General features: G+C 56.4%; 1 protein-coding gene across 2 annotated transcripts; it reads right to left on the bottom strand.

Moving 5' to 3' along the window:
- Positions 1 to 4,888: 4,888 nt before the first annotated feature.
- On the bottom strand, positions 4,889 to 40,920 carry OLFM1 (olfactomedin 1). 2 transcript variants are annotated; one of them, XM_033858979.2, is made up of 6 exons: positions 40,495 to 40,920; positions 28,439 to 28,588; positions 23,706 to 23,861; positions 20,589 to 20,808; positions 12,975 to 13,081; positions 4,889 to 6,583 (listed from the first exon to the last, which is right to left on the bottom strand). In XM_033858979.2, the coding sequence occupies exons 1-6, from the start codon at positions 40,558 to 40,560 to the stop codon at positions 5,909 to 5,911; spliced, it is 1,374 nt and encodes a 457-aa protein (XP_033714870.1). In that variant the 5' UTR covers positions 40,561 to 40,920; the 3' UTR covers positions 4,889 to 5,908. The 2 variants fall into 2 exon arrangements, with proteins under 2 accessions (XP_033714870.1, XP_033714869.1); XM_033858978.2 differs by lacking the exon at positions 40,495 to 40,920 and adding an exon at positions 30,476 to 30,849.
- Positions 40,921 to 69,891: the final 28,971 nt, after the last annotated feature.

Raw genomic sequence — 69,891 nt, forward strand, 5'->3', positions numbered from 1 at the left:
GAATTTCCAGTGACAGCATGGAACACAGACTCAGAAAGAGAAGAGCCCGGAAGTGGAGCCTAAGTACGTGGGACCCTCAGCCTAGGATTCGGGGTGGGGGGCTGGGCCACGTAATCACTCATGTTGGGACAGCTGGGCAGCCTTTTGGAAAAAGGTCAAAGTGGACCCACATGTCACTTTCCATCAACCCGAAAGGCACTGCCAGTCTTAACGGAAGAAGCAAGCCCACGTCAGCACCAGAGAAAAATGAGTCCGTTCATCATGACGGCCCTTACTGGGTCTCGAGAGCCAAAAGCATTAGAAGGGTGATTGATAATCCTGACTACGTTTTAAAAAACCCACCATAACCAGAATCAAGACTGACAAACCACAGGATATTTGCAACTCCCAGAAACACAAAAGCTGACTTCCCGCCTATACAAGGAACGCCTAACATTTATATGGGAGAAAATTCTCGGCAGCTGAGTAGGGAAAAACGGGCAAAAGGTAGGAACTGAGAGTTCCCAGATAAATCTTGTCAGTGGCTTTGCAACATACAAGAGATGCTCCCCTAACTCTTCATAAGAGAAGTGAAAATTCAAAGTGCTGGGAGGTACCACGTCTTACCTCCCAGACTGCAAAACTCCCGAAGATTTTCCAAGCACTCCATGGGGAAATCTCTCGTACACCGCTAGAAGGAAGGTAAAGTGGTGCAACCCCTGTGGAAGGGAATTCAACAATACTGGGCAGAAGAACAGAAGCGTTTACCCTCAGGCCGTTTATTCCGAAGACACACACCGTGTGCAATACGTGATGTGATTCCACACGAGGTTATTCACCGCGGAATGGTTTTTAAGAGCAGACTATTAGAAACAACCCAAATACCCACCGTGGGGGTGCTGGTGACACACACCATGCCACATCTACACAATGGGATACACACATCAATGAAAAGGATGAGTTCCACGTCCCTAATGTCACCTTCAGGGAAAATTATGTGACAACAGCAAGATGCAGCATAATTTACAAGCAGGGTTTAGGCACAAATTGATGCCTCTCTTTGCTATTGGGTTCAAAGGACTCTATATCTCATTCTTATAGCCTGTGAAAATAATCTCTAACAATAGATTTATTAAGGCAAAATCCTGCTCCAGGAAACCTTTTCAGAAACCATTCACCCAAAGGAAATCAAATGCAGGCGGTTCTCATGAGAGCTGCCTCTCAATACCGAAGATATGGGCCACCAAGAAAGGGATGTCTTACCTGATGGTGAGCAGACCAGCCCCTTCACACCTAGAAGGCTCTGCTCTGCCTGGGCCTGATGACGCAGGGCATCAGACGGTTGATCCGGCTTCGAGCTCCTGAGCCCTGGGGACTCAGCCTCACTCTTCACGGACCAACAGTCCCCGGATCATGCTCCTTTCAGTGAAATGTGTCCCGTCTTCCCGGGCCACGCCTACATAGGTGTCTGGACAATGATTGGACCCAAGTCCCCCTCCCTCCCAAATGCCCGCTCCAGCTTCTAGGAGCTGCCTCTGGGGGTTCATTTCCCTGTGTGCCCTGAGGAAGTACCTGCCACCCACAGTCCCGGCCCAGCTTCCTTCCCCAGGGACCCTCAACGGCCTGAAGGTTTCCGACGTGTCCCCGTGTTGGCCTGGGCTGTCCTGTGGACGTGGACGCTCTTTCGTGGGTTGGAAGCTCAGATGTCCTGAGACAGTTTCCATCTGAGGACGGGGAGCCTGGTGCCTCTTCTACAGGTGGCGTGAGGTCAAAGGGATGCGGGGGAAGCAGGTGTCAACATCGGCTTCTAAGCGGTGACGGTGCCCGACCTTTACCACTTATAATCTGCCAGTGGGATTACGTTAAGTGTTCCGATTAAAGACAATGTTCTACCCCCTACCCTGGCCCATTCAGCTACCTGAAATCACCATCGCCTTCCTTTCCCTTCTCACGGGTGGAGCCTGGCCCCTGTCTGGAGACCCTGCACTTTCCAAGAACCCAAGAGATGCCTCCTTCCCGGTCACTTGCGAGAGCTCGGCCACCCTCACTGCACGCCTTCCCTAAACGACAAGGGCATCGCGACTCCAGGAGCTAGAGGTGAATTCCATGGGCAGCTGTGTGGGGTCACCCATCACAGGCCTCCTTCAAGAAGAAACCTGCGGAAACTAGAAAAAGTTCCAGGCCTACCCAGCTGCACCCAGGACTGGGCATCTCATGCTCTGGCCTCCGGTACCCACCAATGAACTGCTGGGTTTTGATTCCAGGCCAAACTTTTAATAAAGAAAATTCATCTACAGATGTTCTGTCATCAGCCAATATATTCAGTTATTGGAATCTGGGAGATATAGTGGCAAGCCAGTTGTTTTATTTGCTCGCTGGGTGGAACCATTTTTCTTGCGTATTTAATATCCTGGAGGATTATTTTCCCCAGCAAATACTCAGTCGGAGACAGCAAATCCGTTCTGAACCTATCAGGTCGTTCGTTATTTTGTCTTCTGGTGACTCAGAGCAGGTATTTGTACATCTGCTGTCTCCTATGCCGTTAAGGGGAAATTATGAAGAGTTCGGCCCGTAATTGCAGCTGTAATTACTTAACAATCCCTGCCTGATCCTGCCTGGACAGACTCCCATCATGGCTTCACACCGGGAATGAAGTCGGTGGCGTCTTAGACTGTCTTATTGAAGTTAGGGCTGTTCTACGAAGAACCAGCTCCTGTCTCTCCCGGGGACGATTTTGCGTGTGCCGGCTCCCTCCAAGGTAATCTGCAAACATGAAAGTAGGAAAATGCCTCCCACTTCTAAAAGTTTTAATTGCAGCTTGTCCTGCCGTGGCTGTGTCACCGGCCTGTGCGAGTCCTCTCGTTCGGGGAGGACCTGCAGCTAATGAGGCTCTAATTGGGGGTCAGGCATTTCCTACCATCTCCCACCCCGCTTCCTCGTCACAGTTCAGGGTATCTGGCGAAGGAAACCCAGCAGCAACAAGAAAGCAAGAAATGATTTTTTTGGATTATTTTTGTCTTGGGCTTGGTGAATTAAAAAAAAAAACCCAAATCTTAAAGAATGTGTTGGGTCTAAGAGAATCACGGATGCTGGGAAGATGGGGCAGTCCAGAGCATGGGTGATGGAGGCAGGATTTAAAGGAACAGGAAAGAAGCAGTGATTCCTCCTTGGAGATAGGGAACGGGGAGCTTACAGAAGGCGGGAGCTCTGAGCTGGGAGGGGAGGAAGGACGTGGGGAGAGCACAGGTGAAGGGGCCAAGGGGCTCTGGAGCGCCTTGTGCCCGGAGGTGGAGACCTGCTCGGTGAGCCCCACTGCAGCGTGTGGGCAGAGGGGAGAGGCTGAGGGGCGCTGGGGTCAGAGGTGGCCTGGGCCAGGCCCGAGGCGGCACTGTCTCCTCGCAGTGCAGTGTCTAGGTGGCCCCCAGCGTGCAGTAGAGACGTGGCCCCCGGTGCGGGGGAGGGGGGTGGGGAAGGGTCCCAGGAGTGGCCCTTGACTATGCAAGGCCACCGCCCCTCCCCCCAGGCTGCCCTGCTGGCCCACACCCCCAGCATTTTTCCAGGGTCCTCTGGCATCTCCCTCCCTCCCCACCCAGTGGTCCAGGGCCCACCCAATTTCTCATGGGCGAGCTGACTGCGATCCAGGGCTCCCAACAGTGGGCAAGCCCTGGCCAGTGGTCTTTCTTTTCTGCTTCCGTGTGTTACTCCACCGGAGGGGTTGGAGAGGACAAGCGGGGCCTCCACCCTACTTCTCATCCCATATCTTCCCAGCAGTTGGCCGGACCCCAAGGGCACCCACTGTGACTAGCAGACACGGTCCCCATGCCCCCGCTGCCTCCTTGCCGGACCAGCTTGCTGTCTCAGTGGCTCCAGCCTCCGAGGGGCCCCGGGGACAGAGTCAGATGTTCTTAGATGTTCTCAGACTGACTCCGAGAGTACCAGCGCCATGAACGCCAGCTGCACCCCCTCTAAGTGCCACCTACACCCCTGCCTGGGGACCCGCCAGGTTCTTTCCAGGACAAGTGATGGCAACTGAAGAAGGCTGTTTTGGAAACACATCAGCCCCTCTGCTCTCTGGTTTGGGTGCGGTGCCAGCTGGGCTGAGCTCACGGGGGCTGCTGGCTTCTCCCCAGGCCCACATCACAGCCCTGCTGTCCCCCCTGCCAAGGAGGCCAGCCGCCCCGGAGCAGGGGGAAGGGCAGGGGAGGGAGTGGACGGTCACCACATGCCACACCCTGCCTTGGCATCTAGCGCCAGGGCCGGTCCTGAACTGTCCTGTGAAAGGAGAGTTACTTTGACCTGTGCCTTCTCTGGCCATGTGAACCCCCAGGGCGCTCCAGAACGGCTCTGTCCTGCAGAGACCTCAGGGCCCACTTAGAGACGGAGCCTGGCTTGGTATCTGCGGGTCTGGCCGTGGTGGCCTGGGCTCCCCCGATGCATGAGGTTCTCTGTCTCCAAGGCTCAGGGACCCAGACTCCAGACAGGGCTGGCCACTCACCTCCTGGATCCCCAGTGCTCCCAGTGAGCGGACTGGCCAGAGAGGGCCGGGGTTTACCTTTGCCCACTTTTCGGCAGGGTCTCTGCGGATGCCCCCTGCCACGTCGGAAGCGGGTGCTTGTCCCAGGCTCCTTCCAGCTGTATCTTGGAGGAGCCTGGCGGGGTGGGGTAGGGTGGGACTCCCAGTGGTGTAGCCCTCGGATTCAGATTCACCCAAGGAGTAGGGACCTCCAAGCTGATTCTCGGGCTCCGACCCTTGCGGGGGATGAGTGCCTAGGGACCCAATGGGGCTTGTGTCCAGCCCGTGCCCTGTCCTCTTCTGAGAGGGGCACTCGCTCTGGAATACGTCTGCAAGGCTCTGGAAGTCTCGGTCATTTTTAAAACCTTCTGAAATGACAAACGAAGCAAAAACATCTCCTAATATTTTTATTGTTCCTTAGATAACCGGATAGTACAAAGTTTCCCTCTTTTTTACTTAAAAAATGTACTTTCCGCACACTGTTGCCCTCAAGAGCATTTCTTTCCCGTTGGAAACCGAAGTTTCCCTAGATGAGCCCTTCTCATCTGTGGTTACACTATTTAGATAATTTAACAAGAAGAGGCTATTTCCTTTCATGATTAGCAACGTGAACTTGGTCATCTCTCTATAAGGGCGAACACTGATGTGTTTTTTGTTTTATTTCTCTTCAGAAACAAAAACCATCCACTTACTAATCCAAACTACGGCATTGCATATACGACATTCACGGCATCAACTAAACAGACAAGTCACCACCTCGAGGAAACAACAGACGGACATTGCACGATGTATCTACGGGGTACGCGGATTCAAACGGTGCGGCACTGCGCCTGTCCACGCCACACACGCCGGCCGCCGCTCTTGGGGACTAACTCGGGTCCACGGGCTACTTGGAGTCTCAGCACAGAGCATCTAAGACACAACACGTGGTCAAGGACGGCAGCGGCGATGAGATGCGAGTTACACTAGCCTACGTGGCCCCCTCGGCTGCCGAGCCAGGCCCGGGGGAGGGGGGCTTCAATGAGACACGACACTCAGGTCCATCGAGCTGACCATGATCTACGGACGAGTCCATGCGATCCTAACAGTGGGTTGTTCTCAGTAAGAACTGGCCAACAGTCAGTGCCTTACTTCTTGAGTATATTGACCAGAAAGGGGACCAGGGCGGGGGAACCAGGGAGCCCTGGGCTGCAGTTCCAGCCGTGTGTACGGGGGCTTCTTCCCACACTGGCCGCCCTCTGGCTGGAGCTGGAGAAACGCGGGGGGCAACGCCACCCCGTGATGCCGGAGTCCACGCTGCTGCTGCTTTTTCCAAATCAGCCTTGTTCGTCTCACCGATATTCACTTGGCAGCCGTCCCACAGGAATTTCCAGGTGGGTGGAGGACGCGGACCCTCGGCTTCCAGGCCGAGGGGACCTACAGCTCATCAGACCGGATGACGTGGAAGAGGGTGACGTTGTAGAGGATCTGGTGGCCGTTGTTCCAGGCGTACAGGGCGCGGTCCTTGGGGTTGTAATCCAGCATGGAGATGTGCGAGTACTTGTTCTGGAAGGGGATGTCGATGTACTCGTAGGTAGAGGCGTTGGTTTGGTAGGCGTAGTGGACCTTGGTGCCCCCCGAGTAGCCGTTGGTGACGTAGAGGGTCCCGCAGATGATGAAGGCCTCGCCGGCGCTGCGCTTGGGGTAGCTGGTGTTCCAGGTCTGCAGCACCTGCAGGGACACGGGGTCCAGCTTGCTGACGACGATGTTGCCGGCGTTCTGGTTGGTGGCGTAGACAGCCCACAGCCCGTTCTCGTCCACCATGAGGTCGATGTCCGAGTGGCCGCCCCACGCGTAGTGGTACATGTTGTTATAGCCGGCATAGTCCAGGCTGCGCGTCTTGAGGATCGTCTCTGTCTTTAGGTCGAACCTGATGACGATGTGACTCTGGAACTTGTTGAAGTAGATGGAGCCGTTGTAGACCACCTGCCCCGTGCCGGACCAGGGGTGCGGGAGGCGGTGGGACGTGAAATTGTCCGTGGTCATGAAGGCCAGCATCGATCTGTACTCGCGGACAAAGCGGTTGTTGTGGTAGCCATCCATGTACCAGACCTGCGGACACAGCGGACCTGTCAGTGGTGCTGAAGCGGGGGGGACCCCTCCCGCGTAGGCATCCCCTCCTGGACTTGGCGTTTAGTGATTCAGCACCCAGAGAAGGAGCCGGAAGGACTGGGAGAGAACAGACTAAATAGGGTCACGTCCTTCCTCCAAACCCACGGGGTGCCCTTCACGAGGGGCCAGGGCTGTCTCCCCACCAGGGGAGGAAGCGTCCAGCCTGGAGAAAGGACACCACGCACAGGGGTGTGGGGACCGACAGCCTGGGACCCCGCAGCCGCGCCGTGGGCGTGGCTGACCGCCACCCTCTGCTGTTCCCGCCAAGCGGGTGTGGGTCATCTGGGAAGGCTGGCCCTCCAGCAGCATGGGGCACCGCCCTCCAGCAGGACGCTGTGGCAGAGGGCACAGCCGCCGGGGCCCGCAGGAGGACAAGTGCCCACAACACCGGGCAGTCTGCAGGGATGGCCGTTATTAAGGTCGCCAGGAAGGGCAATGCCCGATATCCCAGGGGGCGCGTGCGTCAGGCCTCTCCTTTCGTCCAGGCCCTCACAGCAGGCCGGACTGAACCACCAGTCCGGCGGGGGGACGTCACTAATTTGGCACTTGGGAAGCTCCGAGCGTAATCACTCTATCACGCCCGGTCCTGGGAAAGCGCCTCTCCCTGAGGAATCCGGGCTTCCAGAAGGCTCTGACTGCTCAAATCAACCAAGATAACAAACCCAGTAGAGGCCCAAGTTTGGGGTCACAAGAAGAAGAGCTTTCCAATGACTGCTTAAATGCCAGTTGACTCGAAAGCTGTCTAGACTTTGCACAAAACGCTTTAGTCATTTTCAACCAACATGGGAGCAAATTAGAAAGCAATGCAGTTAGTCAGAGGAAAATCTGCCGGGCTAATGCCGTTCCCAGTGCATCTGTCTGGCAAGAAGGCAGCTGCTTTATCCGTCGAGGGCTCTGCCGGCTGCAGGAGGGATTAAGGATGTGGGAGTTTTCAGACACGGTATTGCGCATGCGTTAAAAATTTAAAAAAAAAAAAACCCAAACCTGTAACCTTGTTCCTGAGACATCCATTCAGATGCTTAGAGGCAGATGTGCTTTTTGTTTTCAACAACATTTTTTTAAAGGCTGGGTCTCATCTGAGGCTTCCCATTATCCTTAGCCTCCGTCAGAGCAGCCCTCGGCGATGCGGGCCACGTATTAGAACGGGGCAAGTGCAGGGCTGGGCGGAAGGTGTCAGAGGTCCGCAGGGTGACGTGCGGACGCCCTGACATCTCGCCTCCTCTTGGTTACCTCCCAGACAGGGAGCTCACTGCTTCTCTCAAGACTTAGCTCAAGTGACAGCCCCCCTCTGCACCCTCTCCTGACCGCCCCCATCTCAGCTCGCCCTGCCTCCGCCACGAGTGGGTCTTTGATGGTGGGAACCCGGTTGGGTTGACGCATCCCTGGACCCCCAGGGATCAACACCTCCTTCCTGTGGGCAGAGCTGCGTGAAGTCAGCATCCAATTTCTAAGGATTTTTAAACTGCCTTTTCCTCCGATAAACTGGCAAATCGGTCACAGTGGGCAACACTCGGAAAAGGCAATTTAGGGTGGGAGAGAAAATCAGCACAGGTGCTAAACGTGTAACAACCAGCTCTCGGCCTGGAGGGTCTAGGCCACCAGGGAGCCCCTCTGTGCAGAAGAGGAGTGCATCATGGGACCCCCAGGGCCCGCGATGAGGGCCCACCTCTGGCAGTGCCTCCCACCCCTACGAGTTCACTCTGATCTCACCTCAAATGCCTTGTCCTGCCCTGCCTGCTCCACGTTCCAAGGCTCAGATGGAATCCCGTCCCCTCCAGGATGCCGCCCAGAACCGCTGCATCTGAACCGCGGGGGCCTGGGACCAGGGTCCTCAACCTGGCTGGGTCTCCTGGGAGCTTTCACACCCCAGAACAATGGCACAGACCTTGGGGGTAGAGCCGGGCATCAGCTGGTTAAAGCTTCCAGGGGATTCTAACGTTCGGCAGGGTCCCTGAGACCACCTGCTCCAAGTCCTCAATTCAGAGAGGCCCAGGGGTGAGGGTCTCACCCAGGGCCACATGGTCTGTTCACCAGAAAGCAGACTGCATCTCGCACAGGACACACCCACTGCCTGTCTTCGCTGGGCCACTTCCTCCCAGACTCCCGAGGCTGTCCTCTGAAATGCCCAACCGACCCCATAAAGCAGGTTCTGTTCACGGGCACAGACAGAAGGGGACGGCGACCTTCCACTCGCTCGCTCCTGGGCTTGACCACAATGCCCGCTTCACCCACCACCGCCCGGCAGGATGCCTCGGGTGGCCCAGGTGGCCACGTGCCTCCTGTTCTCCAAGTGATGGGAACTTGTTCCCTGCCCTCCGGGCGCTGGTGACCTCAGGGCCACGCTCCATGCGGGCTGCAGCTCCCTGTGGCCGTTGTCCTGCGGGAAGGACCGTGGGGCCCCAGGCTGAGGAGGGGGGAGAGCTGAGAACACACCGGGGAACAGAAGCCAGGGAAGCCCAAGGGAGAAAGGGGCCCTTGGGGCATCAGGGCTCAGAGCCCCCGCTGCGGGTGCTTCTGTCAGCAGAAGGAAGGCCCCCCGGGGCGAGTGGCGAGAAGAGTCCCCGCAGCAGGTCTGAGGCCAGTGCGCAAGCTCCCCCACCCACGAGGGTCCCTTTGCCAGAAGAGATAAAACAAAGCCACCTTCAGACTCTTTCTTCGTAAATGCCACGCCTTGAGTGGATGTGGCCTGCCAGCTCACTGGAATCAAAACGCCCAACACCAGCTCCCCTGTAAGAAAACCTGGGTATTCCCACATCCTGACTGCATTTCGGTTCCACACGGTGGAGTTTACGGAGAACGTGGGGTTTTCCTAATTGTCCCTATTATTTTCATGTGCTTTTTAGAGAAGAAGGCCATCTCGGGGCAGGGCAGGGCAGGGCGATGCTGTCGAGTCTGGCCCCATCTTACGTGATGCAGGGATGTACCCGGGAGGGGCGGAGCGGGGGAGGGAAGCCGCCCAAAGGGCCTCGCTTAGTAACGTGACCATGTCCTCTCCTCCCTTTGGCGGGGCAGGCATCTGTCACGTGTCCTCCTGGCAGGACCTGACCTCAAGGAGCCGGCTCGGGTGGGAAAGATGCTCTAAAGGGAGCCCTGAGCTGGACAGGTGAGTAGGGAGGTGGGAGGCTTCACTGGGGAGTGAGGCTTGAAAGGGGGGCGAGGTCAGCAGCCCCAAGACCGTCCCCGACCACACGAAACAGTGTGACCGTGCAGTTCGGATAATACGACCTTCAGGAAGACGGATTCTGTAGGAATAAAATACCTGGATGGCTGTGACACTGTTTAGATGACAGGGAAGGACTTTTAAACACTAAACTGAGCTCACTGCTGGTTGGGAAATGACAGGTGTTCCAGTGATGAGACCACCCCTCTGAACATGAACTTCCTGGGGGCCAGAGGCTGGCTGGTCCCCTTACCACTGTCTGATGTGAGCGGGCCTGGGACTTCTACGGTGGAAGCACGGCTGTTAAGAGGGATGGTGGATGCCGGACCTTAGACGGTCCACAGTCAGAGGTACGCGCCTCAGCGTCTTGGCCTCCCGGGGGAGGGACACAGCCTGGGGTGACGAGAGCATGGCTTCTGGAACTCTGGTACCATCAGAAGCTTCTGGACAGGGTGGAGGACCACCTGAGCCCAGCCAGTGCCTACACACAGGTGGTGCTTAACGAACGAGCTAACCTGGTTCTAACAGCTCAGCACAAAGGCAGGGGGACCCGAAAGCCCCTTGGAGGGCTCCCGGACAGGGGTTCCAAGGCAATTCCCCACCCTGGCTGTTGGCCACACCCCTCTTTCCTCGCCCTCTGTGGCCTCCTGCACTGAAGCTGACACTGATTTTTTTTTGGGGGGAGAGCGAGTTATTGGTCTCCTGTGTGTGATCAAAACTGGACGGAGAATGGAAAAGATCAAAACAAAAGAAACCAGCTCCCTTCTAGATCAATGGCAGGACCTGGGGACGTGTCACTTAGCAGGCTGTGAGCTGGTGGCTGTGCTGATCTCACGGCATGGGGCAGGACTGCCGACTGCCCACAGCTTTGGAGCAGGCCCCCAGGGTCCCCTGCCAGCGAGCTGGTCCCCTCCCTCCCTCCCCACGCGGTCAGCTCCCACAAAGGCCCCCCTTCCGCCTTCCTGCTTGCGCTCTGTCCATCACCAAGGCCCCCTTTCCTGGACGGTGATCAACTCATCAAGCAGAAAAGAGATGTCTAATTCCCCAAAGCATTCATCACCGCCTCGACGGCTTTGCAGATGAACCTACATCCTCACGGTACGGGGGGTTCCAGGAGCCCTCATACGTGATCTCTGAGAAAAGAAAATCTGACGAGCGCTCACTACAACAAAGGAAACTGACACCAATGTGGGGACCCAGAGGCACATCTGCGGTGTCAGGTGGGGCGAAATCCTCTAGACCGGGGTTCGTCCTCTGCAGCACCAAGGTCATTGGTTCCAGCTGATGGATCCCAAGAGGGCTGCTGGGTCAGTGGGGTGGGTGTGGTGGGGCGGGCAGGGGGCAGGCAGGAGGTGGGGAGAAGGCAACGGAGAGGAGGGTGACTCGGGAGACTCAACCTGGAACATCGTGGTAAATAAATGGTTAATAAACCCACCGGCCAGCCTTTCCTGAGACCTTGGGCAAGTCACGTGACCCTCCTGGCCCTGCGTTTTCTCATCAACACAGCAGAGACAACTATGATCTCCGGCTGGAGGGCAGCCGTGGGACCAAACCAGGACAGGCACAGGTGCGCTCAGCTGAGGGCTGGGCACACGTGTCGCTGCGTCCTAGAAACCAATACTTCCTCTTGTATTTCAATATAAACGTCATGCGCTCAGGGTCTGTGTCACCCTCTTGTTTTCACGTCTGCGTTACTGTTATCATCACTGACATCTGCAGCAAGAGCACACTCCTAACCAAACTCAGAACCAAAGTGGTGTTTTCCAGGGGGATGCAGATGAAACTGAAGAGTAGTCAGGGTAACAACTGGCCAATCAAATGGTTCATTGGTAATTAACTGGTAATTAACTGGCCAATTAAATTCTTAGAAAACTTCCAAGGACCAGCTAGCCGTCACCATTCAGAAAATAAAACACAAAGAAACGTCACCCCCAAAATACCGGACCCGGTCATTTCCCGGGTTTGCAGCCTCTAGCTGGCCCCCTCCTTCCAGAACTCTCTGCCTGCAGACCCGGGGATGAGGTCTGGGAAGAGGCTGCTGGCCTGCCGGGGGGTGGGTAAGGAAGGGGAGAGACGGGGGTTCCTCCCACTGGAGGTTGTGGGATAAAAAGACAGACGCCCGGATCGCTGGAAAGCCCATCGTGGTCCCCCAGGCGTCTTCCCCAGAAGGAGAATGTGCTGCTCCCTGATCTAAACAGAAGCGATCACACTGTCCAAAGGGTGGGAATGGGGCTGGGGGAGGAGCAGACATCAGAAGTCTCAAGCTCCCTCCCCACTGAAAATCCTCCAGACAAGGCTCAGAGGTTCTCCAATTCCTAAGCTCCTTTCTCAATCCGCCCAGAGGAAGAGTTGAAGTTTTTTTTTAAGTGTTTATTTTCTAAACGTCCTGCAGGCAAGGGGCTGGGTAAGAGAGGCCCTGGACTGTTGTGACGGTTCTCTCCGGGTGCCAGCGGTCAGGCTGGTGGACCACCAAGGGACAGGGATGCCCACAGCTCCTTTCCTCCAACCGAGAGCCAGAACCCTGGGCGTTCGGAACCTCCCTTCGCTGAAACGCTCCCCAAGGACGCTGTGGTGATGGACGGATGTTACCCGGGCCCAGTGGGCCAGGTGCCACCCTCCCAGCCAGCCAGCCCTCTGCTCCCCACGCCCCGAAGGGACTCCAACGACAACGCAACGCAGCCCCCACCCCATCCCGATCAAGACAGACGCGCCGCTCGGTCGTCTCTCTCTCCTTTTATGAGGTCTTTACCCAGGGAGGGAGAGTCTAGAAAAGAAAGAACATGGCTTTTCTCCTAAATCAAAAAAGAACATGAGTTTCCATCAGCCATGAAAGGAATGGCAAATGAAACGCAAATGAGAAGTCATTAAAACAAGAAGGCCTGACCGTGCTGTTCCCCAGCGGAGCGGGGGCAGTGCTGTGAGCACGGGAAGGTTTCAGCCCGGAGGCAGCCCCTCCGCTCCCAGGGGCCGAGCCACGAGGGGAGGGGGTCGCAGGCGTCCTCGGACCCGCCTCCCTCGCGGCCTGTGACTCTGCCTTAGTACAGGGACCTCGGCAAGGGACCTGGACCTCTCCCCTAAGTCCCTGGAACCCCACCCCGGGGGCACCAAGTTTCACTCGTCCACACCCCCCCCCCCCGCCCCAGACCCAGATCCAATGAAGGAAGCACTTACCCTGTTATCACCTTCTGGGGCCAGAGGGTCCGTCATCCAGGACCCAAACCTCGAGCCGGAGGTCTTGATGGTCACGGGGTCACTTATGCCCGTCAGCTTGCCGCACGCTGTAAGAGAGGACACGGCGCAGGGGAGTGAGTGCCTGGGCCCAGCCCCAAAGGCGAGAGAGGCCACCACCCCCCTCCCCCAAGCAGAGAGCAACGGAGGCCAGGGCAGGTGGGGAGAGGGAGGTGCAGTCCCCTGGGCCTCGGGCCAGGGGTGCCAGGGCCGCACCTCCCGATGGGGTGGCCAGCCTCGCCCAGACGCAGTTTTCTCCTCTGGGAAGCAGGGGCGGCAGCCGCTGGACCTCCTAAGGAGAAAGTGCATCCGCGGTCCAGCACAGGAGGAAGGGCGCTCCTTCCCCCTGGAGGGCCTGTGAGCTTCCCTGCAGGGTGACGGCAGGCTCCCTACTGCCTGGAGGAGGTGCCCAGGGGCCGGAGGGCTGGGATTTGAAGTCACTGACGGAGCAGAGAGCACGGGGGTGACGGAGCCCTCCCGTCGCACAGATGGAGGCGGGAGACGGGCTGGGATGCACTCGGGGCCACACCGACACTCGGGCATTCCCGACAGCCCAGCGCCCTTCCCACTGCCCCTGATAGCCCCGGGCAGCCACCATGCCCAGCAGAAATCCCCCTCCTGCCACCTGGATGCCACCCTGTGTGCATAGCCCTGAAGCCTTCCGGAATAAGTCAACTCAGCCAGCCTCAGACGGGCAAAAGGTTCCTGACCCTCAGAAGCCGACTGGCCCCTCGACGTAGGCAGTGGGCCCTGCCCTGCGGGGACATGTGCCGGCTGGGACGCCCTGCCTTTCTTCCAGGCCAGGCCTGCGTGCAACTCCCCAGCTCTGCCTGCTCTGCTAAACTGCCACTGTATTAGCAGACGTAGAGGTCAGTCTGCAAAGTTTAAAGGAGACCTGCGCGTTTTCAGAAGATTGCCAGTGACTTAACCCAGGGACTGTGGTTTAGCCGGGGGTCATCCCGCCAAGTGAGGTGGCCCGGCCTCGGGGAGGGGCCCATGGCCACCTCTGCACTGTCTGGGGTGCCTCCCACTCTCTCCCCAAACTTAAAGTGGGGCAAGCAGATCCATCAGCATCATTGAACAAGACTGCAGAAGTGGCCGCCCTGGACCCCCAGCCCAGTGCCTGGGGCCTCTGTCTCTTTGTGTTGTCAGGAGACCTTGTATCTGGGCAACGCGGAGGCTTTGGACCGGGATTAAGAGCTGACTGCAAAGCAGAAGAAAGGCGGCTTTACAGCCAAATTCCCATCAAGTCACGCTGCCCCGCTCCTAAGCCCCAGCGGTGCCGCTCCCCAGGCTGCTGCCTCTGGCCCAGATTCGAAAAAGGAACTCAACTATTTTTACTCGCCCATCCCTTCCCAGTGTATATTTGCCTGTTCCCCTTTCAGGAGGAATTGCACACTTTTTCCCACTGAAATACTGTCCCCTCAAGACCGGCCCTGTCCACACCCCCCATCTGAGGGAGGAGGACAGACAGAGGACAAAGGGACTGGACATTACGTGCAGGTCAGCCAACATCTACAGCAACCAGAAGTAAGAAAAAAGTGGGTCCTTGGAAATCTCGCGAGAGCGTGCGTGCCCACGAGAGCCCCAGACCAGGTTCTCATCCCACAAGGGTTTTGAGAATTTGGGGTGGGGTTCCCTGAGGGTTCCGTCTGGAGGAGGGAGGGCAGGGGAGAAGCAGGACACTAGGCTGGTCTCCCCCCAGCACCCTCTTTGTTTCTGTGACCCTGGGGGGTTCTGGGCTGCCCCCGGGAGACAGCAGACCCTCCGAACTGGGTGGGAAATGCTAACAGGGGCCATCGAACACCAGAGACAGCCCATCTCCCTGCTGCCCAGAGGCCAGCAAAGTGCCCCATGTGAATGTCCCGTGCAGGGCCTCCCCACCACTGAGTCAGGGACAGTGGTCCTGTCTGCCGCCCGGAAGGAGAAGTCCCAAGGCACCATGGCCCCAAGGGTGTCACGGATCGGGGGCCCCGGGTGGGATGCCTGCTGGTGCTCCATCGCGGGCACACTTCCCAGTGAGACGTCCGCTCACGCCAAGGCCCTGCCCGGCCTTCAGCGGCCACACCCGGCCTGGGACGACCTCCCCCGAAGGAGACAGACATCCATCCTTTACATCACATTCAGAAGGTGACGCTGGCGGGTGAGGCCCGGCTCGGCCGCCTGCCCAGCTCTACTCGCCTCCCTTCCTTTGCTCAGGCCCACCCTCATCGGGACAGCCAGACCCCCACCCCGCTCCTGCCCTCCTGTCTTCTGTGGCTGGACCCACACCGACGCCTCTGCAGAGCCCGCTCCCTTCTGGACGGCACCCACCCTGCCTCCCCGACTCAGGCTGGGCCTGCACACCCCCTGGGAGTGGCCCCGGGCGTCCGGGTCTCACGACCCCAGGCAGGACGCCCCTCCCCCCCGCAAGGCTCAGCCTGGGGGAGCTGTCCAAAACGAACGAATGAACGAACAAATGACTGAACAAATGACTCACCTCTCAGGAACTGAGAGGTATAAGTACCCATCTCCCAGAAAGTCCTCGTCAGCCCACTGCTTTGCCACGTAACCCGCCAGAGGGGGCGGTGGGGGGGGGGAAGGTGGGCCGCCTCTTCTGAGGGCGGCTTCCTTATCTGCCAGAAGGATACCCACCCCAGAGGCGGTGGTGGGAATTAAAGCAGTTAACCAGTGGGGAGCTTCTAGAAGGATGCCCGGCACGCATAAGTGCCCAGTGAGGCCAGCGGCCATGGATTCACACTGAGACTGTGGCCAAGTCCAGGCTTGGGGCTGCCCCGGATGGTCCCACTGCGTTCGGCCCACACGTGGCTGCAGAGAAGGGGCGACCGTCTGCGGGGGGGCCGGGGGGCGGGAGGAGGGCGTCTGCACCAGCTCCAGCCCCGCCCTGCCCTGGGCTGAGGTCTCCCCCAGTGCACCCTGGCCCGAGGGGCTGAGCCCAGCCTCCCCCAGCCTCTCGGAGGGAGCCTTAAAATCACGGATGAGGCAGCAGAGAAGGGCCCAGCTGGCCCGTGAGGCCTGCTCGGCCAACTCCTGGCTGTGGGCTCGGCTCTCCACTGGGGATGGAGGCTGCCCGCCCTGCTTGAGTCACGGAGTTATTTTTGGTTCTCCATCCAGACTGGCTGTGCCAAGACCTCGGGAACTGTCAGGATCTAAAAAAGCCCCACGGCAGAGCCGCGAGGCAGAGTCTTGGCACGTTCCGTTCACGAAAGTGGCCCTCTCTTGTCACGAGCGCTTGGGCTTCGTGGATGGGGAGGGAAGGGAAGCCGAGCAGGTCCATCTCAGAGGAGGCTGGGCGCCAGGCACAGCACCCTCAGCTGGGAGGGCCCTGAGAGCCCAGGCCGGGTCTCAGGAGGGGGGCCACCTTGCAAAGCTGGGAGCCTGGACAGAGCAGCCTCCGCAGGTGAAATCCTCTGGTTCCCGCTATTCCTAGAAGGAGGCCACTTCTGAACAACAGCCCGAGTGACCTCTGACAGGAGCCTAAGCGGGCCCCAGGGCGACGTGCCCGCCAAGGAACCGGGCCAGAGACCAGATTGAGGGGGCTGACTGCTCCACAGCAGGCAGACGGGTCCCGGGACCGCCCGTCCCAGCTTGTATCCCTAAAGACTGGAGAGTTAGGCTGGAAGAGCTGGCAGAGCTGGGAGCTCAGACAGACACAAGTCCTTGCAGAAGAGCTAACCGGGGACGGAGCAGCCTCCCTGCAAGCCCAGGCCCAGAGCCCCGAGGGCCACCCTGGACGCCCATCTCCCCTCCGCACCTGGGCAGGGACGGGGACGCTGAGAGACCTCTTGCGATCCCGAGCACTTCCCGGAAGGAACCTGGGGGGACACCTGCCTGCCTGCTGGGACCACTGAGGTCACTGCCGTGGGCGGCACCTGGACTCGGGTCCCCTCCCTCCTCGCTGTCCTAGCCGGTCCCCTGCAGACCGAGACACCCTAAACTTCCCTCTCAATCCTGAGTGTAAATCCGCGTGGGCTAACGTATCCACCGTCCTTGGGAGCAGCTCACTCACCCGGCTCCACCCGGCCTCTGGGGAGGAGGTAAGGGCCCCTCTCTCTGTCTCCTCGACCTTCCCTACAGAGGCCTTTAGCACCGGAGAACCAGGACGGTCCAGCTGGGGGAAGCCCTGAAGTCAGCCAGTTCCCCTCATTTTACAGACAGGACTGAGGCCCGACACTAACGGGCATGTGCCATGCCCGGGACACGTGCATGAGTACCAACGACGTTCCGCATCGGCTCTTAAGTCTCTGCTTTTGGCTGGTCTAGCTGCTGGGGCCTCTGATTCTGCAGGCTCTCCACGGAGTGGCAGCAAAAGCTCGGGGGACGGGGTCGCCGGGCAGCTCTGCCTCTCCCTTGCCTCGCCCGGGAACCAGAGGAACTGCAGGGGAGCCGTGGACACCCGCCTCCCTTCCGGATGACGCCCAAGAGGTGCTGAGCCCCATGTCCAGTTCCAGAAATCAGACTTTCAGATTCACGTTCCGGCTGGGAACGTGAGGAACACATTAGGAAAAACACACAATGCCATTTAAATGGATTTAAAATGGAAACAGAAAACCAATGGAACCTGCAGTCCTTGGTTTTTTTTCCCCTGTGTACGGAATTGTCAGCAACATCACTTTGAAGAGAATAGAGACCTAATTAAGAGCACTGTGGGGAAACTGCAGGGAGACCCTCTTCCCCATCATTACACCAGGAAGGTAACCGAGATGCTGTTCACCAGAGCAAAAGGAACCTACAGTCAGACCCAGGAGACAAGAGGCGGAGGTGGCGGGGGGCCGGGGGGAGGCGGGGGAGGCCGAGGAAGGAACTGCCGGCCTCTGAGACACTGCATCTTCAGGAGTCCTAACCGCCCAGGACAGCATCAGTGCTGGCTTCCCCTGTTCTACGCTCACCGGCAACCTCCCAGCGAAGAAACAGGCTGCTAAGATGGTACCTGTTTGCAAAGCTAAAATAAAGACTAAAATAAGCAGCCGCAGGTATTGGTTGGGTCTCTAAGTTACCGAGCGTGAATGAAAACCTGGGAAGCGGGAGAAGCGACAGCAGCTGTATCTACGTATTACCTGTTGTCTGTCTACCCATCTACCTACCTACTTATTATCTGTTGTCTACCTACCTACCTACTGGCTTACCTACTTACCTATCTACCTATTATCTGTTGTCTATCCAACTACCAACCTACTGACTTACCTATTTACCTATTATCTGTTGTCTATCTATCTACCTACCTACCTATGTATTATCTGTTTACCTACCTACTAACCTACTTATCTATCATCTGACTGTCTAACTACCTACGGACCTACCTACCTACCTATCGGTCTAGCTGTCTCTTTACCTAGCAATCATGTCTAGCTATCGGGTACTACGTACCCACCTGCCTACGTGTCCTATCACCACCTACTCTATGCTGGGCACAGTGCGCAGCCCGTGACGTGAATGGTGTCTGTGGACTCACACAGTGACCCCAGGGTGCAGGGACTCCTACGCCTTCAACTTACAGACGAAGAGGCGGCTGAAATGCAAAGTGGTCAGTGCCTTGGGTGAACCACAGGGCCATTGAGTGGCACCTACCACTTTAGGACACTGCCTCCCCCAGATGGGGGTTCTCAGTTCGGTGTTCACCCACATCACCCACCCGAGTGCTGGTGAAAGACGGACCCCCACCCACCTGCCCGAAGACTCAGCAGGTCCATCTACAGGTCAAGGTCTTTGTGAGTGCAGAAGTGACTGCACTCAGTGGTGGAGAACAGGGCTCCGGGGGCCTCTTCATCCTCTCTCCTTATTTCAGCGGCCCAAGGGGACCCATGTGAAAGCCCCAAGATCCCAAGCCCTAAAGTGAATTCACCCAGCTTCTAAAAATAGGCCGAGTTCGGGCACGAAGGTTGCTCGTCCGGGAAGGGCAGCATCCTCCCAGAAAGACCCTTAGCTTCTCATCAGTTGTTACTTTGCCCCCTCTGAATTTCCACTTGGCTCCTTCATCCGTTAATCAGAAAATGTGAAGGTTTAATATTGGTTTCCCACTGGTTTCTACACGGTCTGTCTACCGGGGAATAAAAATGCTACTGTGGAGAAATAAGTAACAAAGAAACCCCCAGGGGCCGAGAGCCCCCAGGGGGAGCGTTGGAGGGTCTGGAGAGAGGTGACGGGAGCTTAGGGTAGAGCGAGCTTTATGGGTAGAAACCCAAAGACAGTGCCCACCAGAAGTATTCACGCAGTCCCATAACCACGGATAAGCCTGATAACCAGTAGCATTTCAAACATTCCCGCTGACTCCTGAATGCTGAAATGGGAAGAGCTGGTAGAGACCGTCCAGCCCAGACCCCCTCCCCGGGACTGTCCCAGGTCACCCAGTCCCGGACACACCAGGACGTGGGTGCCGTGAAGCACATCTGAAGAAACGCAGCAGATAATCCCTCACGTGATGCAAGTGTACAGATCACAACGGATTCGTCCTAATGCTCTGAACAGCGCTCACCGCCCTCTCCCGGACTGGGGAGCGTTACTAGGGCACCTAGAACGGCATTAAAAATAAACTAGACGCGGGAACCTGTTCAAACAAAAAGGCTGGCTGACTCGACCTTCTTGCCTTTTGAACGTTCTCTCTCTCCCACTTTATAGCAATGGGGATTTTTTTTTAAAGTATTTGTTCTTTGGGGATGTTTTAAGTTTAAAATAAGGCATTTGTAGTGTGTGTGGGGCGGGGGATGAAAAGGGAATCAAGTGAAAACATCAGATAAAACCTAAAGGAAACTTCTTCATAAAGCAGAATTACCCTAAAAGCTACCCTAAGTTACTCTAAAAAGTAAACCCTATGAAAAGGAACAACCTCTGTGTTAGAGAACAGTGGGTGCAAGGGCCAGCCAATCTTTCCTAAGAAAACCTGGAAATGGAATTGGGATTTAAAATGTGCTACTTAAAAGTGGACTCCGACGCTGACACGTTAAGATTTGCTAAAGCAATTAACACAGAAGTGGATAAGGCGAGTGGGTATCAACCACAAATAAGATTCCGAAGGAGCCCAGGGGCCGCTGGCTCCAGTCCCACCCCTTCCAGGCACCGGGAGGGACTCCCTGGCTTGTTGCGAATGGCAAGTCTTCCACTGTGACGTGATGGATTTTTCTGCATGATTCAGTATCTCAGGGAGCTCCATCAGCCCTCGTCCGCAAGCTGGAGGGAATCTTAAGATGTACGTTTCCCGCTCTATGAAAACCTGTGTCTTAAAAAGTCACCCAACACACACATACACACGCGCGCGCGCGCACACACACACGCGCGTTCTTCAGATGGTAGGTAACATCATCTAACGTCATTTTTCCAGATGTGCAGCTCAATGGGCTCTGTGAGCTGGCCTCTGCACAGGATTGGACAAGGCCCTAGGACAGGTGGTGCCTACTTCCCTCGGCTATCTGTCAAGGCAGCCCTACCCAGGAGCCCTAATCCAGCCATTGCTCCCTGACGCCAGGCGGGCGCTGTCCACTTCAGCACCACTCCCTAAGCCTGAGCGAGCTGAGTGGGGAGGTGGGCGGTGCAGTGCCCCGCCCCGCAGGGTTCTGGGCCTACCTAGTTTTTGCATGCATGCACGGAGCCTTTCTTCAAGATTGGACACTCTGCTCTGAAGTTCATCGTAGTCATAGGCGCCAATTTCTTCTTGCAGCTCGTTAAGCACTGACGTCAGATTCTGGACCTCCTCTTTAAACTGCAATACCAATTTGGCATCGGCCTTGTACTCTTCCAACACAGGTATCAAAGGCCTAAGTTCATCCATTTTCGCTTTTATCGCCTGCAAGGTTAAAATAAGCTGGGTTCAGTGCGATGCGTGCAAAAACTTGTAACACCCTGCCTTGGCCTGGCTTCTCCCTAGGTGAGGGAAAATGTCCACACTCCCGCTTTATTTATAGATTGATTTATTCTGGTCCACAGGAGTTAGAAGAGCATATTAAACAGTCTTCAGAACACCAACATATTTGGGAAAGGTCTTTATTGTCAGTTTAGAATGCAACATCTGAAGGTTACATGCTTTACGTCACATACACAAAGTTTCTTTTTTTGTTGTTTTTTGTTTTTCAAAAAATGCATTGACAAGGGTTCAAACTGTTCATGAAATGCATCTACAGTCGCATGCAAAAGAGATCCTGGTTGTATTCAAGGTTCCTTAGGGGTATGGTGCTAAGTAACGGGAAATAATAGTAAAAATGCAGGGTGCAAAAAAGCTCTCTGGCCCTCTGTCATGGTTACATGGGAGTGGACTGCTTCTTCAGTCACTGCAGCATTGAAAAAACTCTTTTAAGTTAGCCCTGCAAGCAAGAAAATGAAAACTGTTGAAGAACTAGCTCACTAGCCTGCCTTAAACAGATAGTCATTAACAGACAAATATCTTCACGGTCACTTAAAAAGAAAAATCACACTTCAAGGCTAGAGTCAGTCCAGACAAACTGCTTTAACAGCCACGTAGATGCCCTCACAGCAATTTCTGCCGCAAGTGTTTAAGGCAATTAAAGTGTGGTCAAAGGCAGGGGCTGCTTTTCCTCCCTCAGAGCCATAGTGCCCCAGATCTGGGAAGTGGGACAGAGTGCTTGCAGAGAGGATGTAGCCCACAGATGCTGAGGACACCCTTAGAGGAATGTGAGGCTACCCCAGAGAGGGGAGTGCGGGCCTCACGAGGAGAGACACAAGCTCTCTGGGGTCGGGCAGGTCAAAATCTCTTGCCGAGATAATTCTTGATGACACGTCTGAAGCGAGGACATGTCCATCTGCGATAGGCTCATTTCTCCTCAACAGGTTCAACCTGCTATTATTTTATTTATAATATAGGTTTATAACTTCATTAGCTTGCCATCTCATCTATATAACATATTGCTTTTAAAAGCGAACTAGTTCTTGCTGCGTGCCGGGAGCACACATCAAAGGAAAACATTAGCATAGAAAGGGCAGGAAGACCTAGAAGCATCAGCAGTTTCCAGTCCAGCGGGGCTGTGTGATTTGACCCATTCATTTACATCTGAGCTAGGTTTCTAATTAACATGCATGTATACCTCAATTAAGGGGCATATAATTTGTCAATTGAACCATGCTGAAGCTGAGTAAACTCTAGGTGTATATATACATATTTGTACATCTGTATATATAAATTTAGGTCAAACCAACTCCGGCTTTAATGTCCAGAGTTACATGGAGAAAAGGAACACATACTGGGAAGTGAGAAAGATGTTGCCATCTCTCTTCCTTCCCTGCAAATCTACAGTGAGACTTGTCACAGCTAAATTAGGTCAGATGTGAAGAATTGCCTTGAGTGATCCCTGCTCAGAAATGGCTGTAATCAATTAAGCTAATCCTTGGCTAATGTGATTCACCTGCAGCAGCTGTTGAGTCGGGAAGGACCAATCACGTGCCTTCCCGGCTAATCTGCAGCTTGGCTGGAGATGCTGGGAGCTGGGGCCCTGGCCTCAGAAGCTAATAGGTGTGAAAACCGCACCTCAACTCTGCCCCTTTCAAGGTGAGTTTTGCCAAACCAGGGTGAGGGCAGGTGGCCTCTCTGTTTCCAAGGAGTGCAGCCCTTTGCAAGGAAAAGAGCATCCTTGCTGGGTTCCTTCCTGGCCTCAAATTGCTATTCTGGAGGGAGAGTGGGAGCATGAAGGGGAATATGCAGTCTCAGAGGAGGGGGAGGGGAGGGGAAGGGGAGGGGACGGAGAGGGGGAGGGGAGGGGAGGGGAGGGGAGGGAGGGGAGGAGGGGAGGGAGAGGAGGAGGGGAGGGGAGGGAGGGGAGGGAGGGGAGGGAGGGGAGGGAGAGGAGGAGGGGAGGGAGAGGAGGAGGGGAGGGAGAGGAGGAGGGGAGGGAGAGGGGAAGAGGAGGGGAGGGGAGGAGGAGGGGAGGGGAAGAGGAGGGGAGGGGGAGGGGAGGGAGGGAGAGGAGGAGGGCAGGGAGGAGGGGGAGGGGAGGGAGGGGGAGGGAGAGGGGGAGGGGAGGGAGAGGGGAGGGGGAGGGGGAGGGGAGGGGGAGGGGCGGGGGAGGGGGAGGGGACAGGAGGGAGGGAGGAGGGGAGAGGAGGGGAAGGGGAGGGGAGGGGGAGGGGAGGGAGGGAGAGGAGGAGGGCAGGGAGGAGGGGGAGGGGGGAGGGGGAGGGGAGGGGGAGGAGAGGGGAGGGAGGGGGAAGGAAGGGGAGGGGGAAGGGGAGGGGAGGGGGAAGGGGAGGGGAGGGAGGGAGGAGGGGGAGGGGAGGGGGAGGGGGAGGGGGAGGGGGAGGGGGAGGGGGAGGGAGAGGGGAAGAGGAGGGGAGGGGAGGAGGAGGGGAGGGGAAGAGGAGGGGAGGGGAAGAGGAGGGGAGGGGGAGGGGAGGGGAGGAGGGGAAGGGGAGGAGGGGGAGGGGAGGGAGGGGGAGGGAGAGGGGGAGGGGAGGGAGGGGAAGAAGAGGGGACGGGGAGGGGGAGGGGAGGGGCGGGGGAGGGGACGGGAGGGAGGAAGGAGGGGAGAGGAGGGGAAGGGGAGGGGAGGGGGAGGGGAGGGAGGGAGAGGAGGAGGGCAGGGAGGAGGGGGAGGGGAGGGGGAGGGGGAGGGGAGGGGAGGAGAGGGGGAGGGGAGGGGAGGGGAAGGGAGGGGGAGGGGAGGGGGAAGGGGAGGGGAGGGAGGGAGGAGGGGAGGGGAGGGGGAGGGGCAGGAGGAGAGGAGGCAGCACACATACCTTGAACTGCCTGGCCAGGTGTTGCTTATGACTCTCCTCCACCTGTTTGAACTTGGACTCCAGTCCTTTCATTTGGCTCTCCATCTTCTCCACGTACTGCAAGTCCCTCTGAGTCCGCCTGTCCAGGACCTCTATGGATTGAGACATGTTTTGCACCTGTCAAAAAGGCAACAGATTCAAGGACGGAGCTGCGGCAGGTGCCTGCAGACCTCATTTGCCTCCTAACGAACGACAGTGACCTTTTCCACATGGCCAGCCCACTGGGAGCCAGAAGCGGCTCGTGCGTGACTTACTAGTTAATCACCAGCAGCAGGGATTGTTATGACCAAGAACCCCCCAAACAGAGCAAATTGGTTCGGTCAACATTTCTTCTGCCATCTTCCAGGACGTGTTCTTACAACCAGGGGTGCAGGGACCTCTGGTTCCCTGTTGGTCATAGCTCCAGGCATATGGCTTTGGGTGATTTTTTTCTTCTTTTTTTGGGGTGCGTGGGCAGGGGATTGTTTCTAGTCTCTTTATTCTGCAGGATGAAATCAGTCAGGCAGGCATAAACACCAACAAAGATGAACAGCATAGCTGGGCTTCCCCCACCTCCAGGCACAGACCTCTTTCCCCCTAAATCTCACTGGGTGTCTCGCTGAGAGGGCTGATTGCATAAGCGCAGCGCTCGGGAAGCAGGGGACTGGGCTCCCTGAGTCTGCATCTTGCACGCCATCCATCACATCCCACAGTATCATAGGTAGATGACTGTTCTGAAAACATGTGTATTCAGAACGGAGATTCAGGAATCAATCACCCAACAAATGAAGAATCTCTGTTCTGCACCTTTACAGGAAGATCTGAATTGAGTCTAGCCTCAAGATGAAACTTTAATATTCAACAGGGTTCCAGAGAGCTTCAAAGAAAAACAGTTTTAGTGCAGCCACCTGCCAGTGCATTTTATTTTCAGGAAACTGGCTTGCGCTTCTGTGCCAATGCATTTGGGGTAGCAGGGAGGTGGAAAAGGCTCAGGGTGGCCAAAGTGCTGTTTGGGTCATTTTCTCAGAATCGAATCCAATTACCAGTGGATTCCATAACTCCATAACCGCAAATCTTCATTTCTGTTTTCTTTTTTGCTGAATTTGCAAATACCCTCCCTTTTTTGGAACTAAATCATTTGGGTATGAGGCTTAGCTTTGCCTGGTCAGTAAAAGAAGAGATGATAGTGTGGTTTGCACTTCTTAAGGTATGTCCTTCGCCCCCCGCAAATAAAATAAATGAGAAAGAGAAACCCAAAGGAGGAAAAACTGATACCACTCAGCTCAGCGCTTAAAAATGCCTGGGATTCTCTGGCTTGTTATTTGAAAGTAATGCACACGTATTCAGTTTAAAAATTCAAGTTTGTAAAATACAGTATGTGGGTGACTCTGACTCGCTCTGATCCTTTCTGTTTCGATGTTTTAGGGGAAACTGAAATATACTTGCTCTGTTACCTCAGGTCTTCCTGTCCCCCTCAACAGTTTGTTCTGTCACTTTGAATAACTGAGGACTTCTTTTGAGAAAAGCTGTATTTCCCTTTATCCCTCCAGGCCCAGCCCAAATGCCACCTCCTCCAGGGAGGCTTCCCTGATGAGCCAAGCCAGAAGTGGCCGCACACCCCTTGGAAACACCATCACCTTGTTGGCACCATGCGTGCATGGCAGTGACCCACACCCCTGTCTCAACTGCCTTGCTGGACAACGGGGGGAAGTGGACAGGCCTCATTGCAAGCGCAAGGCCCAGAACCTAATGCACAGCAGTAGGGCGGGAGGAAGGAACAAAAATGACGGCTCCAGTCAAGACCCCTCCTCCTCCTCCTCCTCCTAGGGGGATTCTTGATGGACAGCAAAACCCACAAGGCTGCCGCTAAAACCTGCCGAGCAGACGCTGCGGGACCCTCGCGGGCTTCAGCCTGGTTCTGCTGGGGCCACACACAGCCCTCTGGGCTGTTCAGCTGCCAGAGAAGGAGGCTTCTAACACATTTAAAAGTTTTTAAATGAAATTTGAAATTTAGAAAACATATTTTCAAGATGCTAAGTCACTCAGTCGCTTTAATACGCCCCTCCTATAGTCCTTCCCCGGCGGGATGAGCACCTCCCTCTCCGGCTGACCAGAAGGCAGGTAATCAAGCCCCCGGCGGCCATCACACTCCTGCATCTTCTCTGAGCCTCGTCTCTGGGCGCGTCCATTCTCTCACCTGTAGGCTGTGTCCCCGAGGAGCCAACTGAGGAGTTCAAGATCACACAGCTACCAAAGGCACAATCCCCCACCCCGCCCAAGGTGGCTGCAGGTGCCGAGGGGGGAGGGGCGGCAGCAACCTGCCCACACAGCAGACACAGCTGGCCTGGAGGCGACCACTCATCGCTAATACTTATGGGACGTTTTCTACGTTCCAGGCACTGCTGAGCCCACTGCGTTATGGATCTCATCCGACCCTTACAAAACTCTGGGGGGTGGGCGCTATTTCAAGTCTCATTTGACACAGAAGGAGACCAAAGGCTCAGAGAAGTTAAGTGCCTTGGCTACTGTCACACAGCAGACAGCCACCATGCCAAGCCCGGACCGACTCCAGAGCCCACACTTTGAAGCTCTGGGCCATGAGCTTCTTCAAAGAGAACAGAGCCTGAGGCCCCTGCCCGCCCTTTGCCATGGGTCCTCAGCCCACACGTGGGGTGAGGGCCTGGCTTTCACGAGACACTGGTGCTAGGCTCCTCTCAAGACCGCAGGCCAGTTCAAAGCAGCACCTCTGGGCTTGGGACCGAAGGCTCCACCTTTGGGAGCTCCTCAGGTGGGTTGGAACAGGAGGCCAGGCTGGAGACACAGGCCCAGCTGGGACCACAGGCCCACGGACAGAACAGATGCTCAGATGGTGCCCACCGAGAAGGAAAGAGGAGAAGGAGGCTGGGGAAGGAGTGAGGGACGCACAGCCCTGCCCTTCTCACACAGCAGCCAGGCCCTCTATACAACAAACGGCTTCTGCCCCGAGAAGCGGCGGCAACACAGTGCCCACAGTGCCCACGAGCGTAGAAGCGGGCTTTAAATGTCTAAGCAGTAACGCTGTGCTGTACACAGGCAGGAAGGAGGCCTCCGAGGCCTGTGTTCCCAGGGGCTCACAGAGCTTTCTGGAACTGACCACGGGCTTGTGGGGCCACCCCCCAGCCTCCCGAGGCCCCTCCGAGCTCCACCCCCTCCTCTGCCATAATGAATAATTCAAGGCCCAATCAGGCTTCGGTCTAGTCTGGTGTCAATGAATGTTTGTGGAACCTGTTACACACATTTTTCTTTCATTCTTTTAAAGTGATTTACTGGGGTGACCAAAGACAGCAGCACAAAAACGCACAGGTCCTCAGAGGGGAGCCAGGCGGCAGCTGCCCCAAGCCCTCCTCCTGCCCGGGCCCCGTCCACACAGCAGGGCCGCGACAGCCCCAGGGACGCCCCTCTCTCCCCACTGACTTCAAGAAAGGGACCTGCTTTGCCAGAACCCGTGTGAGGGTCTGTGCATGAGCCGGGCTTGAACCGAACTAGACAGACTCCGCCGGCTGCCGGGCCTCCCCCGGGGGTGGTGGCTCTCCTCCCAGCACAGGCCCCCCAGCTGATGGAGAAGTCTCGGCTTTACTGAGGGGGTGTGTGTGTGTGTGTGTGTGTGTGTGGTGTGTGTACGTGTGAGGTGTGTGTGGTGACTGTGCATACGTATTTGTGTGTGTGGCCTGTATCTGTGTGTTCTGTTATATGTGCTGTGTGTGATGTGTGTGTCACGTGTGCGTACGTGAGCACGTGTGTGTGGCGTGGGAGGTGTGGCCCCTCTCCCGCAGGGCGTGAAGGCGCCTGATGTGAAATGCACCCTCTCCCTGGGGAGGGCGGTGAGTGGAGTACTAGGGCCGCCGTTTCTCCTTCTCCCCTCAGTAGCTCCCAGGACAACCGGCGCTCAGGTTACCTGAGACCCCAGGGTTCCCAGGAGGAATGTTCCAGGCAGCGGGTTGCCAAGATCCATGGGGAGTGCCAGCCTCCGTGGGGGGCAGAGGTCGCGGGCCAGGTGGGAGGCCGGCCCCGGGTTTGAGAGCCAACCCGGCTCCCTGCTCACTGGCTGTTTGCCTTGGGAGAGTCAGCCCACCTGCCTGGACCCAGATTTCCACTTCTTAAAACGGGGTGAAAACCTCGCCACCTTCACCTGGCTCTTGTGAAGATCAAGTGAAATAACAGATTCAAACCGCAAGTGCTGTGCCCAGGTGGGTCACAAAGGTGACGATTTAATCTGCTTTTGCACCGGGAAGGCAGCCACGGGCGTGAACGCCTGGCCTGGCTGTCGCCGGGTCCAACCACTCAGCAGCAGGGGGCAAAGATGCCACCCAGCGGCCCTGCTTCCGGGCTCCGAGGGAGCTCTCCCAGGTGCTGCTGGGCAACAGCTCTGAGCCCTCTGGACCACAGGCTGTGGGCGTGACCCGGAGACGGCGGTGTGGGAGAGGAGCCCCAAATGCTCCCTCGCTAAAGCCCACGTGACTCCCAGTGGAGCTTTTCGCCTCCTCCTGGGCAGCGCTGGGGGAGTCTCCGTTCCTCCCTCCCTCCCTCCCTCCCTCCACCCATCCGTTTCATTCATTCACCAGTATTCCCAGTGGGCCATGCCAGGGAAGAGTGAGGTCTTGGAGCTGGGACGGACCTTGCGGCTAGCGTGGGCACACAAATGCACACACACGCGCACACACCCTGCACGGACTCACCTTCTCCAGTAGCTGCCTCAGCTGTTTCGTGCGGGCATCCCGTGAACACATGGTCTGCTGGGGGGCGACCACCGTGCAGATGCACCTGCCCTCACTGTCCTGGGCAGAGCTGTACACCTGCCAGCTCTCCTCAGGGTTGGTGGGCAGCACCTGGAGAGCACGTGGGGCGAGGGAGAGGGAGGGAGAAAGGTGAGACCAGAAAGCAGCGCACCGGGATGACCGTCCACGTCCAGCCCCCGGGAAAGGGCAGAAAGAAGTGGTCCAAAAGACATGTGCCGACCGTGGGGAGGTACAAACAGGGAGGAACACAGACGGTCTCCCATCAGGATCCCCAGGGCTAGAAGGGAGTCAAACAGGCATGACTCTTTAAAACATTTTTTTTAATTCAAGGGATTTTTAAATTTAGGGGATGCTTGGAGTTTTGGCATCTGACCCAACTGATAGGCGAGGTGGAAGGGAGGGGGGACCGGAGACTGCATGCTGGTTGACTCACAACGGCACGGAACTGAGAAATAGGATCTCCTCCCGTAAGGTGAGCACGGGAGGCTGGCGCAGCCTCTCTCTGCTGCTCCCTGGTACTGGAGAAGCAGAACCAGTGGTACTAGCCGGGATCCAGCAGCCTCTTAGCCCAGAGCTGCGATGACCCCGAGCCCCAGCAGTGTTCCCGCTGGTGGTCTGGTCAAGGCTGCCCGCAGAGATGCTCGACTTCAACTCTGCACAGGCTGCCACCCACTAGCCATTGGGCAGATGTCACCAAGTTGCTGGTGACATGTTGGGCAGGGGTCACACCCAACCTCAAACCTGAGGTGTGCCCAAGGACGGTCACGAAACCAGAGCTGCACATGGCTGCTGACATGGTGACATGGCTGGTGTCACCTTGCAACCCAGCTCAGGTGGTCCCGCCCATGTACACGGGGCAGACAGACACCACTGTCCGAAAACACCCCGGGTACAGACCCTGCAGCCTGCCCGGTGGCCTCAGGTAGTCACCTCCCTGCTATTTTTAGCGTTGGTATGGGGAGAAGTTGGGTGGAGGGAATCCACAGTAGATACATTTCATTTGATTCATTTCCAACCCCAGGAGCTCAGGACCCAGAGGTAGGAACAAAGTCATCAGGAAGAAAATGCTGCCTGCAGTTCTCGAAAGAGCAGGTGAGGTGAACGGATGACCATCTTAGAAGGGGTCACCAGGAGACCTCCTCCCCAGCACTGCGCCCTTGACAGCCCAGAGGGAGCGCGAGAGGGAGCCGCGTGTCCTTCACCTCTCCTTTCGGCTTAGAGGGAGCGAGCCTGAGGCGCGCCCCTTCCTCCGCCGGCCCCGCCAGCGGCCGTTCCCCGGTGGTTCCGGCTCAGCCTCCGCTCCCGCCACCACCTAAGTCAGTCCAGTCCAGAGGCGGCCCTGGCCGCTCACCCCCTCCCCCAAGGCATCGCGCGGAAGGCAAGGGGCGAGCCCCGCAGCTGTGGCTCCCCGGGCCCCGCCCGGCCCCTCTACACCCTCCGCCGGCGGGGACCTTATAGATCTCCGCATGGGGATGGGAGAGAAAGACGCCTTGGGACTTTGAGGGCAAGAGCTCCGGAGCCCGCCCGCCCGGGCCCCACTCCGGCCGGTCCAGTCCGGCTTTTGCAAAGTGGGGCGGGCTCAGTTCCCAGCCCCGGCTGGACCCAGCCAGACTGGGGTCCACCGCGTCTCCACCCCTTACTTGCTGAGTGACCTTGGACAAGTCCCCAGGACCCCTGCTTCAGTTCCCTAACCTTATCAACAAGGGACTTATTAGTTGAACGAGGACTCCAAGCCTCTGAGTCCCTGGGCAGGCTCCCCGGCCCCGCGAGGGGACCGGGCAGAGACAGCAAGCGCCACACAGAGGGGACCGCAGGCGGAGGAGTGGCCGAGGCTGGGGTGTGGGGAGCAGGGTGGCCCCCGCGCGTGCCCTTGCCCCTGCGCCCGGCTCCCCCGCGCGGCGCCCTCCCGCCCGGGGCTGGGGACCGGGAGGGAGCGGGCGAGGAGGCCCCGCCAGGGCGGGCGGCGGGCGCACTTACGCCGGTGCTGCGGTCGAGCGTCCCGCCGCTGGCCGCCGAGAGCTTGGTGGTGTTGAGGCCCACCAGCGAGGGCAGCGTCTGGGACATCCAGTTGGTGATCATGGCCATGGTGCTGAGCACAACCCCGATCTTGAGCAGCGGCACCGACATCGCGCCTGGAATGCCTCCTGCGCCCGCGCCGCGCCGGCGCCGGCTCCGCGCCCCGGGCAGCCTTCAGGCGGCGGGCTCCGCGGCGGGCAGGGGCGCCCGGCCGTGTCCCCGCGCCCCCTCGGCCCGCCGCCGCCCGCCCGCCGCCGCCGCCCCGCGAGCCCCGGCCATGGCCGCGCCGCCCCGGGCGCCCGGGAGAGTGGCCGCCCCGCCGCTGCCCACCGTCCTCTGCCACCCGCCCGCCGCCGGGAAGAGCCGCCGGCTCGGGCTCTGAGCGCCGCGCGGGTTGCGCGCGGGGGCCGCGGCCGGGAGGCGGGGACACGTCCGGGCGGCGGCCGACGCAATCTGCCCAGGAAACGGGTGGATTTTTCCTCTCCACTCCGGCTCCCCGCCGCCCCCTGGCTGCTGGCAGCGAGGCCTGCAGAGCCCCGTCACCAAGGAGTCGGGAGGGGGTGGCCCGGGAGGAAAGACAGACCACCCCCTCCCAAGTTGTCAAAATCCGCCCGCGCAGACGGCGGCGTCCCTAGCGCATGGGCTGGCCGCTGCCCTTCCACCCTCAAGGTCGCCGGCCAGCGAGCCCCAGGCAACCCCCTGAGACCCACCCCATCCATGCCCAAGGCCTCCGCCCCGCTGCCGGGGACTTGCTTGGCGGTGGCCCCAGGCTTCCTCCAGCCCGGCAGCCCCCGAAACCCAGCCAGGAGGGCGAACTCTTGGCGGGCTCCGAAAGCAGCCCCTGGTGGGGGGTCTCCAGCCCCAGTGCTGGGGGAGAGCGCTAGGGGAAAGCCCCTTCTGGGAGCCCGGGACAGCCAGGAGCCCTAAGACCTTTGCTGGCAGCTGTGGCACCGCCCAGTGTGGGCTCCTGGGTCCAGGTGGGCATGCAGCAGGGGTGCAGAAGCTGGGTGTGGGTTTGGGGCTCAGGCCTCAGCGCAGGGTTGCTAAAACGGCCCCACCCGTGGTGAGTGTGGTGCAGGTGGAGCCCTGGTCAGGGGCCTGGGGTCTGTGGCTGGGGGGCGGGGGGGTGTCTTCACTGGTTCTCCAGGTGTGTGTGGGGTCCTGATGCCCAGGGAGAGGGGCAGGGCAGGCTGGCACAAGTCCCCAACCCTCGGCAGCATGGGTGTCAGGACACACGTAAGTCTCCTTGGAAGCACAGGCCTGACTGGGTCAAACATCTGAATAGTGCTTTAGAATTTGCAGAAGGCTTCTCACGGGAGATGAAAGGCACTTCCACCAGGCCTCCCATGAAGCTTTCCTCTGCTGCGCCCCCCTATGTAGCAGGGACTGTTACCGCCAGGATGGTCCTGGCCTGAGCACTGGTGTGAGACCCATGAGCTGAAGGGGTTCCTTTGGTTTGTTAACCTGGTTAACGCACGGATCTATGGCAGCCTCTGGGTTGGAAGCAGCAAATTTCACCAGTTGGGGAAGGGCGCCATCTCCCAGCTCCAGCGGGTACTGCAGGCTCTGCTCCGCGACCGCGGTGCTCTGAGTCCCGCCAGCTGGGTCTGGGGGTGGGCAGCAGTCCCCCACTCTCTGCCGTTCTCCTTCAATGAACGTTTAACACCGATTTAGGGCCGCAGGCTGTGCCGACCAAATCACTCACAGCCGCTTCCCACTGCGGAAGGACATGGACCACTTATTTTGTCGGAACAACTTCCAATCCAATCCAATCCAATCTCCAAAACCTCACGCCGTCCACTGCGGAAGCTGCAGGTATTTACTTATCACCTACTATGTGCAAGATGTGGGGTGCAGTGTGCTGCAGACCCCAGATCAAAACCACGACACGAGGTACAGCCCGCTGTAAACCCCAGGACAGAAGCAACAGCAACGCGACAGATCAGACTCCGGGCATGGTGCGTGAACGAAAACTTCCGTACAACCAACCGAGCGCATGCATCGCCAAGAGAAGCATCTCGGAGTGGACACTCCGTGTACAGACTCTGGGACCAGACAGCCTGGGCTTGAGCCCTGGTTCTGCCCCTTACCGCTTGTGAGACCCTGGCCGAGGTAATTAGCCCTTCTGTGCCTCGGTTTCCCCATCTGTAAAACGGGTTTAATAATAGCAGGATGTGTAAGGATCCAGTGAGTCAGTGCAGGAGCAGACACGGCAGCCAGTAGGGGTGCCCATCCTCGCCATCCCCGCTTTGCAGAAGACCAGAGGTGCTCCGAGGGGACGCTCAGCTGAGCAACCGGTGCGAGAGCCTGTGACAGATGCCCCTGGACACCTCCGCCCCCTCTCCAAAGAGCTGCTTTTGGCTAACGACCACCCTCAAGAGATGCTGTTGATACAGACGTACAGATGCAGAAGAGGTATTCCTGGACGGGAAAACAGCTCCCAACGCCCAGAGCTACGTTCTAGGAAGGGGAGCTCCAATCACAGCCGATACAGAGAATTCGAATAAACCTCTCCTGATCTGAAGAACTTCCGATCTGATTTCACGGCAGTGATGCCCCGCGGGATTTACAGTGGGTGCTCTAAATTAGAAGAGCGCCAACCTGGCTGGGCTGTTCAGGGGAGGAAATGAAATCCAGGTCATTCACACCCACGAAGCCAAGTCCTGCTCCAAAGACCTGCTGGAGTCTAGACCACCCAAGGGTTGAGGAATGCCTTCAGCTCCCCTGGCCCGGGACTCTCCCAGACTCTCCAGGGGACAGGCAGTTACGGCCAGCCTGGAGATCTGAAACCCCCTCATCGTATTTCTCCTGAGCCTGCAGTCCTGATAGGGAGCCTGAAAGGGTTTACGGCATCCCCTGAGGCATGGCTGAGAAGCAGTCTTTTGAAAAGATTTGGGTTATTCACACTGGGCTGCCAAACGTGGGCTGCACCCTGGAATTCCTGCAGCTTCCTGGGAACTCAGCTGACCCCAGGAGGTCAAGGCATTGGAGGGATGGGAGAGAAAGCTGACTCACACCCCCACCCCCACGCCTTTAAATCCTAGTCGGAATTGAATAGATGCACTCTTTTCGCCCCTCCCACCCCCCAGCTGACTGACCGAGGCCCACCCTGGCCTCCTCCCACACCCTCTGCTCCCGCTCTAGAAAGTTCCATGCTCCTTTCATAAACGTTGCCTCAGACTGTCACACCCAGACAATGGGAGGGAGGCCGCAGCCCCCCCTTGTCTTAGTTGCCCCAACAGAAATGGGGTCCAGTTCGGGAGAGGCACTTTGAAGGACAGGGACAGGAGAGTTCAGCGGGCACCTGCCCTCCAGGCTGAACGCATGGCTCCTGGGGCCCCACAAACATTACCATCTCCTATTTTCTGGGTAAGGGGACTCATCATAACTAGTGGAGGATGGTCTGGTTTCTACTGAGTAAGTAATTGATCTTGACATGAATTAGAAGGTGGTGTCATTATGAAAACATCTAAGAGTCAGCTCTGGGGTCCAGCGGGGTTAGGGTTAGGAAACACCCCAGAATGTAACACTTGCTCAGAGCAGAGGACTTGGTGCTGCTGGATTTTAGAGGCTTCCACACGTGGCCACTCCCCGGAGCACACACTCCGCCCTCAACCCATCACCAGCATCTCAGACCAGCGAGGACCCTCTGCCTGTGGACCCCAGACGTGGCCTCAGAAACCTCAGCCCCTCTACCAACGGCTGGTATCGACTCTGGAGCAATCCCTCGAGCTGCTTATGAGGTGACTCAGCCAATGCCCTCTCCCCCGAGGCCACGCACCACTGATTCCACCTGTGCAGAGTCACCTTGACAAGATCTGGGGGCTGGACTGCCCGGGTGGGGCACAGGCACCCACCCATCGGAGAGCAGAAGTGTTTACAACCCCGAGAGCTCTCCTCTGAGTCCTGCTATGCTGTCAGATCTACCAGCAGCATCCTGGGGTGATGAGTAAAGTTATTTATGATATTTATGAATACACCTCTGTTCTTTCTTTGACCCTCACACCTCCAAAGCACCACTTGAAGCAAGTGGGAGTGACTTTCCTTCCAGAGCCACCCGTGAGAGCCATGTGCACCCCGGGGACATCTGTGCTGGGAGGTTTAAGCTCCTGGAGCGTGTCCTGTGAGCTCACTACACTGTTGCAAGGAACCGAATTGCCCTAGATGAGCGTCTCCAGGTGAGGGCATCCGAGGAGACAAAGCCTGGGGCTTCGGCACCTTCCACCCCTTCTCTCCGCTGGACTCTTCAATCCACACTCTTCCCAGTCACTCGCGCTCTTACTGACCATTCGATTTTAAATGCCATTGAACCGTACATCAGAGACACCCAGGCCAGGTCCCCACTGCCCAGACTAGAGCGAGGAGACGGGGAAGCCCATGTCTTCTAAACACCGCTCGAGAGTGAGGGAGCCACTGTTGCCCACTGTCACCTACGTGTTCGTCACGGGACTTAACCTGGGTGCAGAAGAAGGGGAGACCCTCTGAGCAAGGAGGAGCCTTCTTCGCCGCGGCTGCCCCATGATTATAAATTATGCCAAATGTAACAAACAGCGTAACCAGGACCGCAGGCGTGTGGGGCGATTTGGAGATTTAGATGTTAACATCAGCTAAGAGGGTCTGTGTCTTTTTTCTTAATTCCTGGATCTCAGTCGTCAAGCAGATGCTGGGAGATTTGAGGGGTGCGGGGCTCCCTGCATGAACCTTTAGGCTGGAGAGAACCGAGGCAGGGCACCCAGTGCACCCTCGAAGGCGCCCTCCACCTCCTGGGGTGAAAGGGCTTGTCCGGTTCACCCAGCCTCAGTGGCAGGAAGCAGACCACCCCCAAGGGGTCTGACACACCCACCCCCCGCAGGCTCTTCCCCTTCGAAAAGCCAAGCTCCAAGTTCAGAGCAGGCCGAGCAACGGGCCACACAGTTAGAGACACGGCTCTCAAACCCTCTTCCAAAGGCCCTATGAGCTGCCGTGACGGCACCAGGCGCCCCCTTTCTTACTGGTTCTCAGTGGTGTTGAGCCGTTTCTCTACTTTTTATTCTTCTCTCTCCATCTTAACAAGAACATGAACTCGGGTGTCAGACAGACCGTGGAGCTGCACCTGGGGTCTGTCACCTCCCTGCTGGGCCCCTGGGCAGGTTACTGACCGCCCACGCCCCCCTCTGCCCCTTGAGCCTCGGTTTCCTCATTTCGAGACCAAGGATGACAACACAGGGTCACCGGGGCGGCTTCTACCCGACCCAGATTAAACTCCTGGTGTGTGTGTGGGGGATGCGTGACACTTCATGACACTCCAAAAATATGAACCCTCGTGACTGGTTTTCTCCCTAGTGCTTTAAGCTCCTGGCCAGTTTCTGATATGTAATCATCTGAAAACATGAAGAGATGTGGATTTTCCTGTTCCATTTTCTCCCCCCTTACCTGAGCCACGGGAATGACCTCACGGCTGCTGCTTCTGGCGGGGGGGAGCATCTACAGGGCACCTCTCAGCGCCGGAAGCAGCTCCTGTCCCCCGCAGCACCCGTCACAGCTGGCGTGTGTCTAATTCAGTTTAGCCAGTAATTAGCTCTGGATTACTTTACATGGGATGTTAAATAGTGATTACAGGGCCCGATAACTTTAGGAATAAATACGACCCAGGTCAGAAAATGACCTTCCTTTTTAGTGCGGAGAGCTGAAGCGCGTGGGACAAGGGGCAAATTGCTTCCGGAGATGCAGCGGCCGCCTGCTGCTGAGGGGTTACAGCTCCCGCCCCCCCGCTGGTACAGACCCTTCTCCCTGGAAACGGGAGCAACTCTCTCGTGCGGGCTGTTTGCGTGTCTGGAGATGGTCTCTGGCCAGCCCCCGAGGCAGCGGCCAACCTCAGTGCAAAGACGGGATCAATCCCATGCATGCTGAACTAACTGGTTTAGGAAAAGGCCCCCATGGTCCTGAACCCCCCAACTCCCTGGACCACTGACACCCCAGCATCCAGGGCACACGTGGGCCTAAAATCTGGGGGACACGAGGGGCTGGGGCACATGAACAGGACGTCAGTGGGATCATTGGGCCGAAGTTTTGATTCAAGCAGGTGACAAAATTCATGCTTCCGTCTGAATGGACGGTTTTATTCTTGTTCAGTTTGTTCAGGGCGATGGGTTGGGGTCTTCCACTCTGGCTGAATCTGAGGAGGAGCGAACGGATTTGCAGTGATGGGATTCTGAGTGGCTAACTCCACGCCAGCCGCTCCGTGACACCTGCCTGTCCAGACACAGCACCCATCACCCACCCCCACCTGCCCGCCGCCGAGTCCACTCCCATCTCTTCTCAGGTGCTGAGACCTGCACGCAGCTAACCAAGCTCCGGAAGAGCCCACAGCAGTCGGTCCGTAAAGCCTGAGGGCACTCGACAGCCCCGGTGACAGCTGGCGCTCGAGGGTGCCCTGTGCTCCTTCACAGCTGGAGCCCCGCCCTATCCCAAGGGGTCGGGGTCGTCATGTCGTTAAGAAAGACCACTTCTGGCTTGGGGACTAATGAGAAGAGCTCCACTTCACTCCTGAGATAAAGCAAATCCCTCAACACTCCTTTGTCGAACTCCAGATACAAGAGCCAAGGTTCTGGGCCCTTCTCCATGCCGCGGCGTCTGTGTGCAGCCCCGCTGCTGCCCACCTGTTCCTTCCCGTCTTCCTGCCCCGGCTCACCCAGGTGCAACCTTGGACCCTGCGCAAACGGCACCCCTTCTCCAAAGTGTTCTCAGCTCCCTCCACTCTGACCCCAGAGCCCTCATGGCTCTTAAACGAATAGATATGGCAGAGTCTCAGGTCTCCCCACTGAGCACCGTGGCCCGGATGACAGACAGCTGTACTCAGCATCGCCAGCCCGGCTTTGACCGCGTCAAGCCCGACCAGCTGGCATCTGAGAGCTGCATGTGGCAGGAGAGGAGGACGGAACCAGAGTGCGGGTTTGTAGGGGGGAGCCGTCTTCGAGCATCAGCTAGCTTCATCCTCCTTGTTTTAAAAGGGTAGACGTTCAGGCCGAGGCTCAGAGCCTTTCTCAAGGCAGCCAGACAGTGGCTGGTGGGACGGGGAAGGGGAAGGGCAGCCGGGTCCAAGGTCATTGTCACAGAGCTGCCCACCCCTTTCATGCCATCACACATGGGGATGACGTGCTTCTCTCAAGGGAAGGCGAGCTGGGCTGGGGTGGGCAGGGCTCAGGCAGCCCCAGCGCTGCCCCACCCCCCCAAGATGAGAGATCAACTCCGAGGACACTTCTCAAGGAGTTTGAAACACCAGCCTTTTATTGAAAATCACAGAACAGGACCCAGTCAAGCATCTTTCCACCTGAGGACAGAGTTCATCTGGGCCCACAAACCTGGCGCATAGTAGGCCATCCATCACTAATTGGCATTTGACTGAGTGGCTCATAAGCGCGCTGTCGGGAGAACAGATGGCCCGGCCATGTGCGCTACACTCCCCCCCTCCCCCCGCCCGTCTGCCTGAATCCTTCAAGCAGCGCCTGTGAAGTGCAGGTAAAACCCATACGTTTCTGACTTGTTCCCATCTGGACGGGTCCTAACCCATAAACGTGGTGGCCCTGGAACCTTGTGTCCACGTCCCTTGGAAGCGCCCTAAGACTGAGGGTGCCGCTGTGGGAGCAATTTACCTAAAGTGGAAGAGGGAAAGGGTGGAGGGGAGACGGACACAGCTCAGTCACCGCTGCTCTGCTCTCCTTTTCCTGAAGCCCAGAGGTATTTCACTCATCACCCAGGTAGGCAGCATTTCTCCTGACACCGTGCAATGTGGCTTCCTAGGATCGAATTACTTCGGGATCAAGAAAGCAAGGTTCTTAGGTAGGGGTGTCCCCAAGGAGCTCTCAGACTATTCAGAGCAGCCCAGCCCTGGACCCACACCCACTCCCAATTCCAGCTCCTGCCTTAGAGGTGACTGGTAAAGGTGAGAGGCACCTGGCCTGATCCCACAGAAGCCCACCTGGGCAGAACCGGGGTAGCCGGGATCCCTGGAGCTGGTGGCTGAGCCAGCCACTCTCTGACCCCTTCACAGATTCGAGCTGGCTGGAGAGATTTTCGCCAGGTGAGCCTTTGCTCCAAAATGCCACCACAATTAGGGATACTGGGCTCCCGATGGGAGATTCTGAAAGCACAGCCTCAGAGGCAGGCGCGGGGAGGGCAGGGCCTGCCTCCCGGCTGTGTTGAGGAAGGCATTTCCCTGAGAGATGCCACAGCTCAGCTTCAGAAAGAGGAGCCTTCCAAAAAAACCACATCGTTTGCCTTCCTGGCCCCTGGAGGGCCTGGGCTCGGGGAGCTGACCAGGGTCCTGAATAGGATGGTGCGGCTGTAGCCGCGTGGGCAGGGGCGGGCCACGTTCAGATGGCTGGCGCCGCCAGCGTGGACAGGCGGGAGCTCTCACCACTGAGACAAAGCTTCCAACTGAAGCTGAACCAAAAGTTTCTTCCAAGACCGGGGGATCTTTAAAAAGGCTGAGAAGTGAACCTCTGGAGGAGGGCGGGGAACGAGGGCTCAGGGAGCCTGCAGGTGAGGAGGCCAGTAGGGCTTGGAGGGCCCAAGGGCAGCCACTTCCAGGGCCACCCAGACCAGCCATCTCTTTCCCGAGGTGTCTAAGTAAGGCACACGCTGCCCGGCTCCATGTCTGTGGGGTGCGCGCTCGTGGAAGCGTGTGCGTGAATGTGTGTGTGCACATGCGTACATACAGGGTCCATTCACAGAGCACGAGTGTGCCCCTTGGCCAGGCTTTCCCTGCAGCCAAGAAAGCTTCACTCCCAGAGACCGTGCAGAGCCTCTCCAGGGGCCTGGCCGGTTGTCTGCCTGGCACCAGCAGGGTCTCCGAGGTTAGGTGGGACAATAAACCCTTCCGACGCTGGTGCCGAGGCTGCACTTCCCGGGAGAGCTAGGGAGCCGGCAAGGGCTTCAAGGCAAAACGGGAAGCTTATTCCAGAGCCTTCTCCCCTGTGATCTACCTCTCACCCTCTCGTCTCTCCTTTGTTTCTTCTTTTATTCTGAGAGGGAGGGAGGCACGGAGGGAGAGAGGGAAGGAGGGTCGGGGCAGCTGGCTCTTGGGGCCAAGCTGCTGGCAGCCCATCCACTTCCTGGACTTGCAGCCTCTCCCAGCTCAGACCGTGGCACAGTGGCACCATCCAAAGGGCATTTTAATGTCACTCTGAGCAGCCTGGCTCCCGAAGCTGGCAGGTTCTTCCCAGCACCCCGGTGCCAAAGCAACACCTCCAGTCCGGCGCTCCCAGACAGCCCTTCTCCTCCCAGACGTGCCAGCTCCGGAATGCATTTTTAAAATGGAGAATACCAGCCGGAGACAGGCTCTCTAACAGTACATTGTTCAGGGATGGCGAGCCCACTTAAAATGCCCAGCGGTCCCCACACACGCTTGCCACTCACACTTCATGCCGCGAATGTGGCCACAACCGCCCCCCAGCCCTCCACATGGAGCCCACAATGCACCCCAGCCCCAGACACGCCGCCCGCCCTCCCCGGTCTGGTCTCCGCGGCACCATTCCCACCGCCAGCCCAGGGAGCCCCAAGGGCAGCATTATAGCCAATGCAGGAGGCTCCAGAAGAGGGATGCAGGGGGTGGGAGTTAGGCCAGATCCACCTCTGCAAATGCCAGGGGCTCGGACATCCTGCTCTGTCTTCCTCCCAGGTGACAGTAGCAGCCAAATGGCGACCCCCACCCCCAATGCTGCCCTTTGAACTTCTCAGCAGGGAGTGGTCAGCCCGGGAGTCCAGGAGGGAGGGTTCAGGGCTGAGGGTCCTGGGGGACGCGGCAGCACTCTCGGGTCAGCCTTCACCCCTTCCTCCACCCCAGGCGCGGCTGGCACTCTGGCCCTCTCCCCAAGCCCTTGGCTGGGCGCCCGGGCAGGGGTGCCGGGCCGCGCGGTAGCTGCTCCCCGACTTTGCCGGGCTCCCCGGGGCCGGGCGGGCGCCTCGCAGGCAGGGAGGAAAATGGCGTTGCATGCACGTACTTGAGTGAGTTCCGTGCCCATGAGGATGAGGAAGAGGAGGCTGAGGAGGTTCCGGGCCGGTCGCATGTCTCGCGAACACCTCCCACGTCCTGGCGTGCGGGGAGCCCTGGGCGGCCGGCGACTGCGTGGACGCGGACGCGCTCCCGGCTCTGCTGGCTCCGCGGCGGCGCCCGGCGGTGTCCCCGCGCCTTCAGCACCCGGAGCAGGCGGCGCGCGGGGTCTGCTGCGCGGAGCCTCTGCTCTGCATCTCGAGCGCGTCGAGCGGCTCCGCGGTCGCCCTGCTGGGCGTGCGGCGGCTGCGGCGGGCGGCGGGCTGCGGGCGGGCCGCCCCTAGGCCCCTCCTCGGCCCCTCCTCGGCCCCTCCTCCTAGCGGCCCCGTGCCCGCAAAGCTGGGGCGAGCAGCTGGGCGGCCCGGCTGCCAAAAGTTTGCCGGGGAAGGGGAGGGGCGGGGGGGCGCAGAGGGCCCCGCGCGCCACGCTCACGCGCGGGAGTGGGGAGGGCGGCGGCGGGGAAGCAGACCGGGACAGGATGTGACATCAAAAAGGCGGGGGAAATTTAATCGGAGAGAAAACTCCACCCTGGCTGGCCGCGGCGGCGGCGGCGCTCCAGGGTCCTGGCAGCTGGGATGGGGACGCAGGCGGACGGCGCTGGAGACCCGGGCCCCCCTGGACTCAACGAGTGGACGCGGAGTGGGGATGGGGAATGGCAGCTGCGGGAGGTGACCTTAGAGGCCACCCTTTAATGAGATAAACTGAGGCTGAGACCCAAGAAGGATGATTGGTGGTGGGCGGGGGGGTTAGAGGGGGGTGTTCAGAGCTAGAAAGTGGGTCATCCGGCACTGACAGGTCTCCTTCTTCTCCTTCTGCGGTGGCTAGCAGAGGGCGAAGAGAGAACAGACATTGCGCGCTGGGGGTTCTGTCCCCAGGTGGGGCGTGTGCGTGAAGGTCTGTCCTTGTTTTCGCGGTTCGCGTGCATACACGGAGGTGGGCACGCACAGGCCCGTGGGTCTGCCCTGGGGTGTGTGCACATGTGTTCAGATGGAAGCCAGACACAACTCTGCATACCCAAGATGCCTTCGCTGACCAGGTGCCTAGGAGAGTGCGGTGGGCTTCCAGACCACCGAGCCCCGTCAGTTGTTGTACCCCCAGGCCTGGAGATCACCCTCCAGCTGGTGAGATGTGCTTTCGCCCTTCCCCCCTCTCTGCGTCACCCCCAGGCTCTCCTTTCACATGTACTCCCAGCCCAGATCCAAGTCTTAGACCCCAGGGAGCTTATCCTGGGGGCCACATTTTCCATTTAAATCCCCCATTTGGGGGGAGAAGTCCCTAAGCACCTCTGTTTTCTGAGAAGCTAAGACGGCAATAGGTATTTAGAAGCACGTTTCTTATCTCTTTTCCAGTGTTTAGCGTTTACTCTTTGGAAAATAAACTCTATAAAAGAAATATGTAGCAACAAGAAGCTCCAGACCTGGTAATTACAGAATGCAGAGCAGCAGGGGGTGATGAGGCCCAGCCCTCTTCTATCACAGATGGGGAAGCGGGAGCCTGGGGGCGTAACTCACATGGGGTCACCAGAACAGGCGATCTCAGAGCAAGGATGGGATGCCAACCCCTGCCCTGTCAGCGTCCACCCTGGCCTTGAGGGGGCTCTGCCTTGAAGGAATTCTGTCCTCTGAGCCAGGGGACAGAGTTACAACCAGGGAAGCCTGGTTGGCCTTTCTGGTCCAGGGCTGGCCTTTCTGGTAAGGAGTGAGCTTCCCAGCCCTGGAGGTGTTTAAGCAGAGAGAGTTCCTGTGGGATGCGCCCAGACTGAGTGGACCCTGTGGGTCTGAGATGAGATGGGAGGAAAGGCGAGGTACAGCTGCGGGGGCTCTTTTCTCTCTGCCCTTCCTCTGTCTGATTAACCTGCGTGTTCTCCTTCTCCTCAGTGAGAGAAAGCTGTTTGTCAGCCCCGTGGCCTCTGGGCTTCTGGTGACCCATGAGAGATGCTGCATTTGGAGCTGGAGGGGCTGCTGCCTGGTCCTGGCCCTTCCTGGGAGTGGCTCTCTGAGCCTCATTTCCACTCCTGTAGAATGGGGTTGAATGATGCGGTGCTGCCTGTCTCAGGCTGTTGACGAGATCAAGGGCAGGAATGGGTAAAAGTGTTTTATAAGCCTGAGAGAAGGATGAGGAAGGAGCTGACTGAGCCTTGCAGCGCCCCAGACTCCACCCAGTCTCTCCCTCAGCAGCCGCCAGCGGCGCAGAAAGGGACAGAGGCTCAGAAGCGTGGGCGGCATGGTCACGGAGATGGGATGTGACCCAGTCTTGGGATTTTGTTTTATGGACGGGGGAGGAAGGCTGTGTTGATTTCCTCAGGTGGGCTGAGAGCTAAGATGTAAGAGTAGCAAGAATTGCTTTTTGTTTTAAAAATCATACAACTACAGCAAGTCCCCTACATACGAACGAGTTCCGTTCCCAGAGCGCGTTTGTCAGTCTAATTTGTTTATAAGTCCAACAAAGTTAGCCTAGGTCCCCAACTAACACAGTCCGCTAGATAGGACTGTACGGTAATAGGTTTATAATACTTTTCACACAAACAATACATAACAAACACAAAGAATAAAGAAAACATTTTTAATCTTACTGTACAGTCCCTTGAAAAGTGAAGTACTACAGTACAACAGCTGGCATCCAGGGGCTGGCATCGAGGGAGCAGGCAAGAAGAATTACTGACCAGAGTGGGGGAGAGGAGGTGGGAGATGGTAGAGCTGAAGGATCGTCAGCAATAGGAGATGGAGGGCGAGCTGCAGTTTCACTCACGCCTGACGTTGATGGAAGGCACGTTCGCGTCTTTGAAAGTTCGCAACTTGAAGGTTCGTATGTAGGGGACTGACTGTATGGGAACCAGTAATTCCATGTCTGGGCAGATACCCAAAGGAGTTGACAGCGGATTCTCACAGAGATATTTGCACACCCATGCTCATAGCAGCGTTACCCACAACAGCAAAGAAATGGAAGCCCGTGTCTGTTGATAGATGAATGAATAAACAAAATGCAGTATTTATAGAATGGAATATTATTCAGCCTTAAAAAGGAAGAGGATTCTGACACAGGCTTCAAGGATAAACCTTGAGGACATTACACTGTGTAAAATGAGTCAGTCCCGAAAGGACAAGTGTTGTATCGTTCCACGTACATGAGGTTATCTAGAATAGGCAAATTTCAGTTCGACAGATCTGAAAGTCAATTAGAAGTTACCAGGGACCGAGGGAGGGGAGGATGGATAGGGAGTAATTACCTGATGGTACAGAATTTCTGTTTGGGGTGATGAAAAATTTGGAAATAGCAGTGACATTTGCACAAGATGGGAAATGTCATTAATGCCACTGAATTATACTTAAACTCTTACTAAGTATATTTATATATTTTACTATATTTAATTTTTACCACAATTAAAATAATAATGTGATATACCAAAACCATTGAATTGTATACTTTACGTGGGTGAATTGTATGGTCCGTGAATTATATCTTAAGAAAGTTGTTTTAAACAGTTACACAGACTCATTATTTTATTGCTTTAAAAATTAACATACAAAGAAGAATGTAGCAGCAGCAGCAAAAGCCCACTGCCCAGGATAAGCGGTGCTGTGGCTGGGTAGTCGTGATAAGACATTTTCTCCGTGCGTAGGTGCAGAGGAAATACCAGAAGGAAGTGTCAGATCATGTCCCCTAAAAGCAAACCTGACCCCTGCTGTGGGGGGGGGGGTCACCCTCCCATGCCCGCCCCTTCTGCGGGATGAGGCAGCCCCTACCTGCCAGCTGTGAGCAGTGGGGGGGGGGGGTGTCGCAGCCCCAGGAAATGCCCAGGACGTGCCAGGGTCACAGGCTGGAGGCAGAGGACAGATGAGCAGGCGCTAATGGGAGGGCCTATCACCCCCACACGCAAGGAAACCCTAGCTTGCCCTTGAACTTGACAGAGGATGGGAAAACGAAGTCAAACTGAACATGGTGCTACCTGAAAGCTCGTTTATCTTCAGGGCACAAGCTACAATCTCCTGGAAGAACCCTGTAATACGGAGGAAGAAAAGTCTGCATGGACCCTTCCCCACCTGGTGGTGGACGCGCCTCTGCGCCGGGCTTCCATCCCGCCCACGTTGGCCACACCTGCTTTGACAGAGGGCCACGTTCCTTTCCTCTTCCTCTGGCCTCCCCTCTCCCTTCTCTGCATTTTCAGGGCGTGTATTATTTCACATGATCAGGGTTTATCATATTCATATCCACTCCTGCCACCCAAGTCCCCTCGTGTTTTGGTCCTTGTTCTGGGTCCAGTGCCCACCCCCGTGCCCCCAGCAGCCCTTCCTGAGTCCTTTGCTCCTGTTCACTGCTTTGGGGGTGGCTGAAGTCGGTGTGCAAGGGGGGGCCGCGGCCCCCCATGCGGTCACACCTCTCTAATGACCAGGTGAGGCTCCTGTCTTTCTTCTCACCCTCCGGTTCTCCCACCTGGGAGTCTATGAAGCCCCCAGAGCAATGGCTCCAGGTAGAAGTGGGCTTGGGGCTTGGTTTAAGCATCAGTGACCTCTTGTCCTTTCATGCCAGCCCTGAGCCCCTTCAGCCGGTACAGCAGGTCCCGGTCACCCCAGCCCCTCTACTGCTGTCCTCGGGAACTCAGGCGAGAGCTCAGAAGGAGCTGAGCTCCTGCCGAGACGCCTCAGGATGCCACCACATCTATGTGCTTCCTTCTCCTTTAAGACGGGCCTCCTTCCTCTGTCAGCCTCATTAGAATGTGACAGAGAAGTTGCCAAGGCAACGGCACTCACTCTCCCCTCTCCTCCCTGCAAATTTCCTAGCAAGTGGGCCCCAACCCACGTGAGTTGAGTCGTCCGGGCCTCTGGTGCTCAGAGCCGGTGGGCTACACGCTGCGCCTTCCTCCAGGCGCTGTGCCCAGCCCCCATCTCCCAGGCCTCCACCCTCCCTTCTCAGCCTCCCTGGGTGCCCACTGTCCTTGTTGAACTGAATGGCAGGGGTTGACTGAGACCCACTATGTGACAGGCCTGGCCAGACAGAAGCCGTCTCCGGGCTGCGGGCACCGGCCTGGCGACGGCCATGGGCTCAGACCCAGGACCCCAGCTGCCTCCCCTCATCAGCGTGCGGGCTGGTGCAGCCGGGCGGAGGTACTTCTAACCTTGCGAAGTCGTCTGGGGAGGAAAGGCGGCCGGTTCTGGGTGCAATGCACTGTCACGGTGCAAGTGGCGAGCAGGGCAGCAGAGACCACGGCGCTGGTACCTTTCTCATCCCTGTTGTGTGCCCGGCCTGTGCTGAGGGCTTACAGGTCTTCTCTCACGACCCCCCCCCCCCAGGCCTGGTGGGAGGTGACGTTCACTTTGCAAGTATTCCTCCAGGAGCCAGTGGCACTGAGACCCCCTCCCTTGGTTGCAGCCCCTGGAAGCCTCCCCTGCAGCCTCCCCTCCTACCTGTCCAGCTGGGCTCCTTGGAGCCGCTCTCGGGCCTCAGCCCCCTGGCCTTCCCCAGCCTCCCTGCCCCCAGATGACTCCTGTGACGGCTCCGGCTCCATCAGTCCCTGTGAAATAGTGACTTCCCCCCAAGGGCGCCCTGTGCTCCCAGGAGTCCGGCCTCGGCCCGCTCCCCAGCTCCGACTCCCCAGCTGCTCTTACACACGTGGTCCCCTCCCCACACACACGGCACTGAGCACACCGGGGCTCCCACCAGGAGATCCGCAGTCCCCGGCGCTGTGCCTGCTCTGTCCCGGGGGACCGTCTGCCCCGTTCGCATGGCCCTTCCCCGACATGAGTCTGCTCCTCCCCGTGGGGCCATTCCCACGAAACGTGGCCGTTTTCTCCCCTCTTATTAAGGACATCTCTTTCCCTTTCTTCCCTACACCATCGCCACACCGCTCTGCTCCCCTTTCCAGAAATCAAGGTCTCCACTCACTGTGGCCACAGGCTCTCCGCCTGGTCTCTCCTGAGCCCACTGCTCAGAGCTGCTGTGGTCCAGCTCAAATTGCCAAACCCAGCTATCAAAAATGAGTCTTTATCTCACTTGAAAAAATCAGCGGCACCCCAGCGGGTTAATGTCCCCTCCTCCCTGGAGCCCTTCCTTCCTCTGGACCCGGCAGGCCACACCCCATGGCCTCCACAAGGCCCTCTGTGGTCCTCACCACCTTCCCACCTCCTGAAGGTCTCTGCCAGGTGCTTCCTCCAGGCCCCGACACCAGCCACATCTCTATGCTGTCGCGCATTTGCACCTGGTGCCGACTCTTCCCTGAACCCCACACTGGTAGCCGAGTTCCCGCCCGACCGCTGCGCGGCTGGTACACAGCTCTGTGCACCCCACCCAAGCCAGGCCAGCTCCCACCACATTGCTCCCCGTTCTGGTACACAGCGATCCCACCCTTCCTATTGCTCAGACTAACTCCCCAGGAGTCATGCCGGCGTCTCTCTGGAGGCTCCAGGGAGGGTGTTTCCTGCCTTTCCACTGCTGGTGGCCGCCGGTGCTCCTGGGCTGGCGGCTGCATCGCCCCAGCCTTCCAGGCCGGCATCTTCAAACTCTCTGCTCCATCTTCCCCTCGCTTCTCCTCTGTGGCTGTCAGTCTCCTCTGGCACCCTCTCATAAGGACGCTTGAGGTTGCCTTAGGGCCGCCTGGATAACCCAGAATGATCTCCCCACGTCGAGGTCCTCAGCCTGATCCCAGTTGCAGAGGCACCTTTTCCGTAAGAGGTAACGTTCGCAGGCACCAGGGAGCAGGATATGGACATCTTCTGGAGAATCGTTTTCCAACCGAGATCAGGGACAGAAAACAAACAAGCAAGCACGTAAAAAGGCTGGGGAACCACTGCGCGTGGTAGGTGTGTGAGGGTAAGGATACTGGGCCGGGACGGCTTTGGGGAGAAGGTGGCCAGGCAAGCCGTCTGAGGAGTCCATGTGGAGGGTGGGCAGCATCCCTCTGGAGGCTGGAGAAGGCAGAGACTTGGTGACTTTGGGGAGGGGGACAGAGATAGCCAGCGTGGCTGGCGTGGGCAGAGGGGGCGGGGACTGGAGATGGGAGGGTGGAGCTGGACCTCGGCAGCCACAGAGAGGCTTTTAGAGTCTGTTCTCGGGAACTTCCCTGGTGGTCCAGGGGCTAAGACTCTGTGCCCCCAGTTCAGGGGGCCTGGGTTCGATCCCCGGTCGGGGAACTAGATCCTGTGTGTATGCCGCAGCTAAAGGTCCCGCGTGCGGCAGCTAAGACCCGTGCAGCCAAATAAATAAATATTAAAAAAAAACCCGATTCTGTTCTAACGACAAAGCAGCCGTGGGGCTCGGAGAAGGGAGGTGACGGGGTGTGACTTGCACTTTGGGAACTCTGCCCCTCTGTGAAGAAGGGAGCTGGGGGTGGTCGGAGTGGGACCACCGGAGGCTGTTGCCCTGGGGCAGCTGAAAGGGTCCCAAGAGGGATGACTGGACTTGGCGGGGAGTGAGAGCCTGTGGAGACGTTAAGGAGCACTGATGCAGTGTTTTGTCCTGAGACTGGGGATGGGACGTGCTGAGGGCTGGGTGTGGGGCTTGGGAGTCGAGGATGGTCTAGAAGCTGGCTTGGGGCTCTGGGTGGGGAAACAGGCTGCCCCTGCAGGGGGAGATGCAGAGAGAAGGGGGTGGGGGGAGTCAGGAGCTCTGGGTGGGGCCTGGTCGTGGGTGAGTAGCCTGGGAGGAGATGCCGTGTCCAGGGGCCGAGGGGGAGGCCGTCTGCCGTCCGGGGCGTGACCACAGGTGGAGATGGGCTACTGGGAGTGGGCAGCCCCCAGGGGTCCGATGGGCTCTGTGAGCTGGGTTGTCAGAGGAGACAGGACTGCAGGGGCAGGCGGAATAACCCAGCATGAGCCTGGGTGGGAGGCCCCTGACCCTGAGGCCAGGGCTCGCCAACCTTTGCTGCTGTGGGGTTGGGTCCACTCAGTGTCCCCTACTTCTCACCTGAGGGCCCAGCCCAGCTTCTCCGCCCGGGCCTGGATGGTTCCCGTGGAGGGGCTCCCATCCTGGTAGCCCACCCAGCCCCTGGCTTTCCTCCTGGTGGGGGGAGAGGGAGGGACGGTGCAATTGTTAAACCCGCTGTGCTTCACGGCGCTGGGGGCCGCGTGCGTGTGAAGTCTATTCTCACTGCGTCTCTATTTAAGCCTCACTGCTTCCACTTTTTCAGAGTGAGGAAATGGAGCCCCCCCCATATGTAGCAGAGCTGCAGGGCTGCGGCGTCCAGCAGTGATCTTCTCGCCCCACCACATTGCCCTGCTGGGATGAGGGTCAGAGCCACCCTGCACCCCATCCCAGGGCTGGAGACCTCCTTCCAAATTCCACGCTTGCAGCCGAGAGCCATCAGGGGACACAAACAGGCCAGAGATCTGCCGCTTGCTAAACAAGGAGCCTCAGCCAGGCCCAGGCTAGAAGCCGTTGTCTGTCTCCTGCTGTTGCCTCATTTTACATGTGGAGAGATGAGGCAGGGACAGGGGAGTCACTGCCTCAAACCCAGGCCCCTCAGGATCCAGAGCCAGGCTTTCCCCTGCCCGGCTGCCCCTCCTCCACGCGAGGCCCCACTCAGCCCCGCGTCCACATCTGCAGAGACACACTCTGGAGTCTGCAGCTTCACCTGATTGTCTGGTTCCCCCGGGTGCAATTTGAGAACAAAGACAACAAGGAAAGCAAAGGCCTTGAAATGCGCTAGGGAAGGTCGTGGTTTAGAAAAAAGGAAAGATAAAATAAGGCACATCACCTTCCAGGGGCTCTCCCGCCAGCGTTTTGTCAGCAATGACAAAAAGATTGGAGCCAGTCTGAAATTCTGTAGCCGCTCTGCTATTTAGGGAAGATCCCCCCGAGGGCATTCCGGGCCATCCCGACGCACGGAGATGAAGCGCGGAACCACTTCTGGGTTACCTCTGAAAGTCTTTGTTTTGGTTAAGAAACGCGGGGCTGCTGCAGGTCCTGGTGGGAACTAAGACCCAACAGGGGGCACTTTCGGGGCTTGTGAGGCGATGGCCCCAGCAGAGGGTTCATCAGAGGCTTCCACAGAGCTTCTGTCTCCTAAGTAATGGATCCACGGCACCAGCATCATGCTTCCTTTTGGGGTTTGCTCAGAGCGCACAGATTTGGGAGAAGTGCAGGAGGGGCTGGCACAAGCTAGGTCCCAGAGGTGAAGGTCTCTGGTCCTTGTTCCTATGGAGACAGTACAATTATTTCAACCCCAAAGAGAGACTGGATTACTTCTTTTCAGATCTGTATGCTTTTCCTTCTTTGTTTTCCTTCTGCGATGACTAGACTCTTCAGGAGCCGTGAGAGCAGGAATCCCTGCCTGTTCCCAATCTTACGGGGAAAACCTTCGCCACCATTAAGTATGATGTCAGCTTAGATTTCATGTACCTACCCTGAATAGCTCTATCCTGAGGTCCCTGAGAGTTTTATCAAATTTTGTCAAACGTCTTTTTTCTGTATCTAATTTTGTCAAATTTTGTCAAATGCTTTTTTTCTGTATCTATTACAGAAAAACATTTTGTCAAATGCTTTTTTTCTATACCTATTACCATGATCATGTGGGTTTTCTTCTTTATTCTGTTAATATGGTAAATTATGTTGATTGATTTTCGAATGTTAAACTATCCTTGTGTTCTGAGATAAACCCTACTTAATTGTAATGCGTTATCCTTTTTAAACGTTGCTAGATTTCCTGAGTTGCTAGTATTTTGTTAAGGACTTTCTTGTCTACAATCATAAGAAATCTTGGTTCATAGTTGTTCTTTTCTTTGTTCTTTTCTTGCAATGCCTTTGTCTGTTTTTATATTAGAATTACGCTGGCCTCATGAAACAAGTGGAGAAGTTTTCCCTGCTCTTCTGTTATCTGCAAGGGTTTGTGTAAATGTGATGTTATATCTTTTTGAATGTTTGATAGAATTCACCAGGGAAACCATCTAGGCCTGGAATTTTCTTGGAGGGAAGGTTTGTTCGTTTTTATTTTTAAAAAGCTCATTTTAAAGAATAGCTGTAGAAATATTCAGCTTTTCTCCTTCATCTAGTGTAAATTGGGGTATTTTTTGAGGAAGTTTTCCTTTTAACCAAAGTTGTCAGATTTTTTAGCATAACATTACTCATGATATTCTTTTATTAATTTTTAATGTTAATGTTTTAATTTTTAAAATTAAAATTTTTAATTTTATCAGCATTAAGTTATTCATACTATCTTCTTATTATCTTGTTAAGGTCTGAAATAGCAACCATTCTTTTGTTCCTGACATTGATGATTTGTGTTTTTGCTCATTTGGGGGGTGGTTAGTCTTATGAAGGTTTTGCCAATCATTTGAGCTTTTTGACAAATCAGCTTTTGGCTTTGTTTATTGTCTCTATTTTTTTGTTGGTTTCTTATTTCTTTGATTTCTTTCCTTATCTTTATCTTTTCTCCCTTCTATTTACTCTGGGTTGATTTTGCTCTTCTTTTAGTTTTGAGGTAGAACCTTAAGTTATTGATTGTAGACCTTTATTCGTCTCTGATACAAGCCATTTAAAGCTATACATTTTCCTCAAAGCACTGCTTTAACTGCATCCCATAAATTGTCATAAGTTGTCCTTTCATTACCATTCAGTCTGAAGTATTTTCTACTTTTCATTGTGATTTCTTCCCTGAGCGTGGATTGTTTGGATGTTGTTGATGTCCATATGTTTGAGAGTTTCCTACATATCTTACTGTCCTTGATTTCTAAGTCAATTCCACTGTAGTCAGGAAACATACTCTGTCTGACATCAATTCTTTTAAATTTATTTTATTTGCTGTGTGGCTCAGAATATGGTCTGTCTTGGTGAGCAGACCATATGCACTTAGAAAAAACATGCATTTTTCCTTTGTTGGGTGTAGTGTTTGATACATATCGACTATGTCATGGTGATAGATAGTGTTGTTCAGGTCCTCCAAGTTTTGGTCTCCAGTTCTTCTGTCCATTGTCGGGAGAGGGGCATTAAAATATTTTACTACAATCTTGTATCTCTTCCTTCAGCTCTGTCAATGTTTGTTCCATGTACTTTGAGGCTCTGTTATTAGGTGCACAGACTTTCATGATTGTTTTGTCTTCCTGATGAATTGGCCCTTTTATCTTTATGAAATGTCCATCTCTGCCTTTGACAACGTTCTTTGTCTTGGTGTCTATTTTATCTGATATTAATAAAGCTACTGCAACTTCTTACTTGTATTCTTTACATGGTATATATATTTTCACCCACTTACTTTCAACCTGTTTTTGTCCTACTAAAGTGCTTCTCTTGTAGACGGTATAGAGTTGGGTCTTGCTTTTCAAAAAAATCCGTTCTGATACTTCTAATAGGAGTACTTATTCTATTAATATTTAGGTGTATTATTTTATATTTCTTTTCTGGTTTTTCCTCTGTTTTTTGTTGTTTGTTATTGTTGTTCCTTTCCTACTTTATTTTGGATTATTTGTTTTAAAAATAATTCCATTACAATTTACCTTTGGACTTTTGAGTTGTATATCTTTGCATTGTTATGTTAGTGATTATTTAGCAATTACAATATACACTCCCTAATTTTTCACAGTCTGTGTGGGTTAATATTGTGCCACTTTACAACTCCATAGATCCAGTCACACCTTCATCCTTCATGCTATCATTGTCAAATGTATTACTTCACATGCATTATGAACCCCAAAGACAGTGTCTACATTTTCCTTTAACCAGTCACATGTATTTTAAAGAAATTAAGGGGAAAGTGGTCACTTTCTATTGACCTCAATACTTGCCATATCTGATACCCTTCATTCATTCCTGAAGGTCCACATTTTCACCTGGCATCGTTACATTCTGCCCGAGGAACACCCCAGCATTCCATGTAGTGTAGCGTCTGGAGAAGGGTGCTCTTTGCTGTCTTATAACAAAAAATGTCTTTATTCTTCATTGTTGAAGTTACTGTAATTGGATGTAAACGTCTTGGTTGAGAGGTTTTCTTTAAGGATGCCCTCTAAGATGCCATTCATTTTCTTAGTGGTTTTTCTTTCTCTTCTTCATGTTGGGTGATTTCTATCAATATATTCAAGTTCACTGGTTCTTTCATCCGTCATCTCCAATCTGCTAATTAAGCCCATCTGGAAAATGTTTAAATTTGTGATGTTTTATTTTTCCATTCTAAAATTTCCATTTGGATATTTTTACATTTTCTATTTCTCTGCTTGATTTTCTATCTCTCCATTCATTGTGAGGGTATTTTCCTTCCCTCATTGACATAGTTAAAAATGGATGCCCTTGTCCACTGATTTCACATTTGGTCCATCTCTGGATCTTTTCCTTGTAAACATACCACATTTTCCTGACTCTCCAATCGTTGAATACCCTTGGAAACTATTATTGCTTTATTCTGAGACTTTGGATTCTGTTGTATGGTTCCAAAAGGTTGGTATTTTTAAGGCAGTTTACTTGGTTAGACCCAAACTGTGAACTCTGTCCCATCTGTGGATGACTGAGCCGAAATCCCAATTCACCTGCTCTTCGTCTGCTCCATGGGTGTGTGCTTCAGGGTCCAGCCACAGTCCCAGATTGAGCCTTTGTATAGAATATGGGCTCCCCTTCCTAGCTCTCTCCTTTTCTGGGTTCCCCTCACTCTTGCCTGGGCTCCTTCCTGAGATTTGTTCCCACCAGAAGGACGGCAGGTTTTCCCATAGGAGTGCTAGCTGCCCGGCACTGACCCTGTGACCAGGGCCACCCTGTGGACACAGCTGCAGAAACCTAAGACTCTCCACACACACTCACCGCCTCCCCTTTCTTATTCCCATCCTATATCTGCCTGCTTACGCCCACTCCCCAGAGCCTTCAGCTCGCCTCACGGACCTGGAGATTTGTCTCTTCCCCACTCTGTCTGGTCCGCAGTGCTGCTTCCCTCCTCACTGTCCTTACATCTGGTCCCCTGGGTGGCCTGAGGACCCTGAGTATTCTGAACTCAGTGCAACAGGTCCAGTGTTATAGCAGGAGTGGGGGAGAGGTGTCGTGGGGCCAGGCCTGTCTAAAGCTGGTGACACAAGGTCAGAGGGCACACAGCAGGCAGAGCAGGGGTCAGTGGGCAGGCAGAGCCAGGGTGTCAGGCAGTCACCTAGCCTAACGTATCTGATGAGTCTTTCCAGCTCTGGAATGCTGCTGTGATTCAGAACGAGAGAGCCTGGCTCTTTGCATGTCCACTGTGAGTTGAGGCGTCCACCAGCTGTGGAGGATCAACCTCCACGTCCGGCGCCTGACCCATGACCCTCCTGTCTTGGAATGAATGGAAGGCAACCCCTTCCTGTACAAGGCGTTGGCCACTGGGGTCTGGGTGCCCCCCACATGAGAGATCGCGCCTGTGCCACACACAGCCCGCGGCTCCTGTGCCCGGGGTAGGGCTTCCGGCTTCCTGGTCACAGTCAGTTTTCACTCACCCTTGCCCGTGAACCAGAAATAAAGGAGGTTATGGATGGCGGGGCAGCATGCGGGTGTGACTCCAGGCCTGGCGATGACTGCCACAGACCACGGTGCCCGCTGAAGACTTTTTTTCCAGCTAGTGTGTTATGGACGAGATGTGGAGGAGACACTTTTGGAAGGAGCTAACATTACTCCTGGAGATGGGAATGGAGTTTGCACAAAATCCCCCCAGGAATCCTCCCAAGTCTGAGGTGAGCTGAGCTGAGCTGAGTTGAGATGGAGATGGAGGTGGGGGTGGGGGAGGGGATGGAGGTGGGGTGGGGGAGGGGTGTGGGAGAGAGTGGGGTGGGGTGAAGGAAGGGGAGGGGGTGGGGGGAGGTGAGGGAAGCGGGGGGAGGTGGGTGGGGGAGGGGTGGGTGGGGGAGGGGTGGGGAGGTGAGGGAAGCGGGGGGGGGGGGGAGGGTGGGTGGGGGAGGGGTGGGTGGGGGAGGGGTGGAGGTGGGGGAGGGGTGGCCAAATCTCCCTTCTGCAAACAGGGCTGCCAGACTCGCTTTCAGATGAGCATCTCCCAAGTATCCAGTTTCCAAGGCCGTGTTCAGGGAGCGATGGTGCGTTTGTGTAACACACTGTTTTGTCCCAGACGAAAAGCATTGATTGAACCACTCAATTCTCTTAGCAGGTGCAGGGCCATCCACCCCCATTAGCTGCGACATGGGGGATTTATTCTTTAAACAGACGGGCATCTGTATGGGGCCCCTCACCACCGGCCAGGGAGCTCTGTGGGAGACGTGGGCATGTTGAGGTCAGCGGGCTTTTCCCCCATCATTTCCCGTGGTACTTCCTCCTCAGGCAGCCTTCTGCTCTCCAAAGAGCAGAAGAAAATAGGCCCATTAATTACCCAACCAGGCAAATTTGGGAGTGTGAGGAAAGATGAAACAAAAACATTCCACACCTAGTCAAGTTCCTGTTGGAACTGATTTTCAGAGCTCAGCACGGGGTCCAGAGCTGTGGAAATGCCGTTATTCAGAAGCGGGGAGAAGCAAGGACGCAAAGCACAGCTCAGGCTGGCTTATGGCCACTTGCATCTCTCAGGGTGGCTCTGTTTGGGATCTGGGGACCGAGAATCCAGAGAGCAAGACAGGGCGACCTCCCATGGGGCCCAGAGGCGCTCCTGTCCTCCAGCCCAGTGACCGCTGTGCTTTTAATGGTGTTTTCAGGTCACTTGGGGGCCTGGAGTGTGGGACAGGCTTTGAGGGGAGCTGGCTTCAAGGGTCGTTCTGAGCCAGAGCAGGAACCACCTGGCCGGGGAGCCCAAAGACCCCTTCAAGGCCAGGGCTGCTCAGCCCGCACGGCACGGTGGCAGAAGCTCAGCCCCCTTCTCTCTTCCCTGACCCTTGAGAGCATCCTCTGCTGGCCCGGGGCAGGAGGGGAGGCAGCTCTGTGGGCTGGGGTGCACCCCTTTCTCATGCTCCGGCTTGTCCCTTCAGCCTGCCCAGCACACAAGTGGGTGGGTCTCACTTCAGACGCAACAGGGATGGTCCCTCGCCCCTTCTCCCAGGGTCCAGGCCACCATTATCCCCAGGATGCTGGTGGTGAGATCCCAGCCCAGCAGCTACGGGAAAGCCTGAGGATTCAGAATCCCACAAGCGGCCCCGTGTTTACACAGCGCAGGACGTTCAGCTTGTTGTGATGGTCCTGGATGGCAGCTGACAGATGCTGAATGACGCCTGTATCCTTGGCGGTCAGTGCTGCAGGGCAGGCTGCAGCCAACAAAACACAGCCCCAGCCTCCCCCTCCCCACTCACCCGCCCGCACCACAGCCTGGGCCCTGGGCGGCCTCCGTGCCCGCTGGCTTCTGCTTGACACCCTCCACCCCAAAACGATGACTGGATCTCTCCCACCAGCACGTTCCTCAACAATGAGAAACCCAGACTGTCCAGTCTCGGGGTGCTGCAGACCCCACCCCATTTCTTTGCCTTCTTTTACCCCAAACCAACTCCGAAGGGCATCCGACTCCCTGACCCAGCTCCCTCCCCGCTTCCCCCACCCTGCGCCCAAACTGCCCCAGCACTCTGTCCAGCGGCCCCACCCCTGGCCGGCCCTTTGGTCAGTTCCCATTGGCATCTCACTCCATTTGGCAGGATTTAGAACCGCAGACGGCACCTTCCGGAAGCACTCTGTTCCGTGGCTCCCGGGACGCTCCTGACGGGGTTCTCCCCACCTCTTCTCTTTCTTTCTCCCCCATCCTGTCCTCTGCTCGAGCATCTCTCTGTGTGGCCTGGGGGAGTGGGTCAGGGGTCAGGCGGAGGGATCATCAGGGTGGCACAAGGGTCACATTCCCTGGGTGCAGGCATGCAGGGGTGCAGGCATGCAGGGGTGCAGGCATGCAGGGGAAAGTCGGAGAGAGAGGAACAGCATGGCTGGAGGGCCACCTCCAGGGTTTGGGGAGGTGGGTACTGAGAAGTGGGGTGTGGGGTAGTCCCCACAGAGAGGTCAGGTTCCACCAGTAAAGGCCACGGTGGGGAATTACAGAGCAACCTGGGCTCCTGGGCCGACATGTGGGACTTCCTGTGGGAACCTTCTGGAGACACTGCGCCCAAGTGATTTAATGGCACTGCTCTGGGGGTGGAGCGCAGAGCGTGTCGTACTTGGAAAAGACCTTGTCGCGCCTTTCCAAGCACAGCCCGTCCCACTTTCGTGTCCCATTTGGGCCAAGCAGCCCCCGCGACCTTCTCCCAGAGAAACACTGCGCGAAGCATCTCCTTCCGCTGCCCCAGGAGCTGCGACCCAGAAGACGGAGGATGGAGGCTCCAGCCGAAGGTCACGTTCAAACGGTGTCTTGTTTGCTCAACTCCTGCCAAGGCCGGTGAGTGGCTGGCGGATACACCCCGGTTCCCTCTGAGTCCGCAGGGGGATCTGGCAAGCGCGTGAAGGACACACCAGGACAGCTGGGCTGTGGTGGTCACATCGTCACGACAGTGTGACACTTGCTGACCACTGACCCAGAGCCCCGTGCTCCGCCCAGCCCCGCGTGTAGGGATTTAAGGGCCGCGGGGTAGCCGCAGCATCTGTGGTCACAGGGCTGTCCTTGTGGCCCCTGTGGATCAGGGACCGGCCCCGTATTCCATGCAAGGAAGTCACGATGTGAGGTCCACACTTGCAGGAGTGGGAGTTACCCTTCACCTCTTTGAGGGTGGGGTCGCTGTACACGTGACCTGGGGCTCTTCTGCGGAACAGCTGTGCCTCTTCCACCCCATTTAGTGACTGGCTCCATCATTTCCTAAATCAGTATGAACGCACGCACATGTGTTTTAAACTTTGAGATATAACTGGATGCTCCTTTATTTTGTTGTTCAAATAGTTCCATCTTTGGCCACTGGGAAGTCTTTCAGGTTGGTGACTTTGCCCCTTTGACAGGCCACCATGGTATATTTGTGTGTGTCTGTGTGTGTGTGTGAGAACGCTGCGTTACTCCCTGGCGCTACAAGATGCTCCAGTCTTGGCTTGCCCAGTCTAGAATCAGCCATTTCTTCAAGGAGCCCCAGAGCCTTTAGTTAGAGAAGAGAATGCTGTTAGAAACCAAGACCTGGGATCTGGGTGTGCTTGTTGCCCTTGGGGTGTTGTGGCTTCCAGGCCCTTTCAGCTGTGAGGACAAGGAGATGGGTGTGTGCACACTCACCCGTGTATACTCTCGTGTCTGTAAACATTTTCAGACATGGCCATCCGTGCTCTGAAGGCACTCGGGAGCGGGAGGAGTGAACACAGTAAAATGAGAACCCTGGCGGCCGGGTAGAGAATGGAGAGTAGGGCTGGATCCAGGGAGACCAGTGAGAGGATTGTGACCTTCACCTGGGGGAGAAAGGAGGTGACCTGAACTTAGCATTTACAGTGGGGGAGACAGGAAGTGGGTGGGGCTCACGGGTGTCTGGGAACCAGAGAGGACAGGGTCTGGGAGTGGTGGGGGCAGGCACGGGATGCGGAGCTGGGCGGGATGATCCTGGAGAGATCTGGGGGCCTGGAGCGAGCTGGCACAACTCTCCGAGCTGAGGGTGACAGAAGGCTGAGGGGTGTGTGTCGGGGCTGGGTGATGAGTTCAGCTGGATTCACTCTTGTCCAAGATACCAGGTGAGCAGGACATCCCTGGGGTGACCGGCAGAAGGCAGGAGGCAAATGAGTCTGCAAGTAACTGAGAGATTTCTGCATCCCCCAGCACAGAACCATCAAGAACCGTCCCACCCCTCGAAAACTCTCTTACGCTGCCTTTTTGCAGTCAACCCTGACCACCTCTCATCTCTTCTCATCCCTGGAATTTCGCCTTATGCAGAATTTTGCATCACATTAATTATGCAAATAATTTTGCAGAAAAGAACACCCACGGACAGCGATCTCTGTGTTCCTGCAGTTCCCAGCGCACGGTTGGCTACAGATCGGGCACCTGGCTCACAGCAGGCAAAACACCCAGCAGGGATGTGACCCCCAAGGTGGTGCCTCTCAGCGTGTGACCCAGGGGCCTCCAGCATCAGCATCTCCAGGGTGCCTGTTGACTACAGGTTCCCAGGCCCCACCGGCCCCTCCAAACGAGACGCTCTGGGCCGGGAATCTCGAGGCCAACGCTCACCAGATGAGTTTACATACTTTCTAGGTTTGAGGACTGCACTGAACAGAGGCAGCTTGTCTCTGCTGAGCCTCGCGGGACAGGCCCCGGCGCACAGGCACGATGTCGGGACGGAGATCTCAGGAGTGATGCCCTGTCATCACCTCCAGTCCTGCAGCCCCAGTTCCCACGGAATCTGGGCGAGCATCGCAGACTCTCCAGCTTCCTCCTGCTTCCTGCCTTTGCTCCCATGACTGGGAAGTTCTCCTTCTGGTCCATGCAGAGGCCACCCCGACATTCTGAGCCTCTGGGGTGCCGCTCCTCTCCTGGGAACACTTGTCCCCCTTCATTCTTAGAGCCGGCCCCCTTGCTGCCGGAGCCATCACCACAGCCCCACCATGAGAACCTTTCTTGGACCCTCGGCCGGGGCAGTGGGCATGAAGATGGGACGTGGCATTGGGAACAAGGGCCCTTCACAGTTCTTTATGATGGCAAAGGCAGTGGCAGGGAAGGTGGCCCGCAAACCCCATCTCCCTCCTTGCGTGGAGCACGTAGGTCACTATTTCCATTTCAAGGGGGCGGCTGTCAGTCTGCTTGGTGTTAAGTGCGGGGCGTGGACAGCAGATCCCAGGCCCTGACCATGGTCAGCAAGGGCAGGGGGGGTTCCCTTTCCCTCATGGGCAACGGGCCCCAATTAGTCAGGGCGGCCGGGAAGCTGCTGCAACCAGGAGGGAGAGGGAAGGCCAGGCTCCCTGCTCTGCCCCGGGGGATCCGCCATTCCAGCCGGGCCTGCAGGTTTCAAGCTGCTTATCGCCCTCGTGATTATGAAAGTCATACATTTAGAAAACAGGGACAGTGGACAGACGAAAATGAGCGCTGGTCGTCTCACCTGGCAGAGACCATCATGGGAGCTGCTGTGGACCAAGGCCGGGCATCATCACCTGACCCTCCTCCAAACTGTGCACGTTTTCCTTAACCTTCTAATCCCGGCACCACTGAGGAGACTCGGAGCTGGAGGGGAAGCCACCTGTCCACGACCTGCCCGGGGGGACCCGTACGGAGGACTGTGTTCACAGCCTGAGTGCGGGAGCTGCCTTCACCCCTTCATCCAGGCCACCTCCCCCTGCTTCCCTGGGTGGCTGTCCTCGGCGCTCGGTCCTGGGCTTGTTCTACTGGGTGCGTGTGTGTGTGCACACGCGCGTGCGCACGTGTGTGTGATAGAGCTGAGATCCCGTTGCTCATATGAAAGGTATATCTTTTGTTCAACACGTAACATCCTAACATTTGTGTATCCTCCCCACACATGCTGAGCAGTTCCCCCGGGAGCAGCTGGCAAGGGGGTTGGCAGCCTCTTCCTGCCAAGATGCCAGTACTCACATGACCCCGTTTCCCCTAAGACCCCTTGGCCTTCCACCTGCGCAGGTACAGGTGCTCACAGTGGGTCTGCAGTGGAAAGGTGAGGCCGGCCATCTCCTAGGGATCCTCTTGGGCCTTGTATGCCAAGGAACAAGCTTTGGGAAGTGCTTCGTGTGGGGGCTCCCAGCCAGGGCCCCTGGAGTGAGAGAAATCCAGGCGCTGCTTCCGGTACAGAAACATCATCTTCTCAGCTGGCAGAGAGGGGTCTCTGAGCGTCTCCGGGAGGGACACGGGACCATCCTCAGATCAGTGGTCCAGGAGGGAGGTTCAACCATCTCTAGGAAGCAAGAACTCTCCAGTGCCAGGTTTGCCAGGCGGAGAATGAGTGGGCACTGGCTGTGCCCTGCAAGGGTCCGGCCACACCCTGGCTTCGCCCTGGGGGTCAGGGCTGGCAGGAGGAAGGAGAGGCACGTGCTGAGGCCTCCTCTTCCCCGGGCAGCCCTCGGATGGCCTCAGCCCTGGCCAGGGCAGGGAGGTCCCACACCTAGGAAAGAAGGAACCTTTAGGCAAGGAGACCCTTGGGGCTTGGCTTTCAGAACCGCTGGGGAGCCCAATGCCTGGAGGTGACGGGGAGCGGATGGGAGGTCAGAGGGTCTGCAGTTCTGTCTCCCCTGCCCCTCGGTTCCCTCAAACCTGAAAACGGGCAAGGTGGTTTCCAAGATGCTTTTGGCTGGGAGGCTGATACCCCTAGAAAACGGTGTTTCCAGGGACCAGGGCACTGAGACCCTTGCCTCCAACTCTCTGCTGCCACCAGTCTTTGGAGTGGGTGGGGGCAGTTCATGGTACAGAGGCTGAATAGCCCCAGTCAGAGACCTGGGACGTGGACGAGGGATCCCAGGAGAAGCGTTGGAGGTCACCATCCAGGGAAGGGAGAAGGTGGGGGGTCAGGCCTGGGCCCCTGGTGCGGAGCAGACCATCCCTGAGCGGGGCCCCAAGACCAGGGCCACAGTCGGGGCACAGCTAAGGCCTGACTTCCTGCTGTGTTGGTCTCACGCCTCTTCTGTGAACGGAGGCCCTGCTGCCTCCACACCGTCTCCTGGTCCTTCGCTGGGATGAGGTGAGGATGAAGGATGCGGAAAGACTTTCATCAGCCATAAAGCACCCTACAGATGGGAGCTAACGCTATTATTATTGCTGTAATTATTGTCATTCCAAGTGCACAAAGAGGACGGGTGGCCTGTCGGTGGGGATGAGGGATCCAATCTGCCAGGAAACCGGCATGTTTCAGCACGATAATGCTTTGAGATCCGAGGAGGAAAGGGCCTGTGACCAAAGGCATTCAACGATCATTGTATTAGAGTCCACACACATAAGACCTGACTTCGTACAGAAAAAAGTCCCCCCAAAAAGCCAGGCTTTTCCCCCATCCCTTGCTGCCTTCAACTCTGGGGCTTAAGAGATAAAAGTTCAGAATCCAATCAGGAAGAGATTTTCTGGAAGCTTTGGCCCAGTAGACAGCCAGCAAGACCCCTTTTCCCTCCCAATAGGATGGAGCTTAGATAAGTGTGAATTATTGTTCAACGCTCTTCCCAAGCCCAGCTCCCACGGCCGCTCATCGGCGTCTCCACCAAGGCTGGCTGGAAGGTCAGACCCCCTGGCCCTGCAGCTTCTGGTGCCTTGAGCCCAGGTCAGAGGGTCTGCAGGGGCTCGAGAGAGAGTCCACGGTTCCTGCAGGGGTGGCAAGACCAGGCTGCGGGGCTGAGCCCCGGGGCCCTGCACACGGAGTCCACACAGCTGAGAGTGCCTGTGACCGTCTGCTCTCCCCGCCGTGGGCACTGCTGGCACGTGTGAGTGAATGAACCAAGGTGCCTTGTAGGAAGCTGGCTGTGGGTCCTCAGATGGCATTCGGGGCCGTAAGAAACCCCTCTGGCCCAGGAACTAGTCATCAGTGTCTCCTAACTGCAGGGAATTGGGCGAGCAGAGCACGTTGCTGGAATCAGGCAATGCTCTGATCACCCAGTGCTCTCGTCGTCCACTACAACCTCCAAAGCCCCCTCAGCCCCTCAGGCCATGGGCATCGCTCCACGTCCTGGAGCTGGGTTCCATCCTTCTTCCCTGTGCCCAGCTGCACAGCCGAGCTTCGACACCCCCAGGCCTCCAAGGAAAGTGGGAAGCTCTTTACAGCAACATGGCAGGTGACCAACAGACTGGGCCAGGGCAGGACATAAGGGCCACCCCAGACACCGCCAGGACGCCCAGTGAGCTCCTGCAACCCCCAGTGAAGTCATCCATCTCAGGGCAACTGGTAAACGGGGCTCCTGGACCCCAGGACGGGGAGCAGAGCTTTGCTGAGACCACTCTGGACGGCAGGCACTGCCGCAGGGCTTGGCGTGCAGGAGGCTGGCTTCCCCTGGGGTTTCAGTGCTGCCAAGACGTTTCTGGGTCTTATTTGAGGAGCCAGCCTCAGAACTCAGGTGTGCGTAACATCCTCTCATGACATATCCCAGGAAAGGGGCTCCGTGAAGGTCTCACGGTTCCCAAGGCTGTGGGCGGGGTCAGCGTGGCCTGGTGGAGAAAACATGAAGTCACACGAACCCCAAACCAACCAGACCAGGTGAGGGACAGACCTGAGCAGGTTCAGCGGTGCTCGGCCGGCAACCACTGTTTCCATCAGCCTCCACCCCTGCAGCTGGGAAACCCCAGGCCGTCAGGACGGGAGAGACTTCCCCCCAGGCCCCAAGAGGCTTCTCCCCCCAGGCCAGTGTGCTAGCTGCCACCACAAAGGACCACGCTGGGTGGCCAAAAACAAGAGGAATTCATTCTCTCCCAATTCTAGATACCAAGGTGTCAACAGGACCTCGCTCCCTCTGGAGGCTCTAGGGGAGGAACCTGCCAGCCTCTTCCAGCTCCTGGAGGCTCCAGGCATTCCCCAGGCTTGTGGCCAAATGAATCACTGCAGTCAGTCTCTGCCTCCGTCTTTACGTGGCTTCTCTTCTGTCTGGGTCAAATGTCCCGCTGCCTCTGTCCTATCCGGATCCTTGTGATAACATGGGGCCACCTGGATAACCCAGGAATATCTCCCCATCTCAACATCCTTAATCACATCTGCAAAGACCCTGTTTCCATATAACGTAACATTTACAGGTTTTAGGGATTGGAACCTGTTATCTTTGGGGGCCGCAGGCGGGCTGAGCAGACCTGGGCAGGGATCCCACAGAAGTAGAAGCCCAAGGCTAAAAACTCCATAGAGTCTCAATGTACCATTCTCTGCAGCCATTTTTCAGTTTAATTGGTTTGAAATGGATTTGGCTGGGAGGGACGTCCCAGGAAATAAACTGGTTTAATAACACCTCCCAACTGTGTAGTGCATCCCAGCTTCAGAACTGGGGCACGTCCACGTACATCCATTATCTCTTTAGCTCTCCATGGCCCCAGGACGGGGCAAATGACAATGATGTTTAGACCACCAAAACCTACCCGTGGAGGGGCCACCCCTCCAAGCCCTGGGCTGGGTTTGCAGCTAACAAGACAACCCACAGGTGTCCACCTTCAGCCCAGACCACAGGTGCCTCGGGACCCAAAGATACAGCTCCCTCTAGACAGGTCCTTTTTTTTTTTTTTTTGCGGTACACGGGCCTCTCACTGTTGTGGCCTCTCCCGTCACGGAGCACAGGCTCCGGACGCACAGGCTCAGCGGCCACGGCTCACGGGCCCAGCCGCTCGGCGGCATGTGGGATCTTCCCGGACCGGGGCACGAACCCGCATCCCCTGCATCGGCAGGCGGACTCTCAACAACTGCGCCACCAGGGAAGCCCTAGACAGGTCCTTTTGAGCATCCTTCTTACTGGAGCAGAGGGAGCCAACCAATGGCACCTGGCACCCTAACCCACAGGCCGGCCAGGGGTGTGACAGGTCCGCGTGTCTGGGCGGGCAGGTGGGCACCGCTGGTTAGAGATGCAGGGCTCCTGCCCCAGCCCCGGTAGGTAGGCGCCACCCACTCATACTCTGATGTGCCGGATCTCCTGGATCTACTCAGGGGAACACTTATTCCCCTGCTACCCTCATGCAACAGAGAGATGCCATGGGATTTCGACTGGGGACGGGGGGCTGGTGGGGATTTGCCACCGGGAGCCCGTAGTTTCACCACTAAGGGGCAGGAAGGGCCTCTCCAGGTGAAGGCTATTTGGAAGGGGGTTAGAAGCCCCTCAGTCATTCCTCTGCCCCCAAGAGGGTAGGCTGACCCCAGGTGCAGGGGGCTGGGCAGAAAGCCCCTCTGCCCTTGTCCACCCTACCCTGACGATGACATCAGGCCTGGGCCAGGAGTAAGTTTCCACGGCTCAGGGAGAGGCTGCAGGTGGGTCCGGGTGTCTGGTGACTCACTTAACAGGAATAAAAGGCACGTGGGACCCTCCGGCCAATCTCTTTGGTGACCTTAAAGGCCGGTTTGATGACAATTGAAAGGATTGAAGGGCCTGGCCCAGAGCAGGGTCGGCCCCAGCTAGACAGGGTCTAAGCCCTGGGACAGAGTGGGGCTCTGTCGAGGCTGGTGGTGGTGGCCGTACCTGTCACTGGCCAGGTCTTGTCTTGGAAAGTGCGGGGCTGCTGAGAGATGGAAAAACACGTGTTTGTTGTTTCCAAGGAATTTATCATCCAAATAACAGTGTCTCGGGGACCCAGTTGGGAGCGAGACACTTGGTATGGATTCGGGCTCTGTCCCTTCTGCGCACAGTGTCCAGTCTTAGCCTCACTGGACACCCGTTTGCTTGTGTTTGCTCGGAGAAGGTAGCAGTGGACCCTGCTGTTAGCTGTCCTTGTCATCATTCTCGGCTGTCCGTGGGCTCCAGGATCAATCCCCTCCCATAAACCCAGCTGCACGATGTCAGCCACGGGCACGGCAGAGCCCCGCACACCAGGGCAGGCGTTAGGGGGAGAGGCCCGGCCAGAGCTGAGCTTTAGCACAGAGGACCTCCGCTGGCTGGGGTCTCTGCAAATACACACAGAGAGGATTTGGGCTGTCAGCAGAACACGCTTCTCTCCCTCCCCTAGAGAAATTTTTAGAGAAGCACTTGGGGTTTCATTTCCCTTTCTCTTCACGGAGGTCAGGCAGCACTTCCTGAAAGCTATTGCCTGCTTTTAACCACGGGGCGTTTGGGCTGTTGAGTCTCGGAGGCCCCAGGGCCTCAGACAAGGATGCAGCTCTACTCCCGCGGACACAGCGCTGCCCAGTCCGAGGTCCGTGTGGATTTTGTAACTCGCCGTGAGCTCTGTCTGCCCACCCGCATGCCCGAGCTCCACCAGCCTCCCAGCATCTGGAATCCAACCCTGGCCCTGGGAGGCCCAGGAGGAGGGGTTCCCACACCTGCAGGGTGGTCGGTGCATCCTCACGGACACCTGCGGGAAGATTCAGGGCCTCACTCGGCTGGCATCGGTGACGCCTTTCCTCTGTAGGGTCCCTGAGCTGGTGTGACCTTGCCCATGACCTAAGGGTCGAGTCCATTTCGGCAGCTTCCCTGAGCTTAATTTTCCTGCTGCGTGGGAGTCCGATCCAGGTTTACTGAGACGCCCCACCTGGGACATCAAGCTGGATACAGAGCCCGAGGTGAAAACCCAATACACAGCAGGCAGTAGTAGCTGTCCTACGTCCTGTTTCAGAGGTTGTGATCTATTATTACTGTTGTTGTGATGACCACTGGTCCATCCTGTCGTACAAGGACCCAGTTGCTGGCATGTGGAGAGCGGGCTGGGACTCCTCCGGGGCTAAGATGAACTTGGAGAAGAAGCTCTATGACCATAGGCCTGGGGGGGGGGGGGTGGGTAGCTGGATTTATCAAATAAAAATACAGAATATGCCTGTTACATGTAAATTTCACATGAACAACCAATGCTGTATGAGGCATGTTTATGCATAGATTTTTGCTTACCTGAATTCTCATTTCTTTCAGGATAACGGTGATATAGCCGTTCAGAGAAAGCAGCTCTCAGCTGAGTTTCTTGTGTGCTGGGTGGACATCTACCTCCCTGGTTTTTTTTAAAAAAACTTCTTTATTGACATATATTCACATACTGCGATTCATCCATTTCAAGTGTACAATTCAACAGTTTTTAGTATGTTTGCAGGTAAACACAATCATCACTACAATCATTTTTTAGGACTTTTTATTAGCGCAGAAAGGAACCCTCTTCCCACTGGCCATCACTCTCTTGCCCCAGCTCCTCCGTCCTAAGCAGCCGTTACTTGCCTTTACGTCCCTACGGATTTCCCTCTTCTGGGCATTTGTTTTTTTTGCGGTACGCGGGCCTCTCACTGCTGTGGCCTCTCCCGCTGCGGAGCACAGGCTCCGGACGCGCAGGCTCAGCGGCCATGGCTCACGGGCCCTGCTGCCCCGCGGCACGTGGGATCCTCCCGGACCGGGGCACGAACCCGTGTCCCCTGCATCGGCAGGCGGACTCTCAACCACCGCGCCGCCAGGGAAGCCCCTGGGCATTTCTTATGAATGGAACCGTGTAATACGTGGTCTTCTATGACTGGCTTCTTCACTTCCTGTGCTTTCCAGGTTCATCCACGTCGTAGGGCGTGCCAGGGCCTCATGCCTTCTCATGCTAATAAAAGCCCTTCGTGTGGACGGACCACATCTGCTTCCCCAGCCATCAGCGGTGATGGCGAGGGCTGTCTCCTCACCTGAACTTGAGTCAGGCTACTCTGAGTCCTCTTCCCGACCTCAGCCTGCTGCCTGCCCCTGGCATGCTAACCCCAGGTTTAGCAAAGAATTCTGCTAAAAACCAATGTATCGAGAATCCACCCCCCAACCCTGGTACCTGATCCCATCCCTCGTCCCCCATGCTCGATGCCAAAGTCCTTGGCCAGCCTTTAGCAGGAACCCTGTTGGGCCAGGAGAGCAGAATCCCCCACTTGATACCAAGTTCCTCCGAGTGACCTCCATCCACTGACACCCTCCCCCCCATACGCCCCCCGTCCTTGAGTGTCATCCCCCGACGACTTGCTTTGTTGGAACGGAGCTCGTTTCTACTCTGCAGTCTCTCTCGCCTACTACAGTGGCTTGAATAAAGTCTGTCTTGCTATTTTTAACATGTGCCTGGTGCAAATTTTTTCGTGAACAGCAGACATCTGGGCTGTTTCCACCTTTAGGCTATGTTTTCCACCTGCCGTTCTGAACACTCATGTATAGGATTCTGTGTGGACACGTTTCCATTTTTCTTAAGTAGGGAGCCTAGGAGTGGAATTTTTGGGTCTTACAGCTGAAATTCAGATTTAACAGAACATCCTGTATTTTATCTGGCAGGCCCAGGTCCCACCCACGCACAGGTCTTACGGTAGGTGGGGGGATGCCCCCTTCCGCTGTGCCCTCGTGGGCTTAAGTTTAGGATTAGGGTTCCAGGGCCCCAGGACTGGAAAGAGGCACATGCCAGGGATGGTGAGTCCTGGCTCTCAGTCACTGGCTGCCAGCCCGCGTGCAGGCCCTCAACTTCGGGCAAGGTGGCCAGCGAGAGGATGAGACCTCCGCCCACTCCTGGTGTCCCAGGGACCCCAGAGGACCCAGGCAAACCCGGGAAACAGGACAGGAAGTGTGCTTTCAAATATCCACCCTGGGTCCCCACACCCGAGGGCGGCTGGGCGAATGTATGAATAGAAACAGAGACCAAGTTTCCCAGACGCCCTCGTGGTGGGTGGGACGTCTGCCCAGGCGGCCACAGCACAGCATCCCAGACGGGCTTCGGCAACAGAAGCGGATTCTCTCCCTGTTCAGAGGCTGGACGTCTCCAGCAACGTTTGGGCAGGGCTGGTTTCTCCCAGCTTCCCTCCCTCCGGGGGCTTGCAGACGGCTCCTCCCTCCTTGCAGTGTCCTCACATGGCCTCCGTCTGTCTCTGCACGTTTCTGGTCTCTCTCTTTGTGTCCAAATCTCTTCTTATAAGGACACCAATCAGATGGGTTTAGAGCCTGCTCTAAAAACCTCATTTTAACTTAAACACCTCTTGAAAGACTTTACCTCCAAATCTGGTCACATACTGAGATCCTGGGGTTAGGACTTCAGTACGGGAATCTGGGGGACATAAATCATCCTGGAGCATGAACCAAACCTGAAAGCGGCGCTGGGTGTCTATCTGGGAGTGGGCCGTCCTTCTGAGAAGGGAGAGGATTCTGGTAAAGACCCATTTAGGCACAGGAGGAAGAAGAGGAGAGAGACGGAGGGAGGGAGGGAGGGAAGGAGACAGACCGGAAGGTGGCGGCAAGGATATCACTGGGCATGGCCCACAGCCAGGCCCCAGGCTTCCCAGGGAGGAAGGAGCTGCCAGCCTGCTCCCCAGCTGCGGCCCTGGTGCTGGGGCTCGGTTGAGACAGTTGCCACCATTAGCACTAAATCAAGTACCATTTTAGGATATAGGCCCCTTGAAAGTGAAGAACGGCAGGGCTGAGAAATAAATACTTGAAAAGGGCAGGGAAGCTATGAGATTGCCTGTCTCGGCCTCATTAACATACATCTAGGCTTCGTTGTCTGCAGCGCTCACTCTGCAGAATCCCGCCGCAGAGCTGGTGCCAGGCTGAGGCCCCATACAAGGGAGGTCAGTGCCCGGGGGGCAGGCTGGCCGGCGACAGCCCCTGGGGAGAAGAGGGGAATGGCCACCAGGCAGAGAAGCTGCCATGAGCAGGCTCATGGACCCTCAAACACTGGTGTCCTTGTTTTGAATTGTTATTTCTTTTTTGTGAGGAGGTCATAGGCCCTTCTTGGGTCCCTTGAACGTGGTGGCCCTCACATGCACACCAGCATTCCCATGAAGAGACGGTAGGTGACAAACGCACTGCACATGGCATTTCAGGGGACTCTGGGCCCAGGGGAAAGGCCCCTTGCCTGGTGAGTTTACAGGAAACACTAATAATAAAATAGGTCCCTTTTGGGGAACTAAAAGTGACTTGGAGAAACCCAATGAGCCCCACCTCAGCCAGGTGGTGAAGGTCAACGTCAAGGGTGATGAGTTGTGCTGACAGCCTGTGCCCCAGGTAGGACAAGATGAAGGGGAACCTCACTTCTGTGGTTTTTCTCCCCAGAACCACCACCCCAGTCTAAACTGGAGACAGAGGAATCTGGACCAGTAACTGGAGTAACATTTTCCCAAAGCCACTGACATGAGAGAAGATCAGACAAATCCCACCTGAGGGACATCCTACAAGATCCCCAACCAGCCCTCCTGAAAACTTGTCAAGGTTATTACCAAAAACAAGGAAAGTCTGAGAAACCAAGCCAGCCCAGAGGAGCCCACGGAGACGTGGGGACTAAATGTCCTGTGGGTCTCAGGGGGGATGGTGGGTCCTGGGACAGAGGAGGACATTAGGGAAACACTAGTGAAACCTTTTTAAAATGAAGTATAGCCAAGGTACAATATAAGTTACAGGCGTACCATATAGTGATTCACAATTTTTCAAGGTTATGCTCCATTTATAGTTATTATACAATATTGGCTATATTCCCTGTACTGTATAATATATCCTTGTAGTCGACTTTATACATAAGTTTGTACCACTTAATCTGCTACCCTTATATTGCCCCTCCTCTTTCCCTCTCCCCACTGGTAACCACTAATTTTTTCTCTATATCTGTGAGTCTATTTCTTTTTTGTTATATTCACTAGTTTGTTTTATTTTTTAGATTCCATGCATAAGTGACATCATACAGTATTTGTTTTTCTCTGTCTGACTTATTTCACCAAACATAACACCCTCCAAGTCCATTCATGTTGTTGCAAATTTCATTCTTTGTTTAATGACTGGCCAGTATTCCATAGGTACACCTTCTTTATCCATTCATCTGTTGATGGACATTTAGGTTGCTTCCATATCTTGGTACTTGTAAATAATGCTGCTGTGAACATTGGGGTACATGAGTCTTTTTGAACAATGCAGTATCAGAAAGAGAAATTGAGGAAACAATACCACTTACCATCACATCAAAAAGAATAAAACACCTAGGAATAAACCCACCTAAGGAGGTAATAAACCTGTATTAGGAAAACTATAAGACACTGATGAAAAA

Source organism: Tursiops truncatus, chromosome 6 (genome assembly GCF_011762595.2).
Source record: "Tursiops truncatus isolate mTurTru1 chromosome 6, mTurTru1.mat.Y, whole genome shotgun sequence".
Lineage (NCBI taxonomy): Eukaryota > Metazoa > Chordata > Mammalia > Artiodactyla > Delphinidae > Tursiops > Tursiops truncatus.

What these genes read in the sequence shown, in the direction of transcription:
- OLFM1 (XM_033858978.2), bottom strand. Translation starts at nt 30,625, where the DNA reads ATGTCGGTGCCGCTGCTCAAGATCGGGGTTGTGCTCAGCACCATGGCC. An exon ending in CGCTCGACCGCAGCACCGGC is followed by an intron (nt 28,589 to 30,475) that starts GTAAGTGCGCCC and finishes CGTGCTCTCCAG; the next exon opens with GTGCTGCCCACCAACCCTGA. An exon ending in ACCTGGCCAGGCAGTTCAAG is followed by an intron (nt 20,809 to 23,705) that starts GTATGTGTGCTG and finishes TTAACCTTGCAG; the next exon opens with GCGATAAAAGCGAAAATGGA.